Genomic DNA, 68738 nt, shown 5'->3' with positions numbered 1-68738 from the left:
CATCATCTATAGAAATTAATAATTATTGCTCCTGTAAATGCACTGTACAGTATTTCTGTCATAGAAGAGTAACCCTTATTCCAAGACAGAGATGGCTCTATTCCACTGATTAGAGACAAAAAATGCTGTGTAGATTTGGGGGCCGGGTGAGGGGGAGAGGAGCTGAAGGGGGGTTAGAGGGAGAACAGCTGACAAGAGGGATTTTTGTACATGTGCACATACAGAATGTGCATGCTGGATGTTGAATGTAAATTCAAGCTTGATGGTGTTTCTGATAAATGCTGTACTTCTTTTGAAAACTTTAAGTAGGAAGAGGCAGGACCAGCTAGCCTACAAATGGAAGCAGCACCACCCTTAACTGTGAATTTATCTGACACAGGACTTTGAGCAAAACACCTCTGAATTTTGTTTAGGTGGTTTGGGGGTAGTGATCTGTTGCTTTTATGGGTCTCATGTGTACCCCCAGGAGAGGCTATAACTGGATTGTTATATTCTTTGTCCTATGTTATTCTAGATTTTAGTGTGCTATATAAGGGTTCCTCAGATTGTTCTTTAACTGTTGTTTCTTTCCCCACCCTTTCCCCCTAGCTCTCTGTATCCTTTTCTTCTCAAGCCATGATGATGTTCTTCAAGCTTTCAGTGAGTGCCATCCAATCTTAACCTAAGTAAAAGGCTTTGTGTTCATGTGTATTTTACAACATAGTGGCAAATCAACCATCTAGAAAATAGTTTGCTGGTGAATGCTTCTGTCAGAGTATTCTGGGAAATAATTTTCTTTTACGAGTAATGCTAGAAGGCATGCAGAATGACAATATACGCTCTTTAGGGCAAATAATTTGAGAATGACAATTCTACCAGACTGTGCATCTTCTCTAGTTAATACGAAGGACTCTGGCGCATTGAATTATTTATTTATATGAGTAGAAATGCTGAAAAGGCACCTAACCATATGTTTCAGGTGCTTTTGGCATCACTAGGAATGCATCACAAATAAGACCTTAAAATTACAGCAGTATAATACGATATCAAAACACCTCTAGAAAGAAACACAAATGTTACTCTAAATAGTCTAATAATTATGCTCACTTGGAATTCATCCTAGTTTTAAAATGTGGGGGAGGGAATTGTTATGAATAGAAAGTAGTATTTTTTTTTTGAGTTTCAGAGTTAGAAACAAGTCAGACCTCTTTGGTTTCGCTGCTGCCGAAGAAAAGCTCTTCAAATACCTGTTAATGGCCGGTGATTAACTATTGTTTCCCTGATGCTGGCCGCTTGCCAAGAAGACACCAGGACAGACCCTCCAAGATACTGATTAAAGAGACACCCCGGAGTGTTAAACAAACAAGCCAGGAATCTGCGACTCTCCCGTGAGGACAGAGTCCCCAGCTCTGTCTGCAGACCAGTGGACAAAGCTGCATCATCCTCCTTCTCCATGCCACGCCTGGGAGCAACGGCGGTGTGGGCACAACCTGTCGATTTCTCCCCAGCTGAGCTGATTCTTCTGAATAAAGGCATTAAAAAGGAGAAAGATCTCCTGCCCATTTATTTCAGCTTGGGGGACTCGTCCGGGATAGCCATGCCTGAAGAGGACACCAGGACTGGGACGGCCGCCCACCCTGGACCTGCAGGACAGTTGGCTATTGGGACCAGAGAAGATCAGCTTGGGACAGTGACACGGAGCAGCGCCGGATAGGTGAGAATATCCGGCGGCGGGAGAGGGAGGTGAGCGAGTGTGTGTGAGTGAGACGAGGGCCCGCAGCTCGGCCCCTCGAAGCGAGTGAGGACCCCTCAGTACTGCGGTTCCGCACCCCCGCGAGGGGGCCGGCTGGGAACATGGGGAAGCGAGTCGAACTGGTGATTGAGGCGCCTCCAAAGGGGTAAAGAGGACCCCCTCCAGGTGTCCGGAGGAAATACTGTGTGAGTGGCACGCACCCCAAAAGCCCTGATACAAGTCCTAACGAGGGAAGTTAGGCGATTTAGAATATCAGGCAGTTTTGCCCTGACGAAGGAGGTCAGGCAAACCTCAGAGGTCAGGACCTCGAGGATTTTTTTTGTGTTTTGTTTGTTTGTTGAGTCTTGGCAAGAGAAGGCCAAGGTCTCAACAAAGTCCTGACGAAAAAGGTTAGAGAAATTGGAGTTTTGGCAGGAGGTCGAGACTTCTTAAATAAGATATATTTCCTTTAGAGAAAAAGGCATCTTTGTGATTTGTTTTGAGGCAGAAAAAATGGGAGGATGCGGTAGTAAGAAAAGTGGCCAAAGACTGAGGAATATACCTCCCCACAGTCCCCTAGATGAACTATTAGAGAAATGGGACTCTATAGAAGCCACAGAAGGACTAGATAAAGTTAAGATGATTCATTACTGTTCAGAAGTGTGGCCAGAATTAGAGGTGCAAGGAGGATGGCCGTGGTGTGGGACGAAAGACAAGTGGATGTGTCAACAGCTGAGTAACTATCTGACGGCTCGAGAGGATACTGATCGTGAGCAATTATTATATGTAGCTTGTTGGTTGAATGCTATAAAGAATGAAGGAGTGCAAATTTGTAAAGTGCAGAACAAGAAAGAAGAGAATGAAAGAGGAGATGCTGGAGTTAAAGAAATTGGTAAAAGGTGGGACCCCCTAGACTACTTGCCTCCTGATGCCCCTCCACCTTATTATCCTCTCCTTCGAGCACCTCAAATAGCAGATCCAGTTCTTCTCCCAGCTGCCATGGGAGCCATTCCCTCACCACCCCCTTTGACTCCTTTAGCTGCTTCTGCACCACCACTAATACCCACTTCACCTGCTGCATGCTCCACCCCTTCTCCAGCTCCACTTAACATGCACCCAAGCTCTTCTCCCCCTCCTACTGCTGTCCCTCCACCTCCTCCTAACTGGGACACAAATGCCTCCTTATCTAGTAACCCCTTATCACCAGGTACAGCCGTTAGCCTACAGCAAGTCCAAGCTAATGCTAATACCCCTCAAGTGAACAGTCTTGTGTCTGAAGATGAGCCATACTGTGGTACCCGATCCAAGACCTCCACAGTAGAGAGACTTTTTCCCCTTAGAGAAGTTCCTATGGGAGGAGTAGCAGGAGGTGTTGGTTTTATAAATGCTCCTCTACATGCTTCTGAGGTAAAAGGATTCAAGAAGGAGTTAGGGAATTTAGTTGAAGACCCCGTGGGCATTGCTAACCAAGTGGATCAGTTCTTAGGTCCAAATTTCTACACTTGGGGGGAGATGAATTCCATTCTAAATATATTATTTTCCCCAGAAGAGTCCCGAATGATTAGGGCCGCAAGCATAAGAATTTGGGAAAAAGATAATCATCCAGGGCCCCAAGTGCCATCAGGAGAAGAAAAATTGCCACTAGTGGATCCCAATTGGAACCCTAACCAGGAGGAAGGGAGGAAGGCCATGATGGAGTACAGGTCTTTGATAATTCGGGGGATCAGAGAATCAATTCCCAAAGGAACTAATACAAAACTGGCATTTGAGGGTATACAGGAGAAAGATGAAACTCCTGCCACTTGGCTTAATCGCCTGAGGCGGAACTTTCAATTGTACTCCAGAACAGACCTGGACACCAGAGATGGTGAAATGCTACTAAAATTCCATTTTGTTACTAAATCTTGGCCTGATATATGGAGAAAACTGGAAAGGATTGAGGATTGGCAAGAAAAAGACATTAATGAGTTATTGAGGGAAGCATTGAAAGTGTATTTAAGGAGGGAAGAAGAAAAAGCAAAGGCCAAAGCTAGGATCATGGTCTCTATAGCTAGAGAAAGTGTGGGAGCAAACAACCCTTTCCTACAGTACGAGGCCACAAAAGAGTGGGGGGGTCCACCACCAGGAGCAGGCAAGGATAGGCCAGTACTGTCAGGGACAGGAGGCATGGAGAGGCCTCGAGTCCCTTTGAGTGAAAGCTGCTGTTATTACTGTGGAGCAACTGGACCACCCCCCCCCAGACTGTTTAGCCTAAAGTTGTGAAACCTTTGCTAGCTGATCAAGATAGCAAAGGAAGCAGCTTTAAGACCAGAGGATCTGGTAAAAGTTTTTTTTAAGCAGAAACCACACCCGAGTAGGGAAAAAGAAGAGAAGAACTCATATTTTGTGAAATTTAAAGTTACATCAAGGGATATGGGAGAGTGGTTAACATCAGACAGACGGGTGTTTCTAAACAAAGCACTTGCTAAGATGGTGCTAACAGAACTACAGAAATTAACCCACTGGGGAGTCTAAGGACTATGTGATTATTTCCTAAGAAATAACCTGTGCATAAGTGTATATGACCTAGCAAAAACAATTATAAAAGAGTGTTTAACTGTAGTGGTGCGTTGTTTTTTCTTTTCAAAATTTATTATAATTTTATGTATAATTATGTCATAAGGTTTTGCTCAGGTTCCCTCTCTCTCTTCTGCTCTTGCTTGACCTGTCTGTCATCCAGTTCCCTCCCCAGTTAGGTTATTGTATCATTGTAAACCCCTCCCTGGTTCCCTGCCTGTCACTTGGTGGCCACCCCCTTCTTTCCAGAATCCTCTGCTAAGGCCATCGAGTGATTGGTCCAGGGGCCAGGGCTCCTCCCCAGTTATACCCCCATTGGATTCCTGCAGTTGTATGTTAAGTTACTCCTCCCCTGTTCTTTTCTGTGATTGGTTCTCATGTTTCATATATAATTCCCTGTCGGACCGGGTTATTCGGTTCTTCGGCAGTGCTCCCCACCTGAATAAACCTTCCCTGTGCACACCACTGCTGGAGTGCCGCCTTTTCTCTCTTGCGGGTTGCAGCCATTCTACAACATTTATACCCTGCGGATCCTCTGTCCCCAAGGCGAAAGCCTTAGGCGCTCTCCCCAAGAAGACGTTCCTGTGGGGGAGTGCCCCAGTGCTGCCGGCGGTGCTGGCCGAGCAAGCCGGGACATTCATAACTTTGAGGAAGCCAGCCGCCGCCGCTGCATTTAACTTGCCAAAAAGTGAACCAGAACGGAATGGTGAATACCATAGACTCCAACCGAGGTCCACATTTTGTGGCCCAAACATTGCAAATTATAATTAAAGCTTTAAGAATAAAATGGAGATTACGCTCCGTGGCACCCCCAGAGTTCTGGGAGGGTGGAATGAATGAACAAAACTCTCAAAAATGTATTGACTAAATTGATCGAAGAAACAAAAATGAATTGGCTAAAGTGTTTGCCCCTAGCGCTCTTGCGCATGAGAACAAGACCCCGGTCTGATATAGGGATTTCACCTTATGAAATGATGTTTGGACTCCATTCTTGTTAACACCCTATAGCACAGGAGACTATCTGGAAGGAGAAGAAGCTACAAGGAAATATTTAGAAGTAATTGGAAGAACCCTAGAAGGACTTAGAAAAAGAGGATACCTCCCCCAAACCTCCCCTCTTGATACAAAAGCACACGACATCAACCCAGGAGATTGGGTTTTAATAAAATCCTGGAATTATAGACCATTAATGCCTAAATTTGAAGGCCCCTTTCAGGTACTCTTCATCACTAATTCGGCTGTGCGAACCAGAGAAAAAGGTTGGACACACATCACGAGAATTAAAGGACCAGTCCCACCCCCGAGCATTGGACAAGATTCTTCAGTGTCTCCCTCTGGTATTGGACCAGATTCCACACCACTCTCACCCCCGAGCATTGGACAAGATTCTTCAGCGTCTCCCTCTGGTATTGGACCAGATTCTACACCGCCCTCACACCCTAACTCAAGACAGGATTCAACCGCATCAGGAGTTAATTCAGCTGAGTATACTATTATAAAAGGACCAAATGACTTAAAATTGACATTCAAAAAGACTGATGAACTGCATAAGAAAAAAGTTTAGAATCATAACATGTCTTGAAGTGTTTTAAGAAATTTGTAAAAGTTAAAAATTGTTAATAAGTAATTCTGGTTAAGTCGTCCCAACTTAGTACCAAAGACCCCAGGTTAATCTTCTGTAGAGTGCTCCCCTAGGAGAGACTAAATTAGCAGGGACAGATCAAGAGAGGTTTAACCCGAGGAGCAAGAGACTCTAAAGAACTTGGAGACTTCTTCTCAGTAAAATCCTCAAGAGGCAAGGCCGGGTGGGCAGGCTGTGCAAGATGACCCATACCGGACTCTTGGGAAGGGTAGTAGTGATGGCTGTGATTGCTGGTGGTGCTCTGGAGAGCCCAGGAGAGCTGTGCAGTGAGTGCTACCAACCTCTCTATGAGAAAGAAGTAAGTTCCTTGCTGAGAGTCCATAACAATTGTGTTAACCTCTCCCAATTGATCTTTTATCAAGAGAATAAGAAAATATATTGGATGGCCCGGAACACTGCCACCTTTAGGCAGCCACTCCTGGGAGAGCACCCTGTAGGAAAAACCTGGTGGTGCTTTGAACGTGATGCTACTGAAGCAAACCTGGTAAATCTGGTCAAAGGAAAAAGTATTTCTAAATATTGGGAGGGCACGACAAAAACTAATATCTCTCAGGAAACCCCTAAACACCTGTTTTGGGTCAATAGTACCACAACATCCACTGAATTGCCAAGAGACTGGTCTAGTGGTGGCATCATTAGAATTATAAAACAAACTGTCTTTATAATACACAAAGAATCTGGATCAAATTTAAGAGTTCCTATATATGAGGATTTAAGAAAAACAAAACTGAAGAAGCAATATATGTTAAAAAAAATTTTGAAACTACAATCAGAATTAGAAGTAATATCTAATCAGACCGCATTAGCTCTTAATCATATTAATGACCAACTCAACCAAACCAAAACAGTAATTTATCAAATCAAATTAATTGTAGCAGTCATTAGAAACACTTTAAACGAAATAAGAAAACTAGCATATTTAAGAAATCAAAGGACTCCTACACTTGATTCCAGTTGGTGGGATAATCTATGGACTTTCAAAAAAAGTTGGAAAACTATAACCTTCACTGTGGGTACACTTGTTAGTCTGTTCTTATTTCCCTGTTTAACAAAAATAGTGACATCTGCTGTACAGAATAACCTAAGGATCTCTAAAGAAATTAACCTGAAAAAACCAAAAAAGGTAATGAAGTTTGGTAAATATGATCACCAGAGTGCTCAGGAAATGTATAATCAATACAAAAAATATATACATAAAATTCTATGTTAATGAGCCAAAAATTATAAGTTGATGCAAGCTTGAGCTTAAGCCTGATCAAAGAAAAAAAGGGGGGACTGTTATGAATAGAAAGTTGTATTTTTTTTTTGAGTTTCAGAGTTAGAAACAAGTCAGACCTCTTTGGTTTCGCTGCCGAAGAAAAGCTCTTCAAATACCTGTTAATGGCCGGTGATTAACTATTGTTTCCCTGATGCTGGCCGCTTGCCAAGAAGACACCAGGACAGACCCTCCAAGATACTGATTAAAGAGACACCCCGGAGTGTTAAACAAACAAGCCAGGAATCGGCGACTCTCCCGTGAGGATAGAATCCCCAGCTCTGCCTGCAGACCAGCAGACAAAGCTGCATCATCCTCCTTCTCCGTGCCACGCCTGGGAGCAACGCCCGCGGCGTGGGCGCAACCTGTCGATTTCTCCCCAGCTGAGCTGATTCTTCTTAATAAAGGCATTAAAAAGGAGAAAGATCTCCTGCCCATTTATTTCAGGAATGAGCCTTGCAACTTCTCCTTGTGTGGAATATGTAGGCAGGAAGTTGTGAGTTACAAAATGAGAGTTGAATACAGGTATCAGTTCAAATTCAAAGCTTCAAAACCAAACTCTGTGCATGGGATTCACATGCAAACCTTGCTATTTGGCTGCCAGTACCAGAAAGCTGTAATGTGTAGAAGCTGGAATTCAGACTCCTACCAGGCATTCAGAGGAAAGCCAAGACATTGGAAGGACTCTGAAGAAGGCAATTCCTATTTGCAGTTTTCTAAAAAGCCTAATTTAAATATCTTACTTAGCTTAGCTTGCAGAGTGAAGTTCTGTCCGTGGCTTGAACTCCTTTGAGTCAGGGAAACTTGAGAGTAACAATGACAGAACAGAATTTGTGCATTAGAATACAAGAATAGTGTTTTGCAATCTTACCAAGAAGTCCTTTTCCAGTTGTAGAGCTTCTGTCAGGAAGCAATCTTCAGATGTTCACAGCTTTAGGAGATGGACTCCCACTTTCAGTCATGGGCACCATGGAAGTTGACAGGACTGACGGGTATCACTGGCCTTGGTGTCTAAGGGGCCATGTCTCAGCTGCCCCAAAGACACTTGGGCATTGGATTTTTCTTGCTGGGGAAAAGAGCTGCACTGAAAGGCCAGGTGGCTGTGGCTGAAAGTGGGATTCTGCCTCCTAGAACGGAAAGAATGAGGATTTCTCCCAGAAGAGAGCTGCCAGGAGCTATGGCTCTAGCTGCCCTTGGACTCCTGGGGGCCACCTGCCCACAGAAGGCTGGATTGCCCAGTTTGGTGTAGTTGTGGGAGGTAATGGTTAGGGCGGTGGCTAGGGTAGTGGTCAGGGGTAGTGGTTAAGAGTAGTGGTTAGGGTAGTTCTAAGGTCAGTGGTTAGAGTAGTGGTCAGGGGTAATGGTTATTAGTAGTGGTTAGGGCCATTAAAAATGGTAACTTTTCTTATCTTTTTATATCTAAAAATTGATTTCCAAATACAACCCCATATCTACTGATTTATAAGCAGGATCTTAGAGAACAAGAAATTCCAAATACAGATATACAGAGTTTGAAAATGCAAATAGAACTTTTGTATGTATACGTTAATAAAGGGCTTGAAAACAGGAGAAAATATGACTCTATGAAGGCAATAGAAATCACTCTGTGTATTCAAAGCTTTTTTGTTTCACTGAAACACCGTCTGAGTTCTTGGCTGGGACTTAAATCACTTTTGTCACCTGGTGATAAGCACGAGGTATTATGTGTGTACACTATTTTTAATGACTCCGTAGTGACATCTGCAGACTAAAAACGGTACCGCAACTAAGAAATGCATGGACGCGTAGTGACGTGACGGTGGTTGTGCATTTGCCATGGCTTTTTTACACTTACGCTGCTGCCCAGCAGGGAACGTCCAGTACTGTGAGTCAGAGCGCTTCGGTGGCGCTTTCAGTGGCTGCTGCTGCCTCGCAACCGGCCCTGGTGCATGTGCAGTTCTCAGGAGTAGCTTGGGAGCACCAGGCACAGGTTCCCAGCTGCTGTGGTAGTTCTTTGAGGAGATCACCCATTTCACAGTGTCAGTAGGGTGATGTAAGTAGATATTTAAATCGAAATAGACAAGTCTGATACTGAAGTGTCAAAATACACAAGTTGAAACAGTCTAAATATATGTTTTTTATAAGTGTTAATATAAGTTAAACAGATACATGCTAATAGATCTCTAAGTATAAATAGGTATTCTATATAGTAAGTGCACATAGTCTAAATAGATGAGTATATAAAAATTATATATAATTTATAAACTTTTATATATTATAGATATAGTACATTGTAATATTTTAATATTTATAGTACATTTATTTATATGTTTGTATTTATATAAAATAATTATAGGAATATATAAAAGTGTTTTGGGGTAAGGTTTTGGTTTCTAGCTGCATAAATCCAGGTAGATTTGTCGTTCCCAGAAGCCCCAAACTGTGAAGTTCCTTTCAGATACTGCCTAGGATTTATGCAGCCAGAAACCAAAAGCCCCCACATTGTCATGGAGAAAAGCAAAGATCACTGGAACAGGGTTCTATAAAGGTTCAAACACACAATTTTTCTCCCACAAAACTCAGCTGACCTGACTGAGATAGCACACTGGTGTTTCACTGGATTCTCTGGGTTATTATTAAGTGCTGTGAAATGTTTTTAATTAGGTTAAATTGCAGTGAATTTTTGCCAAAAACCTGAAGCCATGAAGCACAATAAGCTGTGCTGCAAAACCTGGTGGACTTTGTGTGTCCCTGCCTGTACCTGTTCAGGTGTTCTGACACCTGGTGTGGTGTCAAAGCTGTGCTTCCTGTCAGAATGGGGGGGGGGGGGGGGAGATGGCAGATCCAAAGAGAGGAAACCATGGAGGCATTTTGAAGCAGGTGGACAGTACCAAGGCAGAGCAGCTTAGTGGTGTCAAGTAGAAAATAAAACCCTCATAGCTAAAGATGTCTGTCCACAACAATCTTTTTTTCCGCTATAACAGCAGCTGTCCTCAATCACTCCTGCTGTTTGCAGAGAGTAAAAAAACACCCTGGGGATTTGCTTCTGGGAACAGCGATCCATTTCCTAATGGGAGTCAGCTGAGTGTCTGTGAGAAATGAGGATGCTGCAGATGGAGTGATGTGAATGGGGAGTCTGTAGTGAATATTTTCAAGTGAGTCTCCTGATGTGCCTGTTCTAACGTTGTGCTGGCACCAAGTAACCTCATTCTGATGTGAACTGTCTTGAAATGTTTGCTGGAAATACAATAAAATGCATGTGGGAAGCTTTGTGTTCTTCTTTTCATATAGTTTTTTATGCATTTGGAAACATATTTTGGGATCTAGCAGTGAATTGTCCCAGCCAGAGACCTTTTTGTTGACTTCAAAGTAACTTTTAAACCTCAGAACCACAGGTTTGTAGTATTTTACAGTATCAGAGTGAGACTCACCTTCTTCAGTGGCAGCTGCCACAAGGGCTGAGATGTCATGTGTTTTCCTCTCTTGGAGGAGGCATTACCATGTAGGGTACACTGAGGTTGTGAATTGCAATCCAGAGCATATTCAGACTCTTAGTGCTTGGGGCTGTGTGGTAATCGGCAGAAGAAATGTGGCACTCAATATGAGTGATCAGCAAATCTCAGAACTTTATTGATAGGCACATACATTTATATTGGTGTTAATGAGGCCAATACATATTGCAAAAGGCGAGCTCATTATTGGTTAGTTACTTATCAGCTAACTACGCCTACCTTAGCATTCTTGTGACTACTATGTTGCAGCTGTTCTCATCTTTTCTTCATATTTCTAACTAATGATCCTCTCCCCCATCCTGATGTTGCACCAAGGGCACAGTGCCTGTGCCTGATTTAGACACTGACTGCTGTTATGAATAGAAAGTTGTATTTTTTTAAGTTTCAGAGTTAAAAAAACCAAGCCAGACCGAGTCAGACTCCTTTAGGTTCCATGCCGAAGAAAAGCCCTTAATCACCAGTTAATGGCGGGTGATTAACTGATTGTTTCCCTGATGCTAGCCGTATGCCAAGGAGATACCAAGGGAAACCCTCCAGGGTAAAGAGAATAGGCAGTGACACCAGAGACAACATGCAAATGAGAAATGCAGTGCAACCTGGGTTTTTACAGTTTTACAGTTTTTATAAGAAAAACCCCTAAAATCACGAGCCAACAAGTGACTTAAAGTGACGTCTAAGGATGGGAGCATTGTCCCGTACCTGCTTGTATCTTTTTATTTCTCACCCTAACCTGAAAAGAAACTGATTAAAGAGACCCCCCCCGGGTTTCTAAACCAACAAACCAAGGACTCAACGACTCTCCCGTGAGGACAGAGTCCCCAGTTCTGTCTGCAGACCAGCGGACAAAACTGCATCATCCTCCTCCTTCGTGCCACGCCTGGGAGCAGCGGCGGCGAGGGCGCAACCCGTCGATTTCTCCCCACCTGAGCTGATTCTTCTTAATAAAGGCATTAAAAAGGAGAAAGGTCTCCTGCCCATTTATTTCAACTGCTGGCTCCTATACCTATCTCCTTCTTCCTTAACTAACGGTACTATATCAGTGTGACCTTTGTCAACTAGCCAGCTGTTCACAAAATCTCCACAGGGCTGTGGTTTCTGGTGTGCAGAACACAGTCTAATGTGTCTAACTTGGGTTTTGATGTACATTTCCAGAATTACTCAGATGGGAAAAAGGCCAAAAGGCTGGTGGGAAGGGCATGCTCCCAGGACTGGACACCCTCAAGGCAAGGGATGATTTTTAAGTACTTCTTGGCTTTTGTTTCCCAGCCCAGGGCTAACTTGGTGTTCTCTGAACTGGATGGGTACTTAAGATGCCCGAAGGATCATTGCAGGCGTAGCACTGGAAAAGTCAGGAATAATCAAAAGATGAGAGCAAGTGGGAGGATTCTGGAAGGACTATTTTTAGATTTGACCTTGGATTCCAGTTCCTCACGGAGGGTCTGTGGTGCCCAAAGTACACCTGTACCAGTCTGTGGTGCTGGAGTACCTGTTTGTTCACATCTTGAGCTTGGAAGACATGCTGGACATGAATTCCAGGGAAGCTGCACTTGCAGTAGTGGCTGGAGTGAGAAGCAGTGGAAGCTGTTTGCTGTCTGCTTGTTCTCCACTTCAGCTCAGTTTCCTGGGTCCCAGGTAATCACACATCATCTTTCCCAAGCTTTTTCCAAGGTCTTTGCTGAAGTGTTGCTAAATATGGCAGTGAGATTTTCAATAGCTGGAATTTATTTCTGTTTCAGGAATTGTCTCATTGTACAGTCTGTGATGTAAAAGTTTCCATGCAAGGATAATTGCAGTGGGAGAAGGCAATTGAAGCCAAGAGCCTGGACTAGGATGCCTCAGGTCTCTGCCAAGCGCAGGTTACAAAACGGCGAAAAAAAGTCGACAAAAATAAAATGTCTCAACAGACTGGGAGTAGCACAGAAGATACAGAAAAGATAATGACCAGTAATGACCATTAATGGTCATCAACTCCAAACATCACCCCTGGCAATGGAGTTGGAGACACCAGGTCCAGAAAAGACTGATAAGAAAGACAAGGAATGATCACCAAATTAGCATCCGTGGGAAGAAATCTGTAACCAACAGGAAACCAAATACTAAGAACTGCATAACTTGGGACCACTGAACAAATTAATTTCTATGAACATTTAAATGACAATTTCTATGATTTTTTTTTAATTTTTATTGAACAAATTAATTTCTCTCTAAATTGTTATAGTTTCTTTATAAAGTTTAGAAAAAATCTAGTAAAATTCATATGTCATGGAATTATTTTCTTTACACACCTGGGCAATGTGTGGATGGAATGATTTCTGTTGCACATCCTGGCCAGAACAAGATCCCGGCCAGAATAAAGGAATGCCTCGATTCTCTAAAACAAAAATTTTGATGGAGAGGTTTTTTTTTTTCCCCCCACAGTTTCAGTGACACTGGGACTTCCATAAACTAAAGGTATTACATGATCCTTCAGTTTCAGAAATATTCAGCCCCTCAGCAGCAATGTCTCTCCCATCCCAGTGTTTCCTGGCTCAGACCCAGCTTGGAGATTGGACAAGAAAAACAAAAAAACAGCAGAAAAAGTTCTGCTGTTATTTTGGTTTTCTTGGTTATTTTATTTGATGTTATTTTTTATATACTCCATTTTACTTTTATTTTTATGCTTTAATTCTTAATTTTTAATTTTGGAGGAAGGAGGGAGAGCCCAGGAAGAAGGGACAGTTGGGAGAAAGTGTTTTTAAGGTTTGTTTTCCTTCTCATTATCCTGCTCTGATTTGGTTGATGATAAATTCAGCTCCTGTCTCCAGGGTGAGTATGTTTTGCCTCTGATGGTGCCTGGGGAGGGATCTCTTCTGGTCCTTATCTCAACTCCTGGGCCTTTTTTTATATTTTCTCCCTCAGTTGCCAGGCAGACCCCCAGCACCAAGTGCCCAGAACTGTACTCAACCTCCCAGTCCCCCCTCAGACATCCCCTCTCTCTCCCCGTGCCCTCCAGCCCACTCCCAGTCCCTCTCAATGCTCCCCAACCCTTCCCCGTCTCTCCCACTGTTCCTCACATATCCTTGTGATAGGTATGGTATTGTGGGGATGGTAAATAAAAACGAGATGCAAATGAGGGCATTGCTTCTACATGTAAATATTATTGTCCTAAAGGAGCCATCAGCTCCGTCCCGAGAGTTGAGTTAAAATTCTATTTCTTTAAAGACCCGCAAGCCTTTTAGAGTCTGCAATTTGTGTCATGTAGAATTCCCTAGGAGCCGCTATCAGGAAATCTGTGAGCCGAATCTAGTGGAGCTCGGCCGAACCGAGCCGAGCTCTGCCGAATGGCCGAACCTAGACGAGTGTAGCCGATAACAGCCGTTGATAGCCGAGGAGCAGCAAATAGCCGAGTGCAGCCGGTAAGAGCAGAGTGCAGTCAAATCTGAGCCAAATCTGGCTGAGATTTTCCGCACCGAGGCAGAAAGCCAAACCTAACCGAGTTTAACTGAACAGAACCGAACGTAGCCGTGTTCAGCCGAGGTCGGCCGCACCAGTCCGAGACCAGCCGAACCTTACAAGGTTGGCCGAACCGAAGCGAACCAAACCGAGCTCCATCGAATCTAGTCTCCTGCTCTCGTGGCCATTAATTAGTGCGAGTGCAGTCACTGCCTAATGAGCTCCTGCCCAAGTGCGCACTCCCTTTCGTGTCAGTGCGATGGCCGGGCCGCCCGCGGGACACGGCAGCAGAACACCGAGCTTTGCATGTTTAACGTGAGGCGGCGCCGCTTTCCCGCCCTCAGGGAGCCGAGCCGAACCGAGCCGAGCTGCGCCGAGCACAGCATCCCAGGCGGGCCGGGGCGGGCTCGGCATGGAGCCGGGGCTCTGTGAGGTTACCTCTCCTGTCCTTCTCTCTACCGCTCCTTCCTCCCCGTATTCCCCTTCTTTCTTTCCCCAATTTCCCTCTCCCCTCCAAACCCGGCTGCTTCCTGTCCTTTCCCTACCCCGCTACTCCCTTCTATTCCCCCTCTCTCTCCCGTCCCCCTTCCCCCCCCACCTCCCATCCTTTCCCGTCACCTCCCGCTTTCCTCCCCAGCCCGACCTCCCGACCTCCCTCCGTACCCTTTCTCATCCCCTGCTATCGCTCCTCTCTTCCCGTCCCCATTTTCCTTCTTTCCCCGCGGCCGCAGGGCTCGGGGCGCCGGAGAATAAAGCCCAGAGGGCCGGAGCCCGGCGCCCCTCGGCCCCTGCAGGAGTCCCCGCACGGGGCCGGAGCTCTCGGCGGATCCCCCCGTGCCGCTCAGACACAGCGCCCGACACTGCCGGACCTGCGGCTCTCCCGACATGCCGCTGAGAGCGGCCCCGCTCTGTGCCGAGCCGTCCCTGCCGCTCCCTGTCTCTGCCCCTCGGGGGTGACAGCGAGGCTGGGGAGGAACTTCAGCCCTTCTGGGGGCTGCCCCCCCTTTCTTGGTGCGGCGGAGTCCCTTTCTGGGGGGATGTGCGTGTGGAAAGGGCTTGAAGGAAGCGCTGCGCTGCTCTCCAGGGCAGTTTGACTCGTTCTGTGCCTTCTTTGGGGGTGGGGAAAGGGGGGTCAAGACTCGGGGCTCTGATGTCATTTGGGGCACCCCAAGGTCCCGAGGAGAGGGAGCCACGCGGCCGTGGAGGAGCAGGTGGGTGGCGAATGAGCGGGGTCATGCTGGGTGCCGTCCCCCAGAGGGACCCAAAACTGCTACAAAATTCACAGGGAGGGGTATGCATAGAATACGAAAACCTGTCAAATTTTTCGTTTTTATAGGTATTGGTAAAGAATAGGAATTTATCGCTAAATCCATTTGGAAAGAACCCCTCTATGCACTTTTATATATATAGGAATGTAGGAAACTCTGACTAGGGATGGGTAGTAGTTTTGAAAATAATGCCATAAAGTTTTTATCTAGGAATGAACCAAGCAAGTGCCCTGAAACCATAAGAACAGCTGCAGGGGCTGAAGGGAATAGAAAGAGCTTTCTGGCAACTTTTGCCTTCGTTTTCTGCCTGTCCTCAAATCGTGTCGCAGTCCCGACACAGGCATTTGTCAGCCAGATTGCCAAAATGAAGACCTGTAAAATCCTAACTTTGCCTTGTGTTTAATGTGTTTTTACTTCATATTTATGTCATCACAGAAAACAAGGAAAGAAGAAATGTGACTGGTTCCCACTATCGCTGTATAAAGGCGCTTTTTTTTTTTTTTTTAAGGCTGGTGTATTTATGTTCTCTTTTTTCCCTCCAAGCTTGACTTTTCCCCTCCTTTTTCGAGGTCTGCTGCATTGGGCATTGGGTGTCCCAAGGAGGGCTGGGTTCCTCAGCGGGGGTCTTATGAGTTGGTGCTGAGTCTGCTTTTTCTTAAGATGTATCAAAGTATGCTACCAAAATTACTATTTTCTCTGCTGATGGCATTGATGGCATTTTAATGCCATCAATGCATGTATGTGTTTTAATCGTGTAACCAGATGGCCTAAGAAAAGCCAACACTTGTCGTAGATTTCTGTTTGGTTTGTGTCTGTGAGTGGGCTGTGTGCTGGAGAGGGAGAGGTGCTGTTGGAGAGTGGCAACAGCACCAGCTGTGAGGATGATGAGGGCTCAGAGCAGCCCCAGGTGGGAGCTGTGAGGATGATGAGGGCTCAGAGCAGCCCCAGCTGCGAGCTGTGAGGAAGATTTGGGGGGTGGCTCCTGCTGGGGGGGAGGGGGAAGGCGGGGCTAGGCCTCCCTTCTCTTGTGGTTGTAAGAGTACTGATTGAAGGAAAATCTGCCTTTTCCAGGGTGTAAAGGGTATCACAGAGATGAAAGGGAAACCCTGTGTTCTATTTTAAGGGGAAGTGAAAAATACTGTTGCTGTATTATGAGTTTGATTTGAGGGTAGCCACCCTCCCCCCCATCCCCATTTTCGTCATCCTAATGATGAGGGGGCTGCCCTGTTGTCCCTCCTTTTAAAGGGTTTGATTTAAGCTAAAAATCCCCCTTTCCCCATCATTTGAAGAATTTCACTTGAAGAAAAACACTTATTTTCTGCTATTATTGGGGGTAAAATTGAAGGGGAGAACACATTTATTTGCCCTTGTGTCGGCTGAAGTGAGGTGAGCACTCCCTGATGCGTCAGTTTCGGGGCTCAGTTGAAGGAAGCTCCAGCTCTCGCAGCTTTTGCGGGGTTGAAATCGGGCTGTGCCGCCGCCTTTGAGGGCGCTTCTTGTGCCCGTGGCCCGGCCCCGAAGGTTGCGGCGCGGGAGCGCTCCTGGCGTGGCCCGGGCAGTTGCTGCGGTGGGAGGGGAACGCGGCCGGGCTGCCGCGGGAGTGCCGGAGCCGCGCCGGTGCGAGCCGTGCGGAGCCGAGGGGAGCCGTGCCGGGCCGGCGGGCGGCAGAGGCGGCACGGGCGCTGCGCTGGCCCCGGCCGCTCCGGGCGCGGGGCTCGGGCGCCGCCGGGGCCCCCTGGGCCCGGTGCCGGCCCCGCCGGGCAGGGGCAGCGGGCGGGGCTCTCCCGGCGCGGCGCGGCCCGGCCTACCTGCCGGAGGAACCGCTTTCCTGCCGGGAGCCGCGCTCCGTCCGGTGCAGGGAGCGCGGGTTTTTATTTCTGAAAGTTCTTTTATGTAGTGGTTTTGAGGTAGTTTTTAGAAAGTTATTGTATAGTTTTATTTTGTTTGCAGTTGGTGTACGATAGAGGATATGGTGTACTTCTTGACTGTTATGGTTTTTTGTTCAGGTGTTGATGATAAGGGATTTTTTCAATTGATTTTGTTGTTGGATTTTTTTTTTTTTTGGGGTGGGGTATTATGTTTTAAGGGATTTGTTTTTTAAGATTTACATTGGTTTTTGTGGGTCGTACCATGAAGTAGAGGGTAGGTTTTAAATTCTGTTGTGGTGGCTTTTATTATTATGTGTATGTAGTGTTTGTTTTGGTGCACTTGAGTTACTATCATGTAGTTAATTGGTGAGGTTTTTTTAATATTCATAATTGCATTATTTTTTATTATATTATAGGGGTTTAATTTATTTTGTTTGATTGCAATGTAGGTTTTATTATCACTGATCACTTGGGAGATATTTTTTATGGTTACATTTATCTTTTGGCTTTGTGTTTATTTCTAGGTGGTATTTTAATTTTTATGGTTTGAGGCACTATGGGTTTATTGAGTCAGGAGTAATTTTTTTGTTGTTAATTTAAGTTTATTTGGTTTGGGTATTTTTTTGTAGTTTGATGTATTTGGTTATTGCTTTTTATTAGTTTTACTTTTGGGACCATGGGTATTTATCTGGTGGATTTTTTTAGGTAGTGTTTTTATTCGGGTAGTTATTTTCTTATTAGTGGTATAGGTTTTTGATATCGTTAATTAGTTTAAGTTAATTTCATAGCATATCGATTATTCTTTGAGTTAGCGTAGAGGTAGAGTTTTGGTTATTCTTTTTTAGTAACGTTCAGAGTCTGTTGTACTGTTTGGAGTTTAATAAGTTGGTTAATTTTTTTTAAGTGGTTTTTGTGATTTGCTGTGTGGGTTTCCAAATGGTTGTTTTTTATTTTTTTTATTTTTCTGATGTGATAAGAATTGTTAGTGAAAAGAGTATAATGTAGTTTTTTGCTGGTAGTTGGTTGGTTGTATGGTGGAGTTTTTTTAGTTTGTGTTATTTGTTTTGGGGGTATTTTGTTAGTTAGAAATTAAAGTTTTTATTTTGGGGTTAGTTTGTAATTATCTTTAAGATTTTAGGGTGATTTAGATTTTTGATATGGGTGTGCTGTATGATGAGAGTAATTTATTTGTTTTATGTGGTTTTGATGGCAGGATAGAGGAGATTTCTGTATAGAATATGTATTTTAATCATGGTAGTTGGGATGATAGGAGGAGTTGTGTTTTAGTGTTTGTTTTTGAGGTGGTTTGGAGTTTTTTATAGGTTGGAGTTTTTTGTTGTCTGATGGAGCTATTCTGACATTTTTTATTATACTGGTGGGAATTTCTTGCTGTTTCTTTTGTTATTTTTAGGAATTGGATCTTTTCAGTAGGCTTGATTTTGCTTTTTTGATGGTAAAATTGTTTTTAGGAGAATTTGGGTGATTCTTAAACATGTTTTTGTTATACTTTTAATCCAGTGTTGTTGGTATATTGTAGATGTTTTGGAGGATTATTTTTTTAGTGTAATTTAGATGAATTTATGGTAGATGGTAGGACTGTTTTTATTTTTGGGGTAGTTGGTTGTTAGGTGTATTGTATATTTTTCAAGTGAAGGTAAACAGAGGTTTGTATTTGGTTGTTAGAAGAATGGAGAAAAATGTACTGGTAATGTTAATAGTGGCGTGTTATTTTGGTGTTTTGGATTTTAGTTTGTATTGAAGTTTTAATAAGTTTGGTACAGTAGTATTTAATGGTGGAGTTATTTAAGGTATGATAGTTTATAGTTAATTTTTGTTTTAGATTTGTGTATAAGTTAAATGGGGTAGTTGAAGGGTGAGTGGGTGTCCTGGTTTAGGGCAAGTTTGGGAGATAACCCCCAAAGGGGCTTCTCTACAAAAGCAGATTCAATTGCCCCTCCCCCCTCCAACCGGTTCGGGAGAAAATATCTCCTTGGAGAAAAGTGGAAAGAAACCTGTTTATTAAACAATAGAAACCAAACAATATTAAACAATAAAACTTCTCACTGATCCAAAGAAAGCAAACTCAGAACAGTCCCCTCCCCGGGTTGCAGCTTGGCTCACTCAGTCTCTGATCAGTCTCTGGTGCCGGAAACGCCGTGGCCCAGGCCTGGCCAGGGGCCACAGGTGGAGCTGCCGGTGCTCTGCTGGGTGTTCAGTGCAGAGCAGGCTTGAACAGGTCCAAGCAAAAAGGAAAAAAATCACAGTCCAGGGAACTTCTTTGTCTCAGCTAGCTAAAACTAACTAAAAGCAAAAAAAAAGGAAAAAGGAGCTCTGTCCGGCTGTCTGTCCATCCGCAGACAACACAGTCCTGGAGCAGGAATGTGGAGGAGTGAGAGCAGTCTGAAAACAAACTGCGCGCTTCTTCCCTCCCCTCTTCACTGTCTGGAAGAGAGTCTTAAAGGTGTAAAACTTATTATTCAGTATAAACAGAACAAGACGACTGGGGATAAAAGCATCATATAGTCAACCCAGGTCATTCCACCCCTTATCCCCATATCGTCGGCTTACTACTAAAACTAATATATATTCTAACTCTACAAACACATACATTATACATCCAATATACTGCTATACACAGACAATGGTGGTAACATTCAGCAAACAGTGATATTTATACATGGTTCTCACCCAACAATCAGATCTCCCTGAGGTACACATCGTGTTCTTCCATCTTTTTGCATTATTCACCATGTGCAACCTGGTCCCTGAGCAAAAACAACCCCGCGAATGGGTTTGTCTGTACTCAAGGCAGGATTGATCCAAACTGTTTTCCCTGACATATACCACTGGGACTTTGTCTCCATCTACTCTGTGCAAAGGCTCAGATTGGGCAGGGCCCACTCGGTTAGTAGAGCCTCGGGTATTAGCTAACCAGGTGGCCTTTGCCAGATGCTGCTCCTAATTTTTGAAAGATCCCCCACCTAAGGCTTTTAAGGTGGTTTTTAGCAGCCCATTGTACCTTTCTACTTTGCCCGAAGCTGGTGCATGGTAGGGGATATGGTACACCCACTCAATGCCATGTTCTCTGGCTCAGGTGCTGATAAAGCTGTTCTTGAAATGAGTCTCGTTGTCTGACTCAGTTTTCTCAGGGGTACCATGTCTCTACAGGACTTGCTTTTCAAGGCCCAGGATGGTGTTCTGGGCAGTAGCATGAGGCACAGGGTAGGTCTCCAACCACCCTGTGGTGGCTTCTACCATTGTGAGCATGTAGCGCTTGCCTTGGCGTGTCTGGGGCAGTGTGATGCAGTCAATCTGCCAGGCTTCCCCATAGTTGTACTTGGACCACCACCCACCATACCATAGGGGCTTCACCTTCTTGGCCTGTTTGATGGCAGCACGTCTCACAGTCGTGGATAACCTGAGAAATACTGTCCATGGTTAAATCCACCCCTCGGTCTCGTGCTCACTTATAGGTGGCATTTCTGCCCTGATGACCTGAGGCATCATGGGCCCATCGAGCTAGGAATAACTCTCCTTTGTGCTCCCAATCTAGGTCTATCTTGGACACCCCTATCTTTGCAGCCTGGTCTACCTGCTCATTGTTTTGGTGCTCCTCATTGGCTCTACTCTTAGGGACATGGGCATCTACATGGCGGACTTTCACTGGTAGCCTCTCTACCCTGGTAGCGATGTCTTTCCACTCTTCAACAGCCCAAATTGGTTTTCTTCTACGCTGCCAATTAGCCTCTTTCCACCTCTCCAGCCATCCCCACAGAGCATTGGCTACCATCCATGAATCAGTGTAGAGGTAGAGCTTTGGCTACCTCTCTCTTTCAGCAATGTCCAAGGCCAGTTGAACAGCTTTGAGTTCAGCAAGTCGGCTTGATTCACCTTCTCTTTCAGTGGCCTCTGCAACCTGTCGTGTGGGGCTCCATATGGCTCCTTTTACTTCCGATTCATTCCTACCATGTGACAGGAACTATCAGTAAAAAGAGCATATTGTGTTTCTTCCGCTGGCAGTTGGTTATATGGAGGAGCTTCTTTGCCATGTCAAGCACAGTCTCATCCGTGTCATCCTGCTCCATGTTAGCTAGAGCAGAAGCATATTCATGTGGCCCAAGTCGTACCAGTTTTCGCCACATCACAGATGTGCATGGTACCAAGTCTGGATTCCTAGTTGTTATGTCATCTGAGAAGATAATCTCTGCCACTGCCATTTCTCTCAGGCGTTGAATCCCTTGTTCTATGGTCTTCCACTGTGTTTGCTGCATGTAGAGATCATCAGCACACAGGTATCTTTGCGCTGTCCAAGACCCGTGCCCAGAGGCTGTGAGGGTTAGCCCCCCTCATCATGCCTTGGTCGATGACAGGATCATGTGACAGAGATCCCAAATGCCTCGCTTCCGTGCCGTCCAGGATTGTAGCCTCGCCTGCAGCATCCCAAAGACGGACTAACCAGCTGATTATGGATTCATCAGATCGTCGGGTGTAATCCTTCCTTAGGCCACGCAGGTCCTTCAGGGAGAAGGACTCAATACTGGCTTCTGATCTTGTGCCAGTTGCTTTGACTCCTGATTTTATGTCAGGAAATGTTGAGGGTCCTTCTCCTGCATCATCATCATCATCATCCACTGGTCGATCGGTCTTGTCTGTGCACTTCCCACTTCTAGTGCTAGTAGCAACAGCTACTAGCTTATTGAGGCTTATTGTTTGGTTTAACTGCTGGCTTAGGCTCACTATGTGGTTTAGCTGCTGGCTTTGAGCCTGGGGTGTTGGTTGCAACCTGAGCGACTGGGATAGCTCTTGATGTATCTCCCTGCCCCCCTTCCTCGGTCTGCTGCCTTAGAGTATCTAGCAGTGTGCGATAAGCATACGCCAGGGCCCAGCTCACTGCAATGATCCTTTTCTCCTTAGGGTCATCATGATATTTCTCTTTCAGATATTTCCCCACCTCAGCTGGGTTCTGAATTTGTTCATGGGGAAAGTCCCAGACTATAGGGTCAGAGAATTCTTTCAGGATTTGGCCCATATTTTCCCATTCTCCACCCCACTCAGGATTCTCCACACGTGGGTCTACTTCTGGGTCAGGGGTCTCATCAGCTCTTCTAGACATCTCAGCCCTCATTCTAGAGAAGCTGCAGACCATATAGAGGAAGCCTACCAGATTAAAAGCCAGAAAGATGGTCTCTTTAACATTCAGGGGAAACTGAACATTCTCCACAAGTGACGTAACAGATTCAAAGGAGAAGAAGGAAAGGAAAGGCTGGAAAGCCTCATTCCCTGCTCCTCCTCTAACCAGCTGGGTGCAATTACTAATAAATTCCCAAAACATACTGCTGGAACTGGGATGCAGGGTAGGACGAAGAAACCATAAACCATACATATCGTAAACAGACGCCAGTATTTTTGTAAACACCCTATAAATCATTATCACCAAGGCCAACACAATAGCTAATCCAATCCGTGCCCCTTTACCGCAAAAACTATGTGATAGGGACAATAATCCTAGTGACCAGAAAGGTATTGAAACCTCAAAAAGGTCTAGAGACCAGAGCCACATAAAGGCCTCCCCAAGAGACATTACAAATTCAAATAACATGGCTACTGGGTACTTTAACCTACTACACACCAAGCACAACAAACCTGCAATCAATAAATCTCAAGCCACACGTTGGGCGCCACTAACTGTATTTGTCCTGGTTTAGGGCAAGTTTGGGAGATAACCCCCAAAGGGGCTTCTCTACAAAAGCAGATTCAATTGCCCCTCCCCCCTCCAACCGGTTCAGGAGAAAATATCTCCTTGGAGAAAAGTGGAAAGAAACCTGTTTATTAAACAATAGAAACCAAACAATATTAAACAATAAAACTTCTCACTGATCCAAAGAAAGCAAACTCAGAACAGTCCCCTCCCTGGGTTGCAGCTCGGCTCACTCAGTCTCTGATCAGTCTCTGGTGCCGGAAACGCCGCGGCCCAGGCCCAGCCAGGGGGGCCACAGGTGGAGCTGCCGGTGCTCTTCTGGGTGTTCAGTGCAGAGCAGGCTTGAACAGGTCCAAGCAAAAAGGAAAAAAATCACAGTCCAGGGAACTTCTTTGTCTCAGCTAGCTAAAACTAACTAAAAGCAAAAAAAAAAAGAAGGGAAAAAGGAGCTCTGTCCGGCTGTCTGTCCATCCGCAGACAACACAGTCCAGGAGCAGGAATGTGGAGGAGTGAGAGCAGTCTGAAAACAAACTGCGCGCTTCTTCCCTCCCCTCTTCACTGTCTGGAAGAGGGTCTTAAAGGTGTAAAACTTATTATTCAGTATAAACAGAACAAGACGATTGGAGATAAAAGCATCATATAGTCAACCCAGGACACCAAGCTGTATGGGCTCTGCAACAAACCCACTGCTTGAAGATCACAGCAGAGACGTTAGGACCCATTTCAAAGACACTAACAACCATACTTTCAACCCATCAAATTATTTCTAAAGACACTAGCATACATCTTTCATCGAAATACCGAGGAAAATACGCAAGGAGGTTTGGCCATAGAGGGCTGCAGAAGGTGCTATCCCAGCTCGGGGTCATTTCAGCTGAGACAAGGAAGACGGTTGCCCAAAAAAGGACTTCCCTGGCGGGCCCAGACCTCTCCATCGAGAGTTCTTCTCCCGGGGCTCCTGGAAATGCGACGTGTTTGAAACACAAAAGACAGCCTGGCGCCGGGAGAGCGCGGGCAGCTTCCCGAAAGCCGGGCACAGGCGGGATGGCCGCCGGCAGAGCCTGAGGGAGCCGCAGTGCCAATGGCGGGAAGCGCGGGCAGCCTGAGGGGCGGCAGCTCCGCCTCAGCGCGCCGGCACCGGCAGCGACCGCCGCGCAAAGGGAGCCGCGGGCAGCTTTGGCGAGGCCGGCACGGCCCCGCAAGCAGCGCCCGCACAGGCGCCCCGGCCCGGCCGGGAAGCGCGGCCGCTCCGCCGCACAGGCAGCTCCGGCTCCGGGCAGCGCCTCCGGCAGCGGCCGCCCCGGCCTGAGGGGAAACGCGCGGGCCAGCAGCTCGGGCCGGGGCGGCTCCGGCAGCGCCTGCGGCAGGGCGGCCTCCACTCCTGGCCACGGAGCCACGGAGCCTCAGAGTCGCTGTCCATGGTGGAGACCTGCGGGTTCAGCGGGTCCATCCTGTGCCTGATCCCCACCTTGGCAGCCAGCCCACAGCACTCAGTGCCACCTCCAGCCGTCCCTTGCACCCCTGCAGGCATGGGGAGTCCAGCGCCTCCTTGGGCAGCCCCTTCCAAGGCCTGACCAACATTTCCATGGAGAAATTCCTCCCTGATCTCTGGGTTTCTTGTCTTACACACCCTGACGCTATTTTAAGTCTCTTCAGAGCCATATTCGACCAAGGTGCCTTTCATGCATGCCCATTAAACCTCCTGGAGAAGGTGATTCTGCTCCATGAGAGCAGCCCTTCAGCAGGAGGTTCAACAATGCAACCATCAGCCTGGGAGCCAGGCAGGAGTGAGGGAGGGCAAAGGGAAGGAGGAGGAGGAGGTGAAAACCTCAGGGGTGCAGGGGGGACAATGCTGCTTGTGCAGCTCCAAGCCAGCACCACGGGGACACCCGTGCCAAGGCCTCTGCAGGAGGACACCAGCCATTCCCCTTCCCACCCCCCACCCAGAGCTCTTGTGCTCACAGGAGACATCTGGAACACAAAAGTGTTGACCCTGGAAAGCTACAGGGGCCTTGGGATGTTTTAGAAGCGCTACTGCAAAGCCTCTTCCTTTGATATCCAAAGAGCTATCCAGGAAGGTCTCGTTGGAATGGGAAAACTCCACAGGGAGTGCTGGAGCCAGGCACTGGCACTGGGGCTGGCAGAAATTACACCTGGATGAGGTAGGACCAGGTGCATGCTCGGCTCAGCCCAGTGGCAGAGCTGAAGGGGGAAGTGCAAAGATAAGGAGTGGCAGAGGCAGAGGGACTGCTGGAGCCCCTCGGAAGCAGCCATTGGACAAACGTCCCAGACAGGCACATCCCAAGAAGCCCAGGATGCCCAAGGGTGTGGCCAGCAGGCAGGAGGAGGGGATCCAAAACAAGGGCAATGGAAACAGGTCCCTGCTGGGGGCAGCAGGGCAATCCCCTCCTGGCCCATCTCACCTTCCCAGCTCCCTCTGCACAACACGGGGGAGGCTCTGAGCCGCTGGGGCCGGGACAAGCACGATGTGGACAAGCTCCATCCAGGCTGGAGGGGCTGCCCAGGGGGAGTCAGGCCAGCCACGCTCTTTGAGAGGCTCCCTGGGGACGCTGTCCTGAGGGGCAGAGCAGTCCAGAGAGGCTGGACATTCTGCAGGGAGAAATCCTTGAAGGCACAGGCAGGAACAGGCCGTGCTCGTGTGCTCAAAGACGAGCTGGTGAGGAAGCAGAGCGGCTGAACAGGAAGCTTTGCCTGGGACTCAGGGAAAACACAGAATTTACACCTTTGGAAGAAGGGCAGCACCACAGGAGGATGGCAAGGGTGTTGTTGGGGCGTTAAGGGGGAAAGGCAGAAAAGCAAAGGCCCAGCTGGAACTGAATTTGGCCAATTCCATAAAGGAGAACAGAAACTGCTTTTACAAATACATCAGCAACACCAGGAGGAACGAGAACAAACTTGGTTTTTATTGACTGCAGGGGAAAACATTGCGACAAGGGATGAGGAAAACCCTGAGATACTGATGCCTTCTCTCGGTGTCCCAGAGCTTGTGCTTGCCTGCAGCACCCTCTGGCCTTGCCTCAGCAGTGACAGCAACAAAATAACAGTCAAGGAAAAAGCATGTAAGGAAACAAAAAACAGCCAACAAAGCAGCATCCAAGGAGAGCCTCAGTTAAATGGTAGGTGAAGAATTGTGGCATGCCATTAACGTCTTGAAAGTCTTCTACCGTACTTCTTCTCACTATGCCTCTTCCCAGGATGCTTATCTCTGGGATTCATAGGCATCCCTGATGCGTTGAATCCACAACAATTCAGACTTGCTGAACAGGGAACAGCACTGGGAAGCACCATGAACAGCCTGGGAACAGGGGCAACACTTGGAGGAGCTCTCTGCCCTGTAGAGCAAAGGCTGCTCTACATTCTGTGCCTCCTTGTTACCCTTCCTCCCTCTCTGTGGCAGTTTTACACAGAACCTGCAAAAAACAGAAAGGGAAAATGGGCATAAAAAGAGAAGGCAGCAGGTGATGGAGGCTGTGGGCAACAGCGCTGCCTGTGCTCTGCCCTGTCTGGGAAGCAGCCGCTGGAGCAGTCGGGAAGGGGCATTGCCAATGCTGCAAAGCAATGGAGTGAGCGAGGTGAATGGGGACAAAAAGGCTTCTGGACATCCCATGGCCAGAGGTCCCTGCTCCCGCTCCCTAAGCAGGGAGGTTTGGCCAGGGAGGGCTGCAGCAGGTACCAGCACCTCTCCCTGCTCTGGGATGTGTCAGCAGAGCCCAAGGAAAATGGGGAGCCCCAGCAGGGGTAGCAGTGGCTGGCAATCCAGGGAATGAGCCCTGCATGCCAAAGGCAGCTGGAGAGGATGGGAGTGAGTTCTTCACCAGCCGCTGTGGGGAGGGAGCGGGGAACAATAGGGCAGAGCCACAGCAGAGGAGACTGCTCGTGCTCACAGAAATTTGGGAGCGCCCCGGGGCCCAAGACATCCATCCCAGCGCCGGCGTGGGAAGGGCTGCTTGGGCTGGGAGCCCCTGGCCGTGCCCAGCGCTCAGGAGCCGCTTTCCCAGGGCTCCCCCAAACGCGACGTGTCGGAAACACGGCCCGAGGAGTCCTGGGCAGCGGCACCTGCGCGGCTGTGGGGCTCCAGGAGGAGCTGCTCTGCACAGGAAAGACTCTTGGTGGCATGGGCAGCAGTTACCTTCTCAGCCACAATTTCCTGGTGTGGCCAGGCTGGGAGTCAAGTTCACTCTGTCGGGAGCGCTTCTGGGGAAGGAAAATGGGAGATTTGCAACATCAGTTGTACTGTAATTTTCTGCCAAACAGGAGAGAGGGTGAAAGCTCTCATTGCTTTGTGGCTGAAGGCAGGAGAGCAAAGCAAAGCTGGGGAGAGCTGGGACAGAAGGCAGGACAAGCTCCCCCCAGGCAGGCTGGACCCTGCTGAGCTGAGTGCTGGGGATGCTGCCGCAAGCTTCAGGCCTGGAAAAACATCTCCTGGGGCACCCAGCACGTGCAGGGGCATCTGCAGTGGCACATGGGGCTCATCACCTGGGCACTCCAGCTACAAGACAGACAGCTGTGTGTCAAACAAGATATTGACTTACGTGGAAGACACACTTCAGTATCAGGAAAACCAAGATGAAGAAAACCAGGAAAACCACAAATGTGATCACGTACACCACAACCTCCAGTTTTTGCTGTGAGGAAAGGAAGGAAGAATATGTGGGTAAGAGCATTGCTCCTTCCATTCTCCTTTGCCCAGAAGGACACATGCAGCAGTGCTCAGCAGCTCTCCTACCTTCCCTGTGAGTCCCTTGTCCTTCCCCAAGGCCATGTGAATGATCATGTTCTCTTGCCGACGACACTGCTCCATTGGATCATAGGCTCCCTGGTTCTCTTGCCTCCCTTGGAGCACCTTTAGAAGCAGCCTGGTCTTTTTGACCATCTTGGCACAGGCCTGCTTGAGCTGGGGCAGGCTGCAGTCCCTCCTCAGGGCTCGCTCCACGTGGGCCATGAATGTCTTCAGGCCTTTGTGTGCCTCCATCAACTGCTGCTGATGATCAACATTGGTTTCCAGTTCTTTTAGTACTGGCGCAAGGTCCGCACTTCGGGGTCTCACAGGTTTATGGAGGAGCATGGAGTCTTCCTCCTCTCTGGTGTCAGGCATGAGCAGGGGGTGGCCGCCGATGGAGGAATGCTTCTCTTCAGCCGTGGCTCCTCGTCTGCTGCTCACAGCGGGGTGGCTCTGAACCAACGGGTCAGAGAGAAAATCCACGTTCCTGTTTAGAGCCTGGGCTGGTCTGGACCTTCGCTCCACTTTCACAGGGCTCAACACCTGGTAGAAAAGTGGATTATGTCCAACCCAATACTGGCTGTCCTTCTTCTTGTGCCATTTGTGTGTCCTGACGTGGTACTTCTTGGCAGCTGGATCTTCCTCTTCATCTCTGTGTTGTCCAGAGATGGAGGGATCGTCAGCATGTTTTAATCCACCAGCTATAGCTGAGGGCTTCAATCCTTGCCAGTATAAACGTGACTCCATCTTCTCTTGATGCCAGCTTGAGGGTGTCTTTTCCACCACATGCTTCAGCCTGGCAGGCTGGGGCTGGTGTGGGACAGTGATTTTTGCAGTCTTGATGCTTTCAGCCTTGTGCAGCTTTTTCTTGGCCTTGGCCCTCAGGTGACCAGCACTTGTTTTACCTTTGTTCCCCAAGAGATGCTGAGGGGGATATGGATTTCTTCTGGAGCTATCCAGGCTGCTGACACCACCCTCAGCGCTCATGGTCAGGGCAACCAGAAGTGTTACAGTTCCATGATCTCCCAGTGAAGGTTCCATGGGCTTGAGGCTCAACACGGGGCTGGTGTTCAGCTCTCTGCGTTGTTCCATGTCCACTATTTCTCCCCGTGTCTGCAGCACAGTTGAGTGAACTGTAGAACACCAAGAGAGCAGATCAGCAGCTGGGCACAGACACAGGCTGAGTGGTTACCCCGAGCAGCAGGAGCTCATGTCTAAGTTTAGGGATCCCAAGAGCAGAGTGGGGGATGTGTTGTGGGGAGCAGAAGAGCCCTTCAATCCATGCCATTATCCCCTTGGGGCAGAGCAGAGAGCTGGCTCTTTCCAGGTGTCTCCTGGGGCTCTGTTTGCATGGGAGGGAAACATCCCTGGGGAATGGCTTTGCTGTCGGAGAGGTTCCCACAGCTCCAGATGAGAAGGCTTGGGTGGCTCTGCAGGAGCCAGTGAAGAGCCTGAGACCCCAGAGGAAGGACCAGCGCTGCAATGGGGGCACAGACTGGCAGGGGAGGAAAGCCCAGGGACTCCTTTGCTCCAGGGCCATTCCCAAGAGCAGCAGCTCAAGCTCTTACACCATGAAAAACTTCTCCAAGGGCACCAGAGCTCTGGGACTGTGCTGTGGGAAACCTGGGGCTGAGCCAGTGAGAGAAGCGAGCTCCCTGGAGCCTTTGGAAATCTGGCTGTATCTGTCTGCACAAGTGCAGCCTGGCCCTGCTGTGGACAGGATATGCTGTGCCCTGTGCCCAGCTGGAGCAGGACGGTGCTTTGCTCCCCCTGCACAGCCCAACGAGGGCATGACGGTGCTTGCTGTTCACCCTGCACAGCACAGCGGGGGCCCTGCCCTTTGTCCTGCAGTGGGCAGTGGGGTGGCACAGAAAGCAGGCTGTTAGGGGAATTTGGGGGGTTTATGAGCCAACCTCGCCTTCCAGCAGCAGGGAAGGGCACAGGGCACTCCTGCTTTCCTTGCCTGGGGGCATGCTGTGGGTAGCAAATTCATAGCTTTGGTGGGCCCAGTGAGCTGTTCCTTCTCCAGACAGTATGTGACACACAAGGTATGGACAATCACCAGGAGCTTTCCATCCCAAGAGGTTTTGTCCAAGGCCTGCACTCCAAGGGGATATCAGGCCCCCCAGCATGGGGCAGTGCTGCAGCATCTCCCCAGGCTCAAGAGAAGTGGCAGATTTGAGCTCCCCCAGCCCCTCTGGACACCAACCGCACTGCGGGGCGCTGCTGCTGCACAGCTTCTCGCACAGGAACTGGATGGTCCTGCAGGGGCTCTTGGGCCGGGGACGCTCCTGGCACAGGCAGCAGGCCGTCTCCTTGGGCACTTGCCTGAAGACAAGAGGGGATTAGTGCAGGAACACCTGCCCACCCAGTCCGTGGCTCAGAGCCCGACTCAGGGAACACACAGGTACCACGCATGGGGCTTGTGCTTCACTGTGTGCCACAGCTCTGGGAAAGGCCCCTGACTCCCAATGCCAAACATCAGAAAGGGGATTTTAACCTGGAAAGTGGAACTGCTCCCAAAATACCACGTGACACAGAAGTGCACCCGCCTGGAGTTCACACTCTGCTTTGAGAGACCTGCAGCAAGTCACCCGAAAAGGTGAAATTCTGCCTCTGAGCGGGTGAGTTTTGGCACGTTCCCACAAGGAAACAGCAATTCTTGAGTTTACTGGGTTTGTTCTGGTTTTGTGGCACATGGATTTGTTTCCCCAGCAGAACCCTTGGCTGAGCACTCAGAGCCTGCTGGTGGCTGGGGCTCAGTCCCACACACTCACAGGGTTTCCAAGCTCACTGTGGTCTGTAGCAGCAGCAGCAGCGTCTGCGGGATCACTTGGGTGGCACTCAGGTCTCTGCAAGCATTGCAAAGAGCTCATGAAATTCTCTGGTGACATTGCCAGGACTCTGCTCTGAGAGCAAGCCCAGAGCCCTGATGATGGTGGTGCTGTTGGCAGAGGCATCCCCTTCTGCCTGCTCCAAAAGCAGCCCTTCTGGAGCCCAGCTTCCCTCTGCCTCGCCCTGCTCTAAACCAGCCCCACGGAATCAGGAGGGCAACCCTGCGGCTCCCGTGGCAGACAGATGCCACCAGAAAGGATTGCCCCTCTCCCGACCTCCTGCTGCTCTCCCCTGAGGGCAGCTGAGTCCCTGGAGGCGGCAGGAGCCTGGAGCTGCTGGCAGGAGTGCACTTCATTCCCAGAGCCCTGCGGCCACTCCACGGCCCCAGACCTGCATGGGCTCTCTCAATCCCTGAAAGGTTGTGTCCCAGTTCCTGGGCTGCTTTGCAGCTGGGGACACACCAGCACTGCTTGGCCTTTGCCTTGCTCTGCTGTAGCTGGGCCACTTGTGTCTCCAGCAGACTCAGGCTGGCCCACAGGCAGATTTGCTCCTGCACCATTTGGGCTGCCCCCCTGAGAACAGGGCACTCGAGAGAGACACAGCTCTCTGTGCATCTGCTCCAAACGAGCCAATACTTACAGAGCGCGCACTGAGGGCAGCTTGAAGAAGGCAGAGTCATCTATCACAACCAGCGGGTTTTGGCTGAGGATCCTGGGAAACAACAGAGCTCTGTCAGGACTGATGGCAAGGATGTGAGCTGGCTGTGCTGGGCACGTGGGCACGGCCTGGGCCCATCCAAGGAAGCCTTGCAGGAGATGAGCAGGGCAGGGCAAAGGGCCTTTGTAGCTGCACACTCCTGCTGCTCCCTGGCTGACATGCACAGTCGCAATCGGGACTTTCCCAAGGGCAAATCTGCTCTTGCCCAGGGACCCTGCAGAGACCCTGCGGAGGCTCGCCCTGCCGTGCCTTTAGCCCTGGGGCCACTTACAGCTCCTGGAGGAACTGCATCCCATGCCAGGCCTGGAAAGTGCCGCTGCGGATCCGCGTGAGGCCATTCCCGGAGAGATTTCTGGGGAGAGAGGAGGTCACACACAGGAATTGGGCCTGCCCTACAGAAAGAGGGGGCAAAGCGGGATCCCATGGCAGGAAAGCTGCAAATCCAAGGTGGAAGAGGGTGGCAACTGCTGCTTTCTCGGTGTTTGTAGCCTGCCCAGGAGGCCAAGCTAGCGGCACACGTGCTGACTCTCTTTCTGTTCCAGGAAGCAGCCAAGGCTGCAAGAACTGGCTGCTTGATGGCTGTGTGTGGACAACCCCGCTGGGCTCTGTCCCCTGGCGTGGCTGCCCAGCCATCGGCATTGACCTCTGCAGCTCAGCTGGGCTCTGGGCAGGGCAGAGTTAGGGACTGAGGGGAAAAGAACAGCAGCATTTTCCTGCACAGGAAATTGGGGTGCCCAAGGCAAAGACAGAGGTAAAAACACCAGAAAGGAACTTGATCACTCACAGAAACTTCAGAAAAGGCAGTGGCTCAAAAGCCCGTTCCTCAATGGACTGGATCTCATTGTAGGACAAATCCCTGTTCCAGTTAGAACAACAAATGTCACTTCCAATTGCCCTGTTGCATCTAGCTGCCTCTGCAGCCTTGATCCCAGCACGGACAAAGGCCACATGCCTGTGGCTGGGCTGAGCAGCAGGGCCTCAGGGAGGGCCAGGCAGGAGCCCCCCACCATGGGCAGGGCCCGTTGCTTACAGGTGCTTCAGCAGGAACAGCCCCTCCAGGGAATGGCTCTTCACTGTCCGCAGCTCATTGTCCCTGAGCACTCTGCAAGGGGACACAGGGACATTGTGACAGCGGCCGCTGGCCAGCAGCAAATGGCATTGTCATGGGAAAATCTCCTGCAGCAGCTTGACTGAAGCATCTCTTTGGGACACTGCAGGGACCGTCCCCACTGCTGGCCACAGCAGGCCCTTGCTCCTGGCCGGCTGAAGGTGACCACAGCGTCATCCCTGGGCAGACACACATGGGGATGGTGCCCTGGCTGCAAGAGGCTCATGGCAATTCTTGCCATACTGGGAAGCTGTGCTGATTCATACCCCTCCTTGCAGAGCCACCGAGCTTTGAACTCCAATGGAAAGGATGCAAGTGAGTGGTGCGGGGTCTGCTGATCCCATCCCCAGACCAAAGGATGGAAAATCCCCAAACTCCTGACTTTTGAAATGGTGCAGGCCACTTACAATGTCTCAGCCCATGGGTAGTCCTTCCAGGCCTGTTTTCCAACAGCAGCAATGGAGTTGCCAGTGAAATCTCTGCAAAGAAACAAAAGGCCCGGTGCCCCCTCAGGAAAACACATTTCCCTGCCATTCCACTGTTGAGCTGGAATTGGGCTTTGCCTGGAGAAGGCACAGCGTGCCCAGCCTGGCTTCACCCCCATGCTGAGCTCAGGCCCCCAAACCCGCGCTGTCCCTGGCCAGGGAGTCCCCCGGCTGTCCCAGGTGGGCTCTGCAGAACACAGGGAGCCGAGGAGGGGAAGCTGCAGGGCTCTGTGGGGCCGCGGGACTCACAGGACGGCCAGGGCTCGGCGGCGGCTGGCCGGGGGCACGGTGGCCAGCCCGGTGTGGCGGCAGTTCAGCCGCCCATGGCCCAGGCAGCGGCAGGGCTCTGGGCAGAGCTCCTCGGCCACTCCTGTCGAGGGAGCCACTGCCAGCAGCAGGGCCAGCAGGAGCAGAGCGCGCACGAGACGCGGCACCAGGTCCATGGCGAGGCAGGACTGGCTGCAGTCACCTGGGACACAGCCCTCAGGTGCAGCTGTGGCAGTTCCTGTGTCACAGTGGTGCTGCCAATGTCACAGTGCTCCCTTCTGTGTCATTGCAGCAATGCTTGTGGTGGTGCTTGGCAACAGAGCTCGCAGGCCATGGTGTCACCAAATGACTCCGTCTCAGAGCCACCAATCCGTGGAATCATGGAATGGATTGGCTTGGAAGCTGAAATAAATGGGCAGGAGATCTTTCTCCTTTTTAATGCCTTTATTAAGAAGAATCAGCTCAGGTGGGGAGAAATCGATCGGTTGCGCCCACACCGCCGTTGCTCCCAGGCGTGGCACGAAGAAGGAGGATGATACAGCTTTATCCACTGGTCTGCAGACAGAGCTGGGGACTCTGTCCTCATGGGAGAGTCATAGAGTCCTGCTTGTTTGTTTAACACTCCGGGGTGTCTCTTTAATCAGTATCTTTTCAGGTTAGGGTGAGAAACAAAAAGGTCCAAGCAGGTACGGGACAATGCTCCCATCCTTAGACGTCACTTAAGTCACTTGCTGGCTCGTGATTTTACGGGTTTTTCTTGTAAAAACTGTAAAACTGTAAAAACTCAGGGTGCAATGCATTTCTCATTTGCATGTTGTCTCTGGTGTCACTGCCCATTCTCTTTACCCGAGAGGGTTTCTCTTGGTGTCTTCTTGGCAAGCGGCCAGCATCAGGGAAACAATAGTTAATCATCGGCCATTAACGGGTAATTAAAAACGTTTTCTTTGGCAGTGAAACCAAAGGAGTCTGACTGGTTTGACTTGTTTTTTTAAACTCTGAAACTTAAAAAAAATAGAACTTTCTATTGATAACAGAAGGGACCCTAAGGCCCATCCAGTGCCACCCCTGCCATGCACAGGCACCCCTTCCACTATCCCAGGCTGCTCCATGCCTCATCCAGCCTGGCCTTGGACACTGCCAGGGATCCAGGGGCAGCCATAGCTGCTCTGGGCAGCCTGTGCCAGGGCCTCACCCCCCACACAGGGAAGGATTTCTCCTGAACATTTGATCTAAGCCTTCTCTCTGTCACTGTGGAGCCATTCCCATTTGTATTGGGTTTGTGTGGCCAAGTTTTGGCATGGCCTTGGGACTTCAGGTGCTGTTGAAATTGCTTTTGCTTCTCATTATCCTGCCTGGTTTTGTTGGTAATAAATGTAATTAATATCCCCAAGTTCCCTCCGTTGTGTCTGTGAGGGTGATGACCAGGGAGGGATCTCTCCCTCTCTTTCTGGAAGCTCATGAGCCTTTTGCTGCCTTTTCTCTCCTCTCCACTTGCGCAGAGAGGTGACAGCGCCTTTGGTGGGCAGCCGGCATCCAGCCAGGGCCAAAGCCCGCCTGGCGCCGGGAGAGCGCAGGCAGCTTCCCGAAAGCCGGGCACAGGCGGGATGGCCGCCGGCAGAGCCTGAGGGAGCCGCAGCGCCAATGGCGGGAAGTGCGGGCAGCCTGAGGGGCGGCAGCTCCGCCTCAGCGCGCCGGCACCGGCAGCGACCGCCGCGCAAAGGGAGCCGCGGGCAGCTTCGGCGAGGCCGGCACGGCCCCGCAAGCAGCGCCCGCACAGGCGCCCCGGCCCGGCCGGGAAGCGCGGCCGCTCCGCCGCACAGGCAGCTCCGGCTCCGGGCAGCGCCTCCGGCAGCAGCCGCCCCGGCCTGAGGGGAAACGCGCGGGCCAACAGCTCGGGCCGGGGCGGCTCCGGCAGCGCCTGCGGCAGGGCGGCCTCCACTCCTGGCCACGGAGCCACGGAGCCTCAGAGTCGCTGTCCATGGAGGAGACCTGCGGGTTCAGCGGGTCCATCCTGTGCCTGATCCCCACCTTGGCAGCCAGCCCACAGCACTCAGTGGCACCTCCAGCCGTGCCTTGCACCCCTGCAGGCATGGGGAGTCCAGCGCCTCCTTGGGCAGCCCCTTCCAAGGCCTGACCAACATTTCCATGGAGAAATTCCACCCTGATCTCTGGGTTTCTTGTCTTACACACCCGGACACTATTTTAAGTCTCTTCAGAGCCATATTCGACCAAGGTGCCTTTCATGCATGCCCATTAAACCTCCTGGAGAAGGTGATTCTGCTCCATGAGAGCAGCCCTTCAGCAGGAGGTTCAACAATGCAACCATCAGCCTGGGAGCCAGGCAGGAGTGAGGGAGGGCAAAGGGAAGGAGGAGGAGGAGGTGAAAACCTCAGGGGTGCAGGGGGGACAATGCTGCTTGTGCAGCTCCAAGCCAGCACCACGGGGACACCCGTGCCGAGGCATCTGCAGGAGGACACTGGCCATTCCCCTTCCCACCCCTCACCCAGAGCTCTTGTGCTCACAGGAGACATCTGGAACACAAAAGTGTTGACCCTGGAAAGCTACAGGGGCCTTGGGATGTTTTAGAAGCGCTACTGCAAAGCCTCTTCCTTTGATATCCAAAGAGCTATCCAGGAAGGTCTCGTTGGAATGGGAAAACTCCACAGGGAGTGCTGGAGCCAGGCACTGGCACTGGGGCTGACAGAAATAACACCTGGATGAGGTAGGACCAGGTGCATGCTCTGCTCAGCCCAGTGGCAGAGCTGAAGGGGGAAGTGCAAAGATAAGGAGTGGCAGAGGCAGAGGGACTGCTGGAGCCCCTCGGAAGCAGCCATTGGACAAACGTCCCAGACAGGCACATCCCAAGAAGCCCAGGATGCCCAAGGGTGTGGCCAGCAGGCAGGAGGAGGGGATCCAAAACAAGGGCAATGGAAACAGGTCCCTGCTGGGGGCAGCAGGGCAATCCCCTCCTGGCCCATCTCACCTTCCCAGCTCCCTCTCCACAACACGGGGGAGGCTCTGAGCCGCTGGGGCCGGGACAAGCACGATGTGGACAAGCTCCATCCAGGCTGGAGGGGCTGCCCAGGGGGAGTCAGGCCAGCCACGCTCTTTGAGAGGCTCCCTGGGGACGCTGTCCTGAGGGGCAGAGCAGTCCAGAGAGGCTGGACATTCTGCAGGGAGAAATCCTTGAAGGCACAGGCAGGAACAGGCCGTGCTCGTGTGCCCAAAGACGAGCTGGTGAGGAAACAGAGCGGCTGAACAGGAAGCTTTACCTGGGACTCAGGGAAAACACAGAATTTACACCTTTGGAAGAAGGGCAGCACCACAGGAGGATGGCAAGGGTGTTGTTGGGGCGTTAAGGGGGAAAGGCAGAAAAGCAAAGGCCCAGCTGGAACTGAATTTGGCCAATTCCATAAAGGAGAACAGAAACTGCTTTTACAAATACATCAGCAACACCAGGAGGAACGAGAACAAACTTGGTTTTTATTGACTGCAGGGGAAAACATTGCGACAAGGGATAAGGAAAACCCTGAGATACTGATGCCTTCTCTGGGTGTCCCTGAGCTTGTGCTTGCCTGCAGCTCCCTCTGCCCTTCTCTGAGCAGTGACTGAAACAAAATAACAGTCAAGGAAAAAGCATCCAAAGAAATAAAAGCAGCCAACGAAGCAGCATCCAAGGAGAGTCTCAGCTAAATGGAAGGTGAAGAATTGTGGCATCCCATTAACCTCCTGAAAGTCTTCTACCTTAGTTCTTCACACTATGCCTCCTCCCAGGATGCTTATCTCTGGGATTCATAGGCATCCCTGATGCGTTGAATCCACAGCAATTCACACTTGCTGAACAGGGAACAGCACTGGGATGCTCCATGAACAGCCTGGGAACAGGGGCAACACTCGGAGGAGCTCTCTGCCCTGTAGAGCAAAGGCTGCTCTACATTCTGTGCCTCCTTGTTTTCCTTCCTCCCTCTCTGTGGCAGTTTTACACAGAACCTGAAAAAAAACCAGAAAGGGAAAATGGGCATAAAAAGAGAAGGCAGCAGGTGATGGAGGCTGTGGGCAACAGCGCTGCCTGTGCTCTGCCCTGTCTGGAAAGCAGCCGCTGGAGCAGTCGGGAAGGGGCATTTCCAACGCGGCAAAGCAATGGAGTGAGCGAGGTGAACGGGGACAAAAAGGCTTCTCGACATCCCATGGCCAGAGGTCCCTGCTCCCGCTCCCTAAGCAGGGAGGTTTGGCCAGGGAGGGCTGCAGCAGGTGCCAGCACCTCTCCCTACTCTGTGGTGTGTCAGCAGAGCCCAAGGAAAATGGGGAGCCCCAGCAGGGGTGGCAATGGCTGGCAATCCAGGGAATGAGCCCTGCATGCCAAAGGCAGCTGGAGAGGATGGGAGTGAGTTCTTCACCAGCCACTGTGGGGAGGGAGCGGGGAACAATAGGGCAGAGCCACAGCAGAGGAGACTGCTCATGCTCACAGAAATTTGGGAGCGCCCCGGGGCCCAAGACATCCATCCCAGCGCCGGCGTGGGAAGGGCTGCTTGGGCTGGGAGCCCCTGGCCGTGCCCAGCGCTCCGGAGCCGCTTTCCCAGGGCTCCCCCAAACGCGACGTGTCAGAAACACGGCCCGAGGAGTCCTGGGCAGTGGCACCTGTGCGGCTGCGGGGCTCAAGGGGGAGCTGCTCTGCACAGGAAAGACTCTTGGTGGCATGGGCAGCAGTTACCTTCTCAGCCACAATTTCCTGGTGTGGCCAGGCTGGGAGTCAAGTTCACTCTGTCGGGAGCACTTCTGGGGAAGGAAAATGGGAGATTTGCAACATCAGTTGTCCTGTAATATTCTGCCAAACAGGAGAAAGGGTGAAAGCTCTCATTGCTGTGTGGCTGAAGGCAGGAGAGCAAAGCAAAGCTGGGGAGAGCTGGGACAGAAGGCAGGACAAGCTCCCGCCAGGCAGGCTGGACCCTGCTGAGCTGAGTGCTGGGGATGCTGCCACAAGCTTCAGGCTTGGAAAAACATCTCCTGGGGCACCCCGCACTTGCAGGGGCATCTGCAGTGTCACATGGGGCTCGTCACCTGGGCCCTCCAGCTACAAGACAGACAGCTGTGTGTCAAACAAGATATTGACTTACGTGGAAGACACACTTCAGTATCAGCAGAACCAAGACGAAGAAAAACAGCAAAACCACAAATGTGATCAAGTACACCACTGCTGCACTGGTGTCCGAGTTCTCTCTACTCCCCCGAGCAGGGGAGGGGTCCGCACCGGCCGAGCTGTGGCACAGCAGCTGACAGCGGGGGGCACTACCCAGATGCGCCGGGGGCGTCCGGGGAGCGCCTCAGCAGAAGGCAGCGGTGGCCAGCAGGAAGGCGAAGTAAGAAAAGAGGGACTCTTCTCAGGGGCAAAGTCCAGAGTTTGTTGTCTCAAGGGGAGCCAGCCGAAAAAAGACGACGAACCAGGAATACAGCAGATTATAAAGGGGGCGGAACATACAACCCATCAACCAATGAGGGAGAACTTGGGAGGGAACAAACTCGTGAGAAACATGCTGGCTAGCCGATAGGGAACGTGACAGGGAGGGACTCTTGTTTCCAATCCAATCACCCACCGAAGAGGGGAGAACTTTCTGGAAAGAGGGAAGGAGACAGTGGGTGATGGACAGGAACTCGGGGAGGGATTGACAGAGGGTAACCAGGGAAACAGGGGAGGAGACAACAAATTGAAACTGTCAAAGGGAGGGGTGCCAGGGGAGGAGGGGAGGGGAACCCCAGGACCGAACCATTATAACTTTAGGGGGAAACAGAACAAACCAAATGAACCATGCACCACAACACACCACAACCTTCTGTTTGTGCTGTGACGAAAGGAAGGAAGAACATGTGGGTAAGAGCACTGATCATTCCATTCTCCTTTGCCCAGAAGGACACATGCAGCAGTGCCCAGCAGCTCTCCTACCTTCCCTGTGAGTCCCTTGTCCTTCCCCAAGGCCATGTGAATTATCATGTTCTCTTGCAGACAACACTGCTCCATTGGATCATAGGCTCCCTGGTTCTCTTGCCTCTCTTGGAGAAGCTTTAGAAGCAGCCTGGTCTTTTTGACCATCTTGGCACAGGCCTGCTTGAGCTGGGGCAGGCTGCAGTCCCTCCTCAGGGCTCGCTCCACGTGGGCCATGAATGTCTTCAGGCCTTTGCATGACTCTAGCTGCAGTGGCATCTGGCTTAGAGAAATTCCAGCAAGCTGCGGCCAGCACCACTGGCAGCACTGGGGCACTCTCCCAGTCCACGCAGGTGGGGAGGGTGCCTAAGGCTTTTCAGCCTTGCAGGACGAAGCTCAGCGATATAGAAGAGAGGCTGCTATATGACTGGAAAGAGAGACTCAAACTCCAGCAGTGGTGTGAAATGGGGTTTATTAATTAACTAAAAGAAATCCAGCTGCTGAAGACTCGACTGCGGTCTGATAAAGGTTTTAAAGGGAGGATGTTACAAGGGAGTGGCTTGGTCCTCAGCCAATTAGTAATCAACTCAGGGTGTGGTGAGTGTGATAGGCATTGCGCGGTAACCAAGAGGGACAAACATGGGGAGGGGCCCTGGCCCCTGAGCCAATCACTCGACGCCCAAGATGGAAAGTTCTAGAGAGAAGGGTTGGGGTGCCTAGTGACTGACAGGGCACCAGGGTGGGATTAAACAATGGATACATGCGTTGTCAGGGGAAACGAGGGAGGAGAAAACTGAACTGACAGGGTGAGTGGGGAGAGAGAGAACCAGGGCAGAACCATTACAAATCTAGGGGTACATGGAACGAACCCATACAATAACTTAAACCTCTGGAACACAATGCAACATCTTCCCCTTTTTTTGTTTTAAAAAAGAAAAAGGGGAAAAATTGGCAGTCTTTAAACTGAGAAAGTTTGGTTCTGATTATGTTCGAACCAGGAGTGGCTTGTGGGAGTTGGCGCCCAGCACATCTCTTCATAAGTCTGGTCGTCTTTGGGTTGCTCCCTTTCTTCCTCTGAGTGCATTTCCTGATATAATTGAAATTCGTCAGTGGCCATCACCCTGTTGGCACTTACAGAGGATATTAATCTATTTAACAGTCTCTGAATTAGTTTCCAAATTATGGAGGAAGCAACTAAAACTACTAACAAGACAAACAGAACTAAAAGTACAGTCTTCAAAATTGACCCGACCCAACCCTGAGAGCCCTTATCCTGAAAAGATGTCCCCCAGCCAATCTGATGTCTCTTTCTTTATATCATGTATCATATCTTGCATTCTGTTCACTGTTGCCCTTGCATCCTTGGCTTTGGACGACAAGTTGAGGCAGCAGAGCCTCTCAAATTCCTCACACCACTGGTCATAGAGGAGGAGCAGAAAGTCGATGGCTGCTCGGTTTTGCAACGTTGCCTGCCTTGTTATCTCCTCGTCTGATAGGAGGTCACTGAGCATGCCTGATGTTAAATTTGCTTGCTTAACTACCCTACACTCTAGATGCTCCAGTTCCCCTAGAGATCTTGCTATGTCTGCCCAGGGCAAAAACACTGTCCATGTGACACTTGCAGGAAAAGACCATGATTCCATTGTGAGGTCACACAACAAATCTAAATCTTTTAGATCTCTTGTAGATTGTGCCCAATTACGTGTGACATTTTTACGCTTCCAATCCGAAATTTGGGTATTGTTGGGTGTAAACATCGCCAGCCGGCTGAAAGAGCAAGGGCCTCCTGTAAGGTGAGAGGGGATGCCTGCCCAGGCTCGGTGTCCGCAAATATAATAAACACCATGGGGAAGGGATCTGGGTTAAAAATCATTGGTGGACAAGGTTGGAATGTGGACAACGGAATTGTACCAATTCTCAGCTATATAATCTTTATCATATTGGGCAACAGTGAGGAAAGGTTTATCCATAGGGTCAGGGGTAACCATAAATTGGAGACAAATTGATGCAGAAGCTGAGCCGAGTAACTTAAATTCAACAGGTTCATTATTGGATATATTTAACTTGCGGATAAGATCTCTCCAGATCAGACTGGGATTGATTCCGGGGGAGTCAAAGACCTTTTGAGGGGTGAGGAGTTTTAGTGAGGTGCTTAGGGGAGGAGACAACTCATCTGGTTTTGAAGGGATCCCCACAAGGCAGGTTGACAGGGGGTCTGCTGCAGAGGTGGTAGTCAGACACAGATGGTCCTGGCCAGGGACCTTCGCAAGCACCTTCCATACATTTTGTTTTGGCTGGGGAACAATCCAGGGGTCCGTCAGCTGGAATGAGGACCACATAATGGCCACAGTGGTGACAAAGGTGGCCGGGATGGGAACCATTGGATCCGGGTCACTGTAAAACAAAAGCAGAGAAAATCGTGGGTAATCTAAAGGTTTGGGTTCTGCCCTGGGAGGATGTCTAGACCCCCTACAAAAGGCTTGCGCTTCCTCCTCCAACAAGCCTCCTGAACTTGTGGCACGATACTGATGTTAATTGCCTTTTTATGGACAAACGGCTCGATCCATTTGGAGGGAATCCATTTAAAACCCGAGGGAGTGGACACGCAAGCATATCCTCTCCCCCAGGTGACTAAGTGAAAGGGCTCCTCCGTCTTCCAGGTCTCCGGGTCCTTTATAAGGACCGGAGGCCTGGCCTTCAGGTGCAGTTTGTCATTGTGCCCAAAATGCCTTATGATTGGAGGGTTCAAATTATCGTAGAAACAGTTCAGAAAATTGATGGTATAAAGGGCTTTAGAGAGTCGGATCTGAGGGGACTCCACCTTCATTGTCGAGTGCTGCTGACGTAATACTCTTTTCAGACTCTGGTGGGCCCTCTCCACCACAGCTTGGCCTGTCAGGGAATAGGGGATGCCGGTTTTGTGTTCTATTCCCCATTGCTGCAGCAAACCTCGGAATTCCTGGATTTGTGTGCTGGACCGTTGTCAATTTTACTAATTTTGGGGATACCCAGCACAGAGAAAGCCTGGATGAGGTGTTTTCTGGTGTCTGTGGCTTTCTCCCCTCTATGGGCGGAGGCATAAACTGCACCGGAAAAAGTATCAATAGATACGTGGATGTACTTGAGTCTGCCAAATTCAGGGAAATGGGCAACATCCATTTGCCACACCTCACAACTAGTAAGAGGTCGGAGGTTCGCGCCTAGGCCTAAAGACGGTAGCTGATGAGCCTGGCACTGGGGACATGTAGCCACAATCGCCCTGGCCTGTTCATGGGTGAGTTTGAACTGACGAACCAGGCCAGGTGCATTTTGATGGAAAAGCTGGTGACGTATTTTGGCCTGCTGGAACACATCAGGGAGTGGGGCCACCTGGACAGGAGCAGCGAGAGCATGAGCTTTCCGGTTTCCCTCCACAATGAACCCTGGCAGGTCAGTGTGAGATCTGATATGCATTACAAAAAAAGGTTGCTCTTGGTGGGAGACTAAGTTGACAAGCTTTGAGAGCAAATTAAAGAGCAGTGTATTGGAAACCTCTTGCAAAATTGTGTTTTCCACTCTGGAAGCTACACCAGCAATGTAGGACGAATCGGTCACTAAATTAAATGGTTCAGGGAACTTCTCGAAAGCCCTGAGGACAGCATCCAACTCAGCTAGCTGAGGCGATCCCTCAACGTCAGTGAAATCTGCCTCCCACTGCTGAGTTTGAGGATCCCACCAAGTCATCACTGACTTGTGCGATGCGCCGGATGCATCAGTGAAAACAGTCAGAGCCTTCAAGGGAGTTCTGCTCTGAACACTTTTAAGGTAAAAGGAAAATTGAACATCCTGATTAAAAATTTTGTGGGCCGGTCTGTGAATTGAAATTTGGCTGGTGTAATTATCCAACGCAAATTGCAAAGTCTCATTTTCTTGGAGCAGATGTTCCAACATTGCCTTTGTCAACTGGCCCGAATTCAATTGTAAGGGAATGTGAATACAGTCAAAATCTTGACCTGCCAGCTCCCTGATCCACGATCTTGCCTTGCGGATCAGTTCTGCCACCAGCTCTTGTGGCCATGTGTCCTGGCTTGTAAAATAAGCATGTATTCTATTTTGCCATCTGTTGGGGGTTAGGCAGTTTTTTCTTATCTCTTTCAAGAACAATGACACTGCCCGGAAGATAATATCCTGCTAATGGGCTATATAATGTCCTGGCTTGTAAAATAAGCATGTATTCTTTTTTGCCAGCTGTTGGGGGTTAGGCAGTTTTTCTTATCTCTTTCAAGAACAATGACACTGCCAGGAAGATAATGTCCTGCTAATGGGCTATTGAATTACTCATTGTGGCTGGTAAGATTAGTTACATCATCCCATTGGGAGATGCTCCACCCAGAGGGAGGAGCCAAGCATCCCTGCCACCATAAAACAAGCATTTCTGAGACCACAGACAGCCTTCTTCGCTGGATTTCCGAGAGGAATCAGGAACCAAGGCCCAGCTGCTCCTTCGCCGCATTTTCGGAAGGGATCTACACCCTTCTGCAGATCGCCGCTCCAGGAGGAGCAGCCACCTTTTGGCTGGACTGCTATCAGCACCCTGACTTCTCAGGGTGTCAGGTTTTTTCTCACTTTGCCAGTGGTTGTTTTGCTTGTACTAAATTACATTGTTATTTAGTTTTTTTCTTCCTAGTAAAGAACTGTTATTCCCGTTCCCATATCTTTGCCTGAGAGCCCTTTTTAATTCTGAAGTTGTGATAATTCGGAGGGAGGGGGTTTACCTTCTCCATTTCACAGGAGGCTTTTGCCTTCCTTCACAGGCTCCTGTCTTTTCAAACCAAGACACCATGTCATTCTTTTGGACCGGTGATGGCTGAGGAACACCCATTCTATGATTAAGAGAGGGTCCCTCAAGCTTTGTTCTTTATTTTTGACTGTTGTGTCCCACTGAAAAATCACCCCACAGAGATGTGGCAGTTTGCCCAGGATGATAAATTTGAAGGCCTGGTTGATGACGATGGACCTGCCTGGCAGAGATAGACTTCTGGATTCTGTCCAGTGCAGCTCATGCCTCCTGGGTGAGAGATTTAGGAGAACTAAGCTCCTCTCCCCACTTCAAGAAATTTAAAAAGGGGGCTAGGTCGTTGGTGGGAATGCCTAGCCAGGGCCTCACCCAGTTCAAGGACCCACACAGTTGGTGGACATCTGCTAAATCTGAATGTTGTTTTTGATGAAAATTTTTTGGGGTACAATTGTACACTTGCCAATTTCCAGGCCCAGGTATTTCCAGGGTGGCATCCTTTGAATCTCATCTTCCTGACATTCAAAACCTGCAGCAATCAGTGAACTGATTGTCAGGTCTAGTGTGTGTGTAAGCATATCACCGTTCAGAACACAAATGAGAATGTCATCCGTGTAATGATAAATGATGGACTCTGTTGCAATTGCACGCACAGAAAACAGCAAGGAAGAGACGTACCATTGGCAGACAACAGGGCTATTTTTCATTCATTGTGGGAGAACATGCCAATGGTATCTCTTCTTTAGGGCTTCTCAATTGATGGTGGGAACCAAGAAGGCAAACCGTGCAGGGTCAGCCAGGTGAAGGGGAATTTGGAAGAAACAATCCTTGATGTCAACGACTGCCAATTTCAAATTCTGGGATAGCATCACTGGGGACAGCATCCCCAGCTGGAGAGGGCCCATATCTTCAATGACATTATTGATTTGGCAAAGGTCGTGAAGGAGCCGCCACTTGTCCTTGTTGGGTTTTCTGATAACAAACACTGGGGAGTTCCATGGTGAGGTGGTCTTCACCAGGTTCCCCTTGTGAAGCTGCTCCTCCACAAGCTCCTGGAGCACCTTTAATTTTTGTTTTGAAAGTGGCCACTGCTCTACCCATACTGGCAAATCAGTCTTCCAAATCAGTTTCTGAGTAGAGCGCTCTTCAGTGACCGCTGCCCGAAAAACCTGGGGTGCCAATGGGAGGTCAATTCTGACTCCCCACTGGGCAAGAAGGTCCGACCCCCACAGGGGCTCCGTATAATCCAACATGAACGAGCAAATAGCAGCCAATTGCCCGTCTGGCCCCTAATTTGCACAGTGCTCTTCAACTGTCTAGCCAATTGGATGTCCCCAACACCTTGGACATGTCTGGCCACATCCTGCAGCTCCCAATGTGACGGCCATTCCCCAGAGGGAATGATCATCACATCTGCCCCAGTTTCTAAAAGGCCCTGTAAGAGTTTTGCATCCCCACCTTTCTGCAGGCTACAGGTGACACACAGTTTATCTCTACCAAGAACCTGGGCCCAGGCTACTATAGGTGGGATATTATGCTGTTGTGGGTACGGCAGCTCTGTATCTCCGGTCAGCTCGGGCATGGGAAAAGCCTGAGCTACAACTTGTCCTTTGGGCAGAAAGGTGGGTGTGGGGACACAGTACAATGTGAGCGTGAACTGTCCCAGGTCTGATGTCAAGAGACCCAGAACTATGTTAATGTCAAGAGGTGTGAATTTTGTGTCTCTGACAATCATCTACTTACACCTGATCTGACCCCAGGTACCTGGCTGTTCTGGACACACAAAGATGAGATGGTAGTCTGAAGGCTGGAGATAGAGAGGTTTGGTCAGCTGCAACCTGAAGGGTGTAAGTTGAGAGGCTGTGGTCAGTAAGGGTCTCGGGACACTACATTCCAAACAAGAATTCTGAAAATGAGTCAAGTCCGGTAGTTCTGAAGTATTTGGGGTTGTGGACAGAGGCAGGCTATATTGTGGTTGTCCTCCTCCCATCCCCTCTCCACAAGGTGTTAAATTGCCCACCCTATTTTTATCATGGCACGGGGAGGAAATGTGCTGGCTGTCTGGTTTTTTTTGAGGGGTGTCCCCCTGAGGCCTCTGCTTCCTTTTGAACTCAGTTGTCTCAGGGGACACTCAGGCATCCAGTGCCCTGTCCTTCCGCACAGATGACATGGTGTGATTCCTCTAGCTGTTCTGGGAGTCCACAGTGGTTGAATTCATGAGTCAGGAGCAGCGGCAGCAGCTGTGGGGTCTTCAACATCGACAAGGACAACTCTTTGAGGCTGCAGTCTGGAATGGGTATGAGACCCTCCACTGAGATGGGAACCTTGTGGGCACAAACTTCAAGCATCTGATGCAGGGACGGGGGAGGCTCCAGAGGGAGACTGAGGATGGCAGCCTTACAGGTGGAGCTTGCGTTTGCTGCTGCCACCTCAGTTAAGATGAACAACCTGGCCTCCTCTTGATACACCTGCAACTCAATGGCCCTGTGGAGATGCTCAACAAACATGGTGAAAGGCTCATTGGGAAGTTGGTGGATTTTGAATAAGTAAGAGAAAGGATGGAAGGGGGATCGCAACCCAAAGAAGGCCCTCTCTGCTGCCTTCATGCTTTTGCTCAAAACCTCCCTAAGGATTTGTTGCCATCTTATTGCAAAGGTTCCGTACCTTCTTGGTGATTTCTCATGGGCAGCTCCTCACAGCACTGACTCCTTCTCAGCACAGCCAACAAACTCCATCAAACTTCTCAACCAGCCAACCTACTCTTATACAATACCCATCCTAATTGGATCTAGTTGTAGCCTATTAAGGGCAGTTCTGTTCCTAATTCTTGATAATTAGCACAGCTGTAACTCCTTAGGTGTGAGATTGCCTTCATCACTATCTCTGTTTTCCTACATTCCATCCATACACAGACATTGACCCACGCTTGGGCATGTCTGTCTGCCCAATCTCCCATCCCACACAAATGATCACTGAAATGGTCTGCCCCTGCAGATCCACAGCGGTGGCACGATTTTCCCATAGGGTGGGCAGGACATCCACCATCTCCCTCTCCGCGCTGCCTCCCACATGATGTACTCGGTGGGGTTCAGCAAGCATGTGAAGAGACGTTTCAAGTCTGCAGGGGTGACCTCAGTCTCTGAGAGTGGGGCCCTCAGGATTCCACGGGAAGCACTCACTCTCCCAGAACAAATTTTTTTGGACCTTACACAGCTCGTTGATACTACGGTGTGGGAATGGTGACCACTGGATCTGGGCACCTGCCTCCCTCTCTGGTGACCAGAGCCACCAATAAAATAGAAAGCAACTCCGGGTTCTGGCTAACACCACCCCCCCACGGATGCCGAAGTGTGGGAACCAGGAAAGGTGACTGTGGGAACCGGAACAGGGAGTGGAAGGGGAGTGACTGGTGAACGGCGCAGGGACACAAGATGGTTCCATCCTCGCCTCTGGGGCATGATAAGAGAGAAGGGCCAGCAGAGGAGGTGGTGTCATGGGAGGAGTGCTGGGAGGAGAAGTAAAGGAAAAGGAGGGATGATGGGAGGAGTCAGGGGACAGCAAAAGGTTTTTTGGGGACCCAAAGGGTTGTGGGAAGGAGAAAAGGTTTCGGCGGGAAAAGCCATGTGGCTTCTGCCATTTTGAGCTCCTTGGGGGGAATCAGGGATTGGGAGATTGAACCGAATAGACGGTTTTTGAACTGGGGACTTCTTAACTGGGGGCATGAGGGAAGGGGACGAGCTCTGAGGAGTTTGGCCAGAACACCTCGACAAGGGGAAATGGAATTTCTGAGAAGAACCAGGGAGATAACAGGATCCCTGTGCGGTGCTGTCGCGAGCTGCTCCCCTCAGAATCCCAGGTTTAGGGCAACCGGGAGAGGGAAGTGGGGTAGGGTTGGAAGAACCCTGAGAGCTGGGATTCAAACTTGTTGTGGATGGCTGCCTCCTCAGTGCTGCTTTGGATCTCAAAGTTGCCTTAATTTGAGCAGTCCAAGACAAGATTTTAGAAACGAAGGAGTCCCCATCCTGCCCAATTCATCCAATGTTTTGTAAACCGAATCCCAAAAACAATAATCATTGATTTCGTCAGGGGACACCTCGGGGTACTGAACAAGCAGCCATTTAACTAACTTTCTGAACTCTTTTTTATTAATATCAAAAACACCACCCCCACCCCCCCCCCCCCGCAACAAGGATTCCCGCAACTTAGATAAACAGTAGTTTCTGGATGCAGAGACATAAGCACCCATACTTAAGGTGTTAACCACGCAGCCCAGTCCAGCCACTGCCCCAGATCAACGTTACCAGAAAAAGGGGATCCCATGCCAAGGCATTGTCGCAAGATGATGGCCATAATCACTGCGCAGCTACAAAAAAGCACACACACTAGAAAATTAAAAAAGCAGGGCAAGAGAAGTAAGAAGGACAGGACTTATGAACAGGTGGGGATCAACAAAAGATTGAGGCGATGGTCCAGACAGCAGGAACAACTCAGCAGGTGTACAGAGCTGATGGTCCCAGTCCCTAGAAGTGCCACCCCTTAAAAAGAGGTCTGCTCCCACTGGGGTAGCTTGACTGCCAGTGAAGCTTGGCGAAGATCCAGTGGGTAGCGCCCAAAGGACAAGCTAGCTTAGTCCGCAGGGTCCGGAGATGGTCACGGCCGCCTCACGTTGGGCACCAAGCTGCAGTGGCGGCTGGCTTAGAGAAAAGTCCAGGCAAACTGCGGCCAGCAACATTGGCAGCACTGGGGCACTCTCCCAGTCCACGCAGGTGGGGAGGGCACCTAAGGCTTTTCAGACTTGCAGGACGAAGCTCAGCGATATAGAAGAGAGGCTGCTATACGACTGGAAAGAGAGACGCAAACTCCAGCAGTGGTGCGAAATGAAGTTTATTAACTAAAAGAAATCCAGCTGCTGAACACCCCTGACTGGGCTCCGACAAAGGTTTTAAAGGGAGGATGTTACAAGGGAGTGGCTTGGTCCTCAGCCAATTAGTAATCAACTCAGGGTGTGGTGAGTGTGATAGGCATTGCACGGTAACCAAGAGGGACAAACATGGGGAGGGGCCCTGGCCCCTGAGCCAATCACTCGACGCCCAAGATGGAAAGTTCTAGAGAGAAGGGTTGGGGTGCCTAGTGACTGACAGGGCACCAGGGCGGGATTAAACAATGGAAACATGCATTATCAGGGGAAACCAGGGAGGAGAAAACTGAACTGACAGGGCAAGTGAGGAGAGAGAGAACCAGGGCAGAACCATTACAAATCTAGGGGTACATGGAAAAAACTAATAGAATAACTAAAACCTACAGAACAAAATACAACATCCAGCAACTGCTGGTGATGATCAACATTGGTTTCCAGTTCTTTTAGTACTGGCGCAAGGTCTGCACTTCGGGGTCTCACAGGTTTATTGAGGAGCATGGAGTCTTCCTCCTCTCTGGTGTCAGGCATGAGCAGGAGGTGGCCGCCGATGGAGGAATGCTTCTCTTCAGCTGTGGCTCCTCGTCTGCTGCTCACAGCGGGGTGGCTCTGAACCAATGGGTCAGAGAGAAAATCCAGGTTCCTATTTAAATCCTGGGCAGATCTGGACCTTCGCTCCACTTTCACAGGGCTCAACACCTGGTAGAAAAGTGGATTATGTCCAACCCAATACTGGCTGTCCTTCTTCTTGTGCCGTTTGTGTGTCCTGATGTAGTACTTCCTGGCAGCTGGATCTTCCTCCTCATCTCTGTGTTGTCCAGAGATGGAGGGATCGTCAGCATGTTTTAACCCACCAGCTACAGCTGAGGGCTTCAATCCTTGCCAGTATAAACGTGACTCCATCTTCTCTTGATGCCAGCTTGAGGGTGTCTTTTCCACCACATGCTTCAGCCTGGCAGGCTGGGGCTGGTGTGGGACAGTGATTTTTGCAGTCTTGATGCTTTCAGCCTTGTGCATCTTCTTCATGGCCTTGGCCCTCAGGTGACCAGCACTTGTTTTGCCTTTGTGCCCCAAGAGATGCTGAGGGGGATATGGATTTCTTCTGGAGCTATCCAGGCTGCTGACACCACCCTCAGCGCTCATGGTCAGGGCAACCAGAAGTGTTACAGTTCCATGATCTCCCAGTGAAGGTTCCATGGGCCTGAGGCTCAACACGGGGCTGGTGTTCAGCTCTCTGCGTTGTTCCATGTCCATTATTTCTCCCCGTGTCTGTAGCACAGTTGAGTGAACTGTAGAACACCAAGAGAGCAGATCAGCAGCTGGGCACAGACACAGGCTCAGAGATTACCCTGAGCAGCAGGAGCTCATCTGAAGTTTAAGGATCCCAAGAGCAGAGTGGGGGATGTGTTGTGGGGAGCAGAAGAGCCCTTCAATCCATGCCATTATCCCCTCGGAGCAGAGCAGAGAGCTGGCTCTTTCCAGGTGTCTCCTGGGGCTCTGTTTGCATGGGAGGGAAACATCCCTGGGGAATGGCTTTGCTGTCGGAGAGGTTCCCACAGCTCCAGATGAGCAGGCTTCGGATGCTCTGCAGGAGCCAGTGAAGAGCCTGAGACCCCAGAGGAAGGACCAGCGCTGCACTGGGGGCACAGACTGGCAGGGGAGGAAAGCCCAGGGACTCCTTTGCTCCGGGGCCATTCCCAAGAGCAGCAGCTCAAGCTTTTACACCATGAAAAACTTCCCCAAGGGCACCAGAGCTCTGGGACTGTGCTGTGGGAAACCTGGGGCTGAGCCAGTGAGAGAAGCAGGCACCCTGGAGCCCTTGGCACCTTGGCTGTATCTGTCTGCACAAGTGCAGCCTGGCCCTGCTGTGGACAGGATATGCTGTGCCCTGTGCCCAGCTGGAGCAGGACGGTGCTTTGCTCCCCCTGCACAGCCCAACGAGGGCATGACGGTGCTTGCTGTTCACCCTGCACAGCACAGCGGGGGCCCTGCTCTTTGTCCTGCAGTGGGCAGTGGGGTGGCACAGAAAGCAGGCTGTTAGGGGAATTTGGGGGGTTTATGAGCAGACCTCGCCTTCCAGCAGCAGGGAAGGGCACAGGGCATTCCTGCTCTCCTTGCCTGTGGGCATGCTGTGGGTAGCAAATTCGTAGCTTTGGTGGGCCCAGTGAGCTGTTCCTTCTCCAGACAGTATGTGACACACAAGGTATGGACAATCACCAGGAGCTTTCCATCCCAAGAGGTTTTGTCCAAGGCCTGCACTCCAAGGGGAGATCAGGCCCCCCAGCACGGGGCAGTGCTGCAGCATCTCCCCAGGCTCAAGAGAAGTGGCAGATTTGAGCTCCCCCAGCCCCTCTGGACACCAACCACACTGCGGGGCGCTGCTGCTGCACAGCTTCTCGCACAGGAACTGGATGGTCCTGCAGGGGCTCTCGGGCCGGGGACGCTCCTGGCACAGGCAGCAGGCCGTCTCCTTGGGCACTTGCCTGAAGACAAGAGGGGATTAGTGCAGGAACATCTGCCCACCCAGTCTGTGGCTCAGAGCCCGACTCAGGGAACACACGGGTACCACGCATGGGGCTTGTGCTTCACTGTGTGCCACAGCTCTGGGAAAGGCCCCTGACTCCCAATGCCAAACATCAGAAAGGGGATTTTAACCTGGAACATTCAGCTGCTCCCAAAATACCACGTGACACAGAAGTGCACCCGCCTGGAGTTCACACTCTGCTTTGAGAGACCTGCAGCAAGTCACCTGAAAAGGTGAAATTCTGCCTCTGAGCGGGTGAGTTTTGGCACGTTCCCACAAGGAAACAGCAATTCTTGAGTTTACTGGGTTTGTTCTGGTTTTGTGGCACATGGATTTGTTTCCCCAGCAGAACCCTTGGCTGAGCACTCAGAGCCTGCTGGTGGCTGGGGCTCAGTCCCACACACTCACAGGGTTTCCAAGATCACTGTGGTCTGTAGCAGCTGCAGCAGCGTCTGCGGGGTCACTTGGGTGGCATTCAGGTCTCTGCAAGCATTGCAAAGAGCTCATGAAATTCTCTGATGACATTGCCAGGACTCTGCTCTGAGAGCAAGCCCAGGGCCCTGATGATGGTGGTGCTGTTGGCAGAGGCATCCCCTTCTGCCTGCTCCAAAAGCAGCCCTTCTGGAGCCCAGCTTCCCTCTGCCTCGCCCTGCTCTAAACCAGCCCCTCAGAATCAGGAGGGCAACCCTGCGGCTCCCGTGGCAGACAGATGCCACCAGAAAGGATTGCCCCTCTCCCGACCTCCTGCTGCTCTCCCCTGAGGGCAGCTGAGTCCCTGGAGGGGGCAGGAGCCTGGAGCTGCTGGCAGGAGTGCACTTCATTCCCAGAGCCCTGCGGCCACTCCACGGCCCCAGACCTGCACGGGCTCTCTCAATCCCTGAAAGGTTGTGTCCCAGTTCCTGGGCTGCTTTGCAGCTGGGGACACACCAGCACTGCTTGGCCTTTGCCTTGCTCTGCTGTAGCTGGGCCACTTGTGTCTCCAGCAGACTCAGGCTGGCCCACAGGCAGATTTGCTCCTGCCCCGTTTGGGCTGCGCTCCTGAGAACAGGGCACTCGAGAGAGACACAGCTCTCTGTGCATCTGCTCCAAACGAGCCAATACTTACAGAGCGCGCACTGAGGGCAGCTTGAAGAAGGCAGAGTCATCTATGACATCCAGTGGGTTTTGTCTGAGGATCCTAGGAAACAACAGAGCTCTGTTGCAGCGGCGGCTGGCCTCAAAGGACGTCCCAGCTAGCTGGGGCCAGCACCACCAGCAGCATGGGGGCACTCTCCCGATCCTGGGCTCGGTCAGGAGAGCGCCTAAGGCTTTCGCCTTGAGGGACGAGGATCTGCAGTAAAAAGGCTGCTACCCAACAGGAGACAAAGAGACGGACTCCAGCTGTGGTTAAGTCCAGATTTAATAACTCCAGGGGATCCAACAGCTGAAGACCCCAAACTGGGGTCAGACATGCGTTTATAAGGAGGGGAGGATACAAACACAGGCTCTGGTCTTCAGCCAATGGAGGGAAAGGTGGGAGTGAGGAGAGGTTAACAGACATAACAGGTGAACCAATACGGGAAAGCCTGTGGAGGGGCCCTGGCCCCTGAGCCAATCACTCGATGCCCTAGCTGGAAGATTCTAGATGGAAAGGTTGGGCCACCGAGTGACGGACAGGGCACCAGGGCAGGATTAAGGGATAGATACATTGGTTGTCAAGGGTAACGGAAAGGAGAAGGATTAAACTGACGGGGCAATCAAGGAGAGGGAGAACCAGGGCAGAACCATTACAACCAAAAGGGGTACATGGAATGAACCAATTTACAACTTAATAAGAAACACACCACAACACTCTGTCAGGGCTGATGGCAAGGATGTGAGCTGGCTGTGCCGGGCACGTGAGCATGGCCTGGGCCCATTCAAGGAAGCCTTGCAGGAGATGAGCAGGTGAGGGCAAAGGGCCTTTGCAGCTGCACATTCCTGCTGCTCCCTGGCTGACATGCACAGTTGCAATCGGGACTTTCCCAAGGGCAAATCTGCTCTTGTCCAGGGACCCTGCAGAGACCCTGCAGAGGCTCGCCCTGCCGTGCCTTTAGCCCTGGGGCCACTTACAGCTCCTGGAGGAACTGCATCCCATGCCAGGCCTGGAAAGTGCCGCTGCGGATCTGCGTGAGGCCATTCCCGGAGAGATTTCTGGGGAGAGAGGAGGTCACACACAGGAATCGGGCCTGCCCTACAGAAAGAGGGGGCAAAGCGGGATCCCATGGCAGGAAAGCTGCAAATCCAAGGTGGAAGAGGGAGGCAACTGCTGCTTTCTCAGTGTTTGTAGCCTGCCCAGGAGGCCAAGTGAGGGGCACACGTGCTGACTCTCTTTCTGTTCCAGGAAGCAGCCAAGGCTGCAAGAACTGGCTGCACTGATGGCTGTGTGTGGACAACCCCGCTGGGCTCTGTCCCCTGGCGCGGCTGCCCAGCCATCGCCATTGGCCTCTGCAGCTCAGCTGGGCTCTGGGCAGGGCAGAGTTAGGGACTGAGGGGAAAAGAACAGCAGCATTTTCCTGCACAGGAAATTGGGGTGCCCAATGCAAAGACGGAGCTAACAACCCCAGAAAGGAACTTGATCACTCACAGAAACTTCAGGAAAGGCAGTGGCTCAAAAGCCCGTTCCTCAATGGACTGGATCTCATTGTAGGACAAATCCCTGTTCCAGTTAGAACAACAAATGTCACTTCCAATTGCCCTGTTGCATCTAGCTGCCTCTGCAGCCTTGATCCCAGCAGAGACTGTCGTGGTTTGGCCCGGAAGTGTGTTTCTGGAAAAGTGTAGGTCAAACCAATCAGTGGACAGATTTGAAATTGGCATCTGGTTTGGCCCCTGAGGTTTGGATACGCCTCTGAGAACACACAGGGGTTAAAAGTGGGAGATTCCCAGAGAACTTCCTATTTGAGAATCCGGCGTTGGTGATTGGAGTCTGGACCTCTCCCCTGCCCAGCTGCGTCTGGGTGGGGCAGGGGGAGGCCATGCGGCCTGTGATGAGGGGGCCAGGGCCCCAAAAGGTGCAGGGGTGGAGGAGACCGTGCAGGGGTGGAAGAGACTTGGGATGTCTGGGCTGCCCCCGCCGGGAGAGAGTGATAGAGACTGTGCTGGCAGCACGGCCGGCCAGAAGCAGGGGATGCGGCGAGAGAAGGTGCCCAGCAGCTGTGGGAGTCCTGGGCAGACAGACGGGAAGATTTTAACCCCTTGGTAGAATAATGGAAACCTTGCAAATACTGAATCCTCCTGAATCAGAATGAAGAGAGAGAGAGATGAGAGATGAAATGGGCAAGCGTGAGGAAAGCTGGAAGAGGAGAGAAGAATCCTAGGTGGCAAGAGATGATGGAGTGGCCTTGGGCTGGACTCTCACTTGTATGGCCATGGACAGTGTCCTGGTTTAGGGCAAGTTTGGGAGATAACCCCCAAAGGGGCTTCTCTACAAAAGCAGATTCAATTGCCCCTCCCCCCTCCAACCAGTTCGGGAGAAAATATCTCCTTGGAGAAAAGTGGAAAGAAACCTGTTTATTAAACAATAGAAACCAAACAATATTAACAATAAAACTTCTCACTGATCCAAAGAAAGCAAACTCAGAACAGTCCCCTCCCCAGGTTGCAGCTCGGCTCACTCAGTCTCTGATCAGTCTCTGGTGCCGGAAACGCCGTGGCCCAGGCCCGGCCAGGGGGGGGCCACAGGTGGAGCTGCCGGTGCTCTTCTGGGTGTTCAGTGCAGAGCAGGCTTGAACAGGTCCAAGAAAAAAGGAAAAAAAATCACAATGCAGAGAACTTCTTTGCCTCAGCTAGCTAAAACTAACTAAAAGCAAAAAAAAAAAGAAGGGAAAAAGGAGCTCTGTCCGGCTGTCTGTCCATCCGCAGACAACACAGTCCAGGAGCAGGAATGTGGAGGAGTGAGAGCAGTCTGAAAACAAACTGCGCGCTTCTTCCCTCCCCTCTTCACTGTCTGGAAGAGGGTCTTAAAGGTGTAAAACTTATTATTCAGTATAAACAGAACAAGACGATTGGGGATAAAAGCATCATGTAGTCAACCCAGGACATTCCACCCCTTATCCCCATATCATCACCTTACTACTAAAACTAATATATATATTCTAACTCTACAAACACATACATTATACATCTAATATACAGCTATACACAGACAATGGTGGCAACATTCAGCAAACAGTGATATTTATACATGGTTCTCACCCAACAATCAGATCTCCCTGAGGTACACATCGTGTTCTTCCATCTTTTTGCATTATCCACCATGTGCAACCTGGTCCCTGAGCAAAAACAACCCCGCGAATGGGTTTGTCTGTACTCGAGGCAGGATTGATCCAAGCTGTCTTCCCTAACAAACCCCTGACATGTACCACTGGGACTTTGTCTCCATCTACTCTGTGCAAAGGTTCTGATTGGGCAGGGCCCACTCGGTTAGTAGAGCCTCGGGTATTAACTAACCAGGTGGCCTTTGCCAGATGCTGCTCCCAATTTTTGAAAGATCCCCCACCTAAGGCTTTTAAGGTGGTTTTTAGCAGCCCATTGTACCTTTCTACTTTTCCCGCAGCTGGTGCATGGTAGGGGATATGGTACACCCACGCATGTTTTTTTCCCTGTGACCCAGAGACTGTATTTAGGGGGAGGCAACACCTTGTAGTCAAGAGTGAAGCAGCGGCGTGAACAGAGACAGCTGAGGAGGGTGTGGGATGCCCTCTGTCTCTACGGAGAGGAAGATCTCTGTTCATGAGGCCCCTCGGCCCCAGGGTGTGAAATCTGGGGGGGACTGGTGTCCCAAAGTTGAGAGGTGAAGCAGTGGTGAGAACAGAGAGGGGTGAGAAGGGTGTGAGATACTCTCTGTCTTCAGAGAGGGTTTGAGATCTCTGTTCACAAGGCCCCTCGGCCCCAGGGCGTGAAGTTTGGGGGGGACTGGTGTCCCAAAGTTGAGAGACTGCTGCTTCTGGAAATCGGTGGAGCATCTTTAAACGGGGAACCCTAAAAGCAGTCCTGGCCCGTGTCCAGTGGTGAGAGCGCTGGACATGGTGGGGAGAAGTCACGAGGGCCGATGATCTCTGGGTGGGGCCATGGCTGACACGGAAGCACAGGAGGTTTCAATTGTGCTTCCGGAGGAAGCTATGGTGCAAGGGGGGACTCCTCTCTCCCTGATGGATTTGAGGGTTGATTATTTGAGGGGTGGTGAGGGACTGGAAGTTGATTACCTGAGAGATGGTGACTGGGTGGAAATCTAAGCTGTTATTTCATTCTGTGGAGAAAAGAGAGGGGGGGAGGAGGAATGTATTTGGAGGGTTTTCATTTCTTAGCTTTGTGTATGTGTTCCTTTTTAAATATTGTAATTAATAAAGTGTTGTGTTTTTCCCTCCATCCCCAAGTGGGAGCCTGCTTTGTTCTGTTCCTGGGTCACATCTCACAGTAACCATTTTGGAAATACACCTGTCATGGGGGCCCTGGCATTGTGCCAGGGTCAAACCATGACAGTGCACAGCCCTGAACATACACAAATATTTCTCCCCACTCACAGGATACTCTTGCTGAACAAAACCAGAATTTATTAGGAAATAACCTCCAAGGAAATAACTGTGTAGGAAGTAACATTCAATGAGAGTCAAAGAAATATCAGGAAGGAAATAGCCTCCAAGGCAAGAACTGGGATCCAAGGAAATAGATAAGGGAATAACAGTCAGGGATTAAAATCAAGGAAAAGTTGTGGCAATGCCTATATAGTTGCAGGAGCTGGAGAAGAAGTGTGGGCATCTGTCCTCTTCCCCTCACTCAAGTTCTTCACATTGTATCTCTTCCTGGGAGACATCTGTGTTCTCTTTCTGCATTTGTTTCTGCAATTCTTTTTTAGTAAGGACATCGATGATGTTTTGAACCAACAGCAATTCAGCTTCGCTGAGGTAAACCCTGGAAACTGCCATGGAAGGGAAGGATTTGGAGAGTGAGGAAGGGCAGGTGGTGCACACAGAGGAGCAGAACTGGCATCTGCTCCCTGGTCTTACCTGCTCTGCACCATCTCCCTCCCTGTACTTGTTTTTCCTCCATCTCTGTTGCAGTTTTACAGACAACCTGAAAAATGTCAGGAAAATCCACAAATGACAGAGGTTTACACCCAAAAAGAAGACAGAGGAGTCCTTCAACTTTATTCGAATAAAGAGAGAGAGTCCACCGGGGCGCACGCCTACGGGGTTTTCTCTCTGGGGGTATCAGAGGACTCAGCCACCCTTTTGTGCCAAACTCCCGGCCACACAATGCCCTCTTCCTGTCCCCACTGTCTAAGGTAATGGGAAGGTGCAGCTGTGGGAACTCAACACATCACTCTGAATGTCCAGAGTCGCCGAGAGAACCTTTGGGGGGGCTCGGAGATCCTGGAATGTTGCCAAAAGTGTTTGGTGGCTTGACTTTGATCCATCTAGACATGAAACATCTGTGTATGAGGAAATGGAAAGTTTTAGAGTGTGAATAGTGTGTTTGCAAGGTGAAGTATAAATTTTAGAATTTAGGTACAGGGGGGTCATGAAGACAAGATGGAGGATTCAGGGCGTGGTCCTGGGTTCTTCTTTCTTCTTAATGTCTTCCATTTTCTGTGGTGATGTTGGCACTTTTGGATTGGTTCATGGTGAAGGTACACTTCTCAAGAAGGGTGAAAAGTATTAGGAATTAAAGGTAAATATGATAGATGTAATTTTTACTATAAAAGACACAACTGTCCCGTGGGCGGGGGAAAGTGCACTTGGCTGTCCTGCTGAGCGGACCTCGGCTGGGCAGAGAGAAAATATTGTAGATAAGAATTAATAAACAAGATTGAAGACAGAAAACCTGAGAGTCCAGACTCGTCCTTCACTGTGCGACCACCCGGAACCACCTTTTCCTGTATCGGGGCAGAGACAAACAACAGCGAACCCCGAGATGCAGCCTTCCCGAAATGCCTACCACATATCCCACATTGAACCTATTGTTTTATCCCAAAGTTCAAAAACTGAGCCTTGTGCAGACCCTTGTCTATCTTAGGAACCAAGTGTCCTGGTTTAGGGCAAGTTTGGGAGATAACCCCCAAAGGGGCTTCTCTACAAAAGCAAATTCAACTGCCCCTCCCCCCTCCAACCGGTTTGGGAGAAAATATCTCCTTGGAGAAAAGTGGAAAGAAACCTGTTTATTAAACAATAGAAACCAAACAATATTAAACAATAAAACTTCTCACTGATCCAAAGAAAGCAAACTCAGAACAGTCCCCTCCCCGGGTTGCAGCTTGGCTCACTCAGTCTCTGATCAGTCTCTGGTGCCGGAAACGCCGCGGCCCAGGCCCGGCCAGGGGCCACAGGTGGAGCTGCCGGTGCTCTTCTGGGTGTTCAGTGCAGAGCAGGCTTGAACAGGTCCAAGAAAAAAGGAAAAAATCACAGTCCAGGGAACTTCTTTGTCTCAGCTAGCTAAAACTAACTAAAAGCAAAAAAAAAGGAAAAAGGAGCTCTGTCCGGCTGTCTGTCCATCCGCAGACAACACAGTCCAGGAGCAGGAATGTGGAGGAGTGAGAGCAGTCTGAAAACAAACTGCGCACTTCTTCCCTCCCCTCTTCACTGTCTGGAAGAAAGTCTTAAAGGTGTAAAACTTATTATTCAGTATAAACAGAACAAGACGATTGGGGATAAAAGCATCATATAGTCAACCCAGGACAGTGGGTTTTGTTGAATATTTTTTGGTGTTTTAGTTAATGGAGTATTTTTTGGATGGGAGTTACAGTATTTTGAGTTGTTTAGTGTTGCTGGTGGTGTATTGTTGAGGTGGTAATGGGTACTTCTTGGGGTTTTTTTTAAGAAGTTTTATTGTAAATGGTTCTAGATAGTTGAGGTCAGGTGTTTAATTGTTTTATGTTTTTTGGCTTTATAGTAGTTACTTTAAATGTTTGAGTTTTTCTGGCTTTTAAAATATTTATTTTGGAGGAAGTTCACGTTTAGAATGCATGAATTTTTGGGTTAAAATAGAATTTTAAAATTTTATTTTAATGAGTTTTTTTAGGTTTTATTACAGTTCAATTTTGTGATATTTGTGTTAGGTTAATAATAGTAATAGATTTTGTTTTATATGTTGTGATGAGGGTAAGGTGTACTGCATAGTGGTGTTCACTAAGGTTTCATATTTTTGTGCTTCTGATGTGTTAGGTTAATGAATTTATATAGTTTACAAGACATGTTTTTTGTTTTATTTAGTTAGAGACAGTGATATTTTTAGTTGTAGGGTTTTCTTTTGCATAATTTTAGAGGTTTTATTAAGGAGATAAAATAACAAAGACCCCACATTCAATTTGGTAGTATGGTTATGGGTAAATGGAGTTGACTAGTTTTGGTAGAATTTTTGGGTTTTGCAGTTTTATAAAAATTTCTGTATTTGTGTGGTTAGTATAATGGTGTTTCTGCTGCACCTCTAAGCATCCATTCTTGTTTGTGCATTTTAGGAAGTCCACTCGTATTATGCCAAGACCCCCTCAGCAACAGGCCAACAGACCCAGTTCATCACTCTCGTGGGAACTTGGAAGTAGTACAGGGTTCTGTGATGAAGCCTTGACCTTTTCCATTTGAAGGTGTCCCCCGGGAGCCTTCAGGAAGGGCCAAGGAGTTGCTGTAAGTTGGGGAACTAGTGAAGAGGAGCCAGGGTCTGCTCAGGTTTCAGCAATGCCACATCACCTTGTCTCTTCTTAACCTAGGCAGTCCCTGCAATGATGGCATCAGCCCCCGAGCGTGGCCGAAGCATGCAGCCCAAGGAGCCGGACATTCTTAGGAGAATGGTGAGTAGCAGAATTGTTGGGTTTTGGCTGCTGTGCAGCTAAGCTCATGCAGTGATATATGGTGTTCTTGATTATAGCTGACCAAGGAACCACAGCCCGGTGACTGTGGGAAATTCCCAGCAGGAAAGGCGGCCTTCCTTTGTATCCGATGTGGATTCTCATCCCTGGATGTCTGAGAGATAAGCTGAGGGCTATGACCCCCCAGAGAAGATGAAAGTGAGGTACTGGGAGGGCTTTTTGAATCAGCTTTGGAGGTGGGAATGTGCAAGAGGTGGCCCCTTAGGCCACATAAAGGAAAAGTTTCAGAGTGCTGAGGTGCTCAGGGCAGAGCAGTGTCGGTGCATATTTTGTCACTTCTCTATTGTGCCTTCTGTGTCTTTTGTGAGACTGATGTCTTTTGCCTTAGTTCTTTGAGAGGCTTATCAGAAACCCAGGTGTCTATCTTTGCATCTCAGATCTCTGTGTTCCTTGGCCCAGTGCTGATTGCTTAGAACCTTTGACTCAGGAGCCTGGACAGGCATCAGTGTAGCATCTCTCTTTAGGAGCATCTAGTCAGATATCTTTTAAGTCTTGTTCTGAGCTGTTCTAAACAGCTGTGCACCGCAACAGTTCATTCTAGCAGATTAGGACTTGTACAAATGCAAAGATAGGTAGAACATTCTGACTGTAGGATTCTGGAGCATCCATCTTTGTGGTGCTTGGAATTAGTAATTCAGTTAGCATCTTGTTCCTCCAGGGTTTTCTGAGCCTCATGTGCTTGCCATCAGTGTCACCTTGGTCATGTCGTTCCACATTCTCTCATTCCTTGTGGGCATTCTTCTCACTGAGAGCTTTCTCTCCCTGTTGTGTCCCCCAGTTTGTCTTGTGCTGTGTCACGGGTGGTGTCCATGTATTTGGCCCAGAGCTGCTCTGCCCTGCTGCATAGCCTGGTGTAGGTATAATAGGACAAGTCCTGGGGCCTGGTAATTTGTGATGTAGGGTGTAGTTGGACTCTAGATGGGATTTGTAGATTGACACAAGATGTCTGGAGCTTTTAAGTTATGCTACAGTGCTCTGACTTTTGTCCTAACATTCCTTCAGATGCAGGCAGATTAAATCTGTGGCAGAGCACCCCATCTAGGGTAAGAGGTTCCCACAAGAAGGTTGGTCACCATTTCTCTTTTCAGAGGAAGTGTAAGTGGTGACTATGGTACAGCACTGTTCTTTGTCATTATTGTTGGAAAGATGGATAAGTGCAGGAAAGGTCAGTGGGGTGAGGTGAGCAGCGACTGGTAGCAGCAAGCAGTTGTTCTTGCTCAGGTCTCAATTTCTCATCGCAACTTTAAGCATACTGTTGGGTTTTTTTTATATTTTAGGCAGTCCACTTGGAAGATGTTTTCGCCCAGGATGCAGGAGACCAGGTGGGTGCAAGGTTAAGGTATACAAGTGGCATATCTCACTCCCATCAGGGAGGTTGTGTTTACACAGTATCTCCGCAAATTTTTTGCTTTGTGTGTTTGCAGGTGCTGCCTCTGCCACAGAGTCTGGGTATCAGATTAGAGGTGGCGTTTGGAGCTCTAAGTACTTGCAAGGTCCTAGTTGTTGGCAGCTTTAGTTTTGGAGGAATTCAGCAAAGTTTGCAAATTCCTAGTTTGGCAGGCCATGATCAGCCTGGGTGCATGGGCGCAAATGGAGGCCATTTTCCAGGGGAAAAAGAAGGAGTTTCCCCAGGGTTTGTATATCATATTAAAGAAGGAATTTGAAGCTCTGGGGACTGGCAGGGTCCTAGCTGCTGGCAGCTTTATTTTTGGAGAAATCCGGCAAAGGTGGTAAATTTTATGGTAGATGCCTTGTTTTCTGAAATTGCCACTGGAAATAAACATTGTTCATTTTCCATGTTTTAAAAAAATTTTTTTTCCCACAATCTGGGTATCAGATCAAATGTACGTCTGGGGGCTCTGAGGACTTGCACGCGCCTTGTGGCAGGCAGCTTTAGTTTTGATAAATGAAGAAAAATTTCCTAATGGCAATCATGGCACCCCACAATCTCACAGAGAGAGTGGTTGTAAACGGAGGCCATTCTTGATGGTAAAAAGAAGTCATTTCCCAAGGATCTGTGTATCAGGACCAAGATGGACTTTAGGGCTCTAAGGACTTGCAGGGACCTAGTTTCTGGCAGCTTTACTTTTGGAGAAATCCAGCAAAATTTGGAAATGTCTAGCTTGGCGTGCCACGGTTGGCCTGGGCAGGTGGCTGCAAATGGAGGCCATTCCCCATGGTGAAAAGAAGTAATTTCACATGGGTCTGTGTATCAGGACTAATATGGACTCTAGGGCTCTAAGGACTTGCATTGGCCTAGTTTCTGAGCATTTGAGTTTTGGAGAAATCCAGCAAAATTTGGAAATTTCTAGCCTAGGTGGCCAGGGTGGGCCAGGGCGAGTGGCCTCAAAGAGAGGCCATTTTGCAGGGGAAAAAGAAGTCATTTGGCCAGGCTCTGGGCATCAGATGAAAGCTGGCCTTTGGAGCTCTAAGGACTTGCATTGGCCTGGATTGTGACCACTTCAGTTTTGGAGAAATCCAGCAAAATTTGGGAATTTCTAGCTTGGGTGGCCAGGGTGGGCCAGGGCGAGTGGCCTCAAAGAGAGGCCATTTTGCAGGGGAAAAAGAAGTCATTTGGCCAGGCTCTGGGCATTAGATGAATGCTGGTGTTTGGGGCTCGAAGGACTTGCTGGGACCTAGCTTCTGACCACTTGAGTTTTGGAGAAATCCAGCAAAATTTGGAAATGTCTAGCTTGGGTGGTCATGGTGGGCCAGGGCGAGTGGCCGCAAAGAGAGGCCATTTAGCAGGGGAAAAAGAAGTCATTTGGCCAGGCTCTGGGCATCAGATGAAAGCTGGCCTTTGGGGCTCTCAGGACTTGCATTGGCCTGGCTTGTGACCACTTGAGTTTTGGAGAAATCCAGCAAAATTTGTAAATGTCTAGCTTGGGTGGCCAGAGTGGGCCAGGGCGAGTGGCCGCAAAGAGAGGCCATTTTGCAGGGGAAAAAGAAGTCATTTGGCCAGGCTCTGGGCATCAGATGAAAGCTGGCGTTTGGGGCTCTAAGGACTTGCATTGGCCTAGCTTCTGACCACTTGAGTTTTGGAGAAATCCAGCAAAATTTGGAAATGTCTAGCTTGGGTGGCCAGGGTGGGCCAGGGCGAGTGGCCGCAAAGAGAGGCCATTTTGCAGGGGAAAAAGAAGCCATTTGGCCAGGCTCTGGGCATCAGATGAAAGCTGGCCTTTGGGGCTCTCCGGACTTGCATTGGCCTGGCTGGTGACCACTTGAGTTGTGGAGAAATCCAGCAAAATTTGTAAATGTCTAGCTTGGGTAGCCAGGTTGGGCCAGGGCGAGTGGCCGCAAAGAGAGGCCATTTTGCAGGGGAAAAAGAAGTCATTTGGCCAGGCTCTGGGCATCAGATGAAAGCTGGCCTTTGGAGCTCTAAGGACTTGCATTGGCCTGGATTGTGACCACTTCAGTTTTGGAGAAATCCAGCAAAATTTGGGAATTTCTAGCTTGGGTGGCCAGGGTGGGCCAGGGCGAGTGGCCTCAAAGAGAGGCCATTTTGCAGGGGAAAAAGAAGTCATTTGGCCAGGCTCTGGGCATCAGATGAATGCTGGTGTTTGGGGCTCGAAGGACTTGCTGGGACCTAGCTTCTGACCACTTGAGTTTTGGAGAAATCCAGCAAAATTTGGAAATGTCTAGCTTGGGTGGTCATGGTGGGCCAGGGCGAGTGGCCGCAAAGAGAGGCCATTTAGCAGGGGAAAAAGAAGTCATTTGGCCAGGCTCTGGGCATCAGATGAAAGCTGGCCTTTGGGGCTCTCAGGACTTGCATTGGCCTGGCTTGTGACCACTTGAGTTTTGGAGAAATCCAGCAAAATTTGTAAATGTCTAGCTTGGGTGGCCAGAGTGGGCCAGGGCGAGTGGCCGCAAAGAGAGGCCATTTTGCAGGGGAAAAAGAAGTCATTTGGCCAGGCTCTGGGCATCAGATGAAAGCTGGCGTTTGGGGCTCTAAGGACTTGCATTGGCCTAGCTTCTGACCACTTGAGTTTTGGAGAAATCCAGCAAAATTTGGAAATGTCTAGCTTGGGTGGCCAGGGTGGGCCAGGGCGAGTGGCCGCAAAGAGAGGCCATTTTGCAGGGGAAAAAGAAGCCATTTGGCCAGGCTCTGGGCATCAGATGAAAGCTGGCCTTTGGGGCTCTCCGGACTTGCATTGGCCTGGCTGGTGACCACTTGAGTTGTGGAGAAATCCAGCAAAATTTGTAAATGTCTAGCTTGGGTAGCCAGGTTGGGCCAGGGCGAGTGGCCGCAAAGAGAGGCCATTTTGCAGGGGAAAAAGAAGTCATTTGGCCAGGCTCTGGGCATCAGATGAAAGCTGGCCTTTGGGGCTCAGAGCACATGCTGGGACCTAGCTTCTGACCACTTGAGTTTTGGAGAAATCCAGCAAAATTTGGAAATTTCTAGCTTGGGTGGTCATGGTGGGCCAGGGCGAGTGGCCTCAAAGAGAGGCCATTTTGCAGGGGAAAAAGAAGTCATTTGGCCAGGCTCTGGGCATCAGATGAAAGCTGGCATTTGGGGCTCTAAGGACTTGCATTGGCCTGGATTGTGACCACTTGAGTTTTGGAGAAATCCAGCAAAATTTGGAAATTTCTAGCCTGGGTGGTCAGGGTGGGCCAGGGCGAGTGGCCTCAAAGAGAGGCCATTTTGCAGGGGAAAAAGAAGTCATTTGGCCAGGCTCTGGGCATCAGATGAAAGCTGGCCTTTGGGGCTCTGAGCACTTGCATTGGCCTGGCTTGTGACCACTTGAGTTTTGGAGAAATACAGCAAAATTTGTAAATTTCTGTCTTGGGTGGTCAGGGTGGGCCAGGGCGAGTGGCCGCAAAGAGAGGCCATTTTGCAGGGAAAAAGAAGTCATTTGGCCAGGCTCTGGGCATCAGATGAAAGCTGGCCTTTGGGGCTCTGAGCACTTGCTGGGACCTAGCTTCTGACCACTTGAGTTTTGGAGAAATCCAGCAAAATTTGTAAATGTCTAGCCTGGGTGGTCAGGGTGGGCCAGGGCGAGTGGCCTCAAAGAGAGGCCATTTTGCAGGGGAAAAAGAAGTCATTTGGCCAGGCTCTGGGCATCAGATGAAAGCTGGCCTTTGGGGCTCTCCGGACTTGCATTGGCCTGGCTTGTGACCACTTGAGTTGTGGAGAAATCCAGCAAAATTTGTAAATGTCTAGCTTGGGTAGCCAGGTTGGGCCGGGGTAAGTGGCCGCAAAGAGAGGCCATTTAGCAGGGGAAAAAGAAGTCATTTGGCCAGGCTCTGGGCATCAGATGAAAGCTGGCCTTTGGGGCTCAGAGCACATGCTGGGACCTAGCTTCTGACCACTTGAGTTTTGGAGAAATCCAGCAAAATTTGGAAATTTCTAGCTTGGGTGGTCATGGTGGGCCAGGGCGAGTGGCCTCAAAGAGAGGCCATTTTGCAGGGGAAAAAGAAGTCATTTGGCCAGGCTCTGGGCATCAGATGAAAGCTGGCATTTGGGGCTCTAAGGACTTGCATTGGCCTGGATTGTGACCACTTGAGTTTTGGAGAAATCCAGCAAAATTTGGAAATTTCTAGCCTGGGTGGCCAGGGTGGGCCAGGGCGAGTGGCCGCAAAGAGAGGCCATTTTGCAGGGGAAAAAGAAGTCATTTGGCCAGGCTCTGGGCATCAGATGAAAGCTGGCCTTTGGGGCTCTCAGGACTTGCATTGGCCTGGCTTGTGACCACTTGAGTTTTGGAGAAATACAGCAAAATTTGTAAATTTCTGTCTTGGGTGGTCAGGGTGGGCCAGGGCGAGTGGCCGCAAAGAGAGGCCATTTTGCAGGGGAAAAAGAAGTCATTTGGCCAGGCTCTGGGCATCAGATGAACGCTGGTGTTTGGGGCTCTGAACACTTGCTGGGACCTAGCTTCTGACCACTTGAGTTTTGGAGAAATCCAGCAAAATTTGGAAATTTCTGTCTTGGGTGGCCAGGGTGGGCCAGGGCGAGTGGCTTCAAAGAGAGGCCATTTAGCAGGGGAAAAAGAAGTCATTTGGCCAGGCTCTGGGCATCAGATGAAAGCTGGCCTTTGGGGCTCTGAGCACTTGCTGGGACCTAGCTTCTGACGACTTGAGTTTTGGAGAAATCCAGCAAAATTTGTAAATGTCTAGCTTGGGTGGCCAGGGTGGGCCAGGGCGAGTGGCCGCAAAGAGAGGCCATTTTGCAGGGGAAAAAGAAGCCATTTGGCCAGGCTCTGGGCATCAGATGAACGCTGGTGTTTGGGACTCTGAACACTTGCTGGGACCTTGCTTCTGACCATTTGAGTTTTGGAGAAATCCAGCAAAATTTGGAAATGTCTAGCTTGGGTGGCCAGGGTGGGCCAGGGCGAGTGGCCACAAAGGGAGGCCATTTTGCAGGGGAAAAAGAAGCCATTTGGACAGGCTCTGGGCATCAGATGAAAGCTGGCCTTTGGGGCTCTCCGGACTTGCATTGGCCTGGCTTGTGACCACTTGAGTTGTGGAGAAATCCAGCAAAATTTGTAAATGTCTAGCTTGGGTAGCCAGGTTGGGCCGGGGTAAGTGGCCGCAAAGAGAGGCCATTTAGCAGGGGAAAAAGAAGTCATTTGGCCAGGCTCTGGGCATCAGATGAAAGCTGGCCTTTGGGGCTCAGAGCACATGCTGGGACCTAGCTTCTGACCACTTGAGTTTTGGAGAAATCCAGCAAAATTTGTAAATTTCTAGCTTGGGTGGTCATGGTGGGCCAGGGCGAGTGGCCTCAAAGAGAGGCCATTTTGCAGGGGAAAAAGAAGTCATTTGGCCAGGCTCTGGGCATCAGATGAAAGCTGGCATTTGGGGCTCTAAGGACTTGCATTGGCCTGGATTGTGACCACTTCAGTTTTGGAGAAATCCAGCAAAATTTGTAAATTTCTAGCCTGGGTGGTCAGGGTGGGCCAGGGCGAGTGGCCGCAAAGAGAGGCCATTTTGCAGGGGAAAAAGAAGTCATTTGGCCAGGCTCTGGGCATCAGATGAAAGCTGGCCTTTGGGGCTCTCAGGACTTGCATTGGCCTGGCTTGTGACCACTTGAGTTTTGGAGAAATACAGCAAAATTTGTAAATTTCTGTCTTGGGTGGTCAGGGTGGGCCAGGGCGAGAGTCCGCAAAGAGAGGCCATTTAGCAGGGGAAAAAGAAGTCATTTGGCCAGGCTCTGGGCATAAGATGAACGCTGGTGTGTGGGGCTCTGAACACTTGCTGGGACCTAGCTTCTGACCACTTGAGTTTTGGAGAAATCCAGCAAAATTTGGAAATTTCTGTCTTGGGTGGCCAGGGTGGGCCAGGGCGAGTGGCTTCAAAGAGAGGCCATTTTGCAGGGAAAAAGAAGTCATTTGGCCAGGCTCTGGGCATCAGATGAAAGCTGGCCTTTGGGGCTCTGAGCACTTGCTGGGACCTAGCTTCTGACCACTTGAGTTTTGGAGAAATCCAGCAAAATTTGGAAATGTCTAGCTTGGGTGGCCAGGGTGGGCCAGGGCGAGTGGCCGCAAAGAGAGGCCATTTTGCAGGGGAAAAAGAAGCCATTTGGCCAGGCTCTGGGCATCAGATGAACGCTGGTGTTTGGGACTCTGAACACTTGCTGGGACCTTGCTTCTGACCACTTGAGTTTTGGAGAAATCCAGCAAAATTTGGAAATGTCTAGCTTGGGTGGCCAGGGTGGGCCAGGGCGAGTGGCCACAAAGAGAGGCCATTTTGCAGGGGAAAAAGTAGCCATTTGGCCAGGCTCTGGGCATCAGATGAAAGCTGGCCTTTGGGGCTCTCCGGACTTGCATTGGCCTGGCTTGTGACCACTTGAGTTGTGGAGAAATCCAGCAAAATTTGTAAATGTCTAGCTTGGGTAGCCAGGTTGGGCCAGGGTAAGTGGCCGCAAAGAGAGGCCATTTAGCAGGGGAAAAAGAAGTCATTTGGCCAGGCTCTGGGCATCAGATGAAAGCTGGCCTTTGGGGCTCAGAGCACATGCTGGGACCTAGCTTCTGACCACTTGAGTTTTGGAGAAATCCAGCAAAATTTGGAAATTTCTAGCTTGGGTGGTCATGGTGGGCCAGGGCGAGTGGCCTCAAACAGAGGCCATTTTGCAGGGGAAAAAGAAGTCATTTGGCCAGGCTCTGGGCATCAGATGAAAGCTGGCATTTGGGGCTCTAAGGACTTGCATTGGCCTGGATTGTGACCACTTGAGTTTTGGAGAAATCCAGCAAAATTTGTAAATTTCTAGCCTGGGTGGTCAGGGTGGGCCAGGGCGAGTGGCCGCAAAGAGAGGCCATTTTGCAGGGGAAAAAGAAGTCATTTGGCCAGGCTCTGGGCATCAGATGAAAGCTGGCCTTTGGGGCTCTCCGGACTTGCATTGGCCTGCCTTGTGACCATTTCAGTTTTGGAGAAATCCAGCAAAATTTGTAAACGTCTAGCTTGGGCAGCCGGGTTGGGCCAGGGCGAGAGGCCGCAAAGAGAGGCCATTTTGCAGGGGAAAAAGAAGTCATTTGGCCAGGCTCTGGGCATCAGATGAACGCTGGTGTTTGGGGCTCTGAACACTTGCTGGGACCTAGCTTCTGACCACTTGAGTTTTGGAGAAATCCAGCAAAATTTGGAAATTTCTGTCTTGGGTGGCCAGGGTGGGCCAGGGCGAGTGGCCTCAAAGAGAGGCCATTTTGCAGGGGAAAAAGAAGTCATT

At 50.1% G+C, this 68738-nt stretch overlaps 2 protein-coding genes and 4 long non-coding RNA genes across 8 annotated transcripts in view; 1 reads left to right on the top strand and 5 right to left on the bottom strand.

The window, feature by feature from the left end:
- LOC135286881 (uncharacterized) overlaps positions 1-3325 on the top strand; it is a 7800-nt gene extending 4475 nt beyond the window's left edge. For both annotated transcript variants that reach the window (XR_010350883.1, XR_010350882.1), the window contains 2 exons: positions 589-639; positions 1166-3325. This is a non-coding gene — a long non-coding RNA (uncharacterized LOC135286881). The remainder of the gene's footprint in view (positions 1-588; positions 640-1165) is intronic.
- Positions 3326-25824: 22499 nt separating this feature from the next.
- Positions 25825-29006, bottom strand: LOC135286814 (leucine-rich repeat-containing protein 37A-like). The gene is made up of 4 exons (XM_064400038.1): positions 27669-29006; positions 27475-27567; positions 27072-27136; positions 25825-26352 (listed from the first exon to the last, which is right to left on the bottom strand). The coding sequence occupies exons 1-4, from the start codon at positions 28752-28754 to the stop codon at positions 26142-26144; spliced, it is 1455 nt and encodes a 484-aa protein (XP_064256108.1). The 5' UTR covers positions 28755-29006; the 3' UTR covers positions 25825-26141.
- Positions 28937-33250, bottom strand: LOC135286510 (leucine-rich repeat-containing protein 37B-like). The gene is made up of 8 exons (XM_064399602.1): positions 33057-33250; positions 32730-32801; positions 32245-32316; positions 31486-31566; positions 31137-31208; positions 30440-30514; positions 29872-29990; positions 28937-28956 (listed from the first exon to the last, which is right to left on the bottom strand). Exons 1-8 carry the CDS (start codon positions 33248-33250, stop codon positions 28937-28939), a joined length of 705 nt encoding a protein of 234 aa, XP_064255672.1.
- Positions 33251-36537: 3287 nt separating this feature from the next.
- LOC135286786 (uncharacterized) lies at positions 36538-38834 on the bottom strand. Of its 2 annotated transcripts, none has more exons than XR_010350835.1 (3): positions 38666-38834; positions 37786-37850; positions 36538-37064 (listed from the first exon to the last, which is right to left on the bottom strand). It is a non-coding gene; the product is annotated as an uncharacterized LOC135286786 (long non-coding RNA). The 2 variants fall into 2 exon arrangements; XR_010350836.1 differs by lacking the exon at positions 38666-38834 and adding an exon at positions 38189-38312.
- Positions 38835-51619: 12785 nt separating this feature from the next.
- LOC135286904 (uncharacterized) lies at positions 51620-52628 on the bottom strand. The gene is made up of 3 exons (XR_010350894.1): positions 52556-52628; positions 52310-52381; positions 51620-51687 (listed from the first exon to the last, which is right to left on the bottom strand). It is a non-coding gene; the product is annotated as an uncharacterized LOC135286904 (long non-coding RNA).
- Positions 52629-56760: 4132 nt separating this feature from the next.
- LOC135286847 (uncharacterized) lies at positions 56761-58749 on the bottom strand. The gene is made up of 2 exons (XR_010350855.1): positions 57231-58749; positions 56761-57142 (listed from the first exon to the last, which is right to left on the bottom strand). It is a non-coding gene; the product is annotated as an uncharacterized LOC135286847 (long non-coding RNA).
- Between the last annotated feature and the right edge of the window lie 9989 nt (positions 58750-68738).

Source organism: Passer domesticus, chromosome 27 (assembly GCF_036417665.1).
Source record: "Passer domesticus isolate bPasDom1 chromosome 27, bPasDom1.hap1, whole genome shotgun sequence".
NCBI lineage: Eukaryota > Metazoa > Chordata > Aves > Passeriformes > Passeridae > Passer > Passer domesticus.
This window is presented reverse-complemented; position numbering and strand designations above follow the sequence as displayed.

Excerpts from the sequence above, each read along its gene's own strand:
- LOC135286814 (XM_064400038.1), bottom strand. The coding sequence starts at position 28,754 with ATGGAACAACGCAGAGAGCTGAACACCAGCCCCGTGTTGAGCCTCAAG. Across the intron at positions 27,568-27,668 it reads ACAAGGGACTCACAGGGAAG|CAAAAACTGGAGGTTGTGGT; the intron begins GTAGGAGAGCTG and ends CTTTCCTCACAG. Across the intron at positions 27,137-27,474 it reads TACTGAAGTGTGTCTTCCAC|AAGCGCTCCCGACAGAGTGA; the intron begins GTAAGTCAATAT and ends TTCCTTCCCCAG.
- LOC135286510 (XM_064399602.1), bottom strand. The coding sequence starts at position 33,250 with ATGGACCTGGTGCCGCGTCTCGTGCGCGCTCTGCTCCTGCTGGCCCTG. Across the intron at positions 32,317-32,729 it reads TACCCATGGGCTGAGACATT|AGTGCTCAGGGACAATGAGC; the intron begins GTAAGTGGCCTG and ends GTCCCCTTGCAG. Across the intron at positions 29,991-30,439 it reads ACAGTGAGCTTGGAAACCCT|GCAAGTGCCCAAGGAGACGG; the intron begins GTGAGTGTGTGG and ends TCTTGTCTTCAG.